This window comes from Thermobia domestica, chromosome 9 (assembly GCF_964235325.1).
Source record: "Thermobia domestica chromosome 9, izTheDome1.hap1.1, whole genome shotgun sequence".
Classification (NCBI taxonomy): domain Eukaryota; kingdom Metazoa; phylum Arthropoda; class Insecta; order Zygentoma; family Lepismatidae; genus Thermobia; species Thermobia domestica.
In genome coordinates this window covers 264,907,315-264,979,403 of record NC_137462.1, presented here as the reverse complement: position 1 = coordinate 264,979,403, position 72,089 = coordinate 264,907,315, and positions in this window count along the sequence as shown.

The following is a 72,089-nucleotide window of genomic DNA, read 5'->3' as shown; positions in this document are numbered from 1 at the left end:
TTTAAATCGAAAAGGGTCCGAGATATGTACAAACTGAAAAACACGTATCCCATTAGTTGCAAAGGACAACAGAGCGAACCCGCAGGGTCCCAGACTGGGTCCAACTGAAAATCGTCAAATGGAAATGGAAAGAGGGGTCAAGTGGTATATCGATGGAAAGTTCTTGTAAAAAGAAAGAAGCCACAACAAGTCCTGATTCTCTACGATCACCCTATGCAACATGGCGGCGGGTCGAAATATTATCAAAAGTTGCATTGAAAACAATATGGCCACCTTTATAAATCTGAAACGGGCAGCCAGACAGAAAAAACTGAATAACAAGCGTCACATGGTGTTCAAAGGACAACAGATCGAAGTACAAATTTTCACCCCAGGGTCCCAGGCGGGGTCCAGCTCAAAATTGTCAAATGGAAAGAGGGGTCAAGTGGTATATCGCTTGAAAGCTCTTGTATAAAGAAAGAAACCCAACAAGTCCCAATTCTCTACGATCACCCTATGCAACATGGCGGGGGGTTAAAATATCATCAAAAGTTGCATTGAAAACAATATGGCCACTCCTATAAATCTGAAACGTGCAGCCAGACGGAAAAAACTGAAAAACAAGTGTCTCATTATTTCAAAAGTACAATATATCACGGTAACCAATTGAGATAACCAGGTAGGATCCACCTCCAAATTAGAAGTTGTTTGATTGTGCTGGAGGGAAGGCCCTGAACATTTTGAACAGCTATGTTTCATTGGTAACATTCGTTTTCCGGGTACAATACTACAGAGATTGTTCAGTCCTCTTTCGTGACACTACTGAAAAGTGTTGTCTTGTCTCGTCTCCTAGTCAACACTGGTAACATACATAATATGGAAATTGAAGCGTTATGGTGGACAGGTAAGCATATTATATTGAAACGTCTAACGTTGTTCTAAGAATTAATTTACCATCGCATAACGTGCAAAGGATATATCATATTTACCTTGGAGACGGCTGCTGTCCGTTATGTAACAGATGTGCACGTTTTACATCATGTTTTACCGAAATTGTCGTCCATGTACAGCAAGACAATGGTCCAGACAGCGATAATAATTATAGCCCACAGCTTCAAGCTCTGCCTCTCCTATGCTTCGAAATGCGGTCATTATACGTTGCCTCATATCTTCTGGTGTAGTTGGTCTATTCGTGTAAACAAGCTCCTTGAGTCGACCCCAGAAATAATGGTCCATGCACGTAAGGTCTGGAGAGCGAGGAGGGAAAGGAGTATTGGACCCTCTTCCTAACGAACGGTGTGGAAATAAAGTATTTAATGCACCTCTGGATATACGAGCAGCATGTGCTGGACAACCATCCAATTGCATCCACATATTACGCCGCACATGAAGTGGGATGTTTTCCAGCAGTTGCGGTAGATGTTCTGTCAAGAATTGATGGAACAGAGCCGACGTTAAATTTCCATCAATAAACCAGGGTCCAATTACATGTGTTCCAATGATACCACCCTACACATTGATGCTCCAACGTCTTTGTCGGTCGATCTGTAGTGTCCAGTGCGGATTCTCCGCAGCCCAATAATGCGCATTGTGTAGGTTAACATGACCATCACTTGTGAATACAGCTTCGCCTCTCCACAGCACGTACATACTGAAAAACATTGGGTTTGTCCTCAATTTCTGACGGGCTCAATTACAAAACTGGAGGCGCTTATTACAGTCGGCATCTGTTAGCACCTGGCACAAGGAGATATGATACGGGTGGCGTTTATGCTTCCACAGTATACGCAGTACACTTGATTGACTAATTCCGCGATCCCGGGCAATATCTCTTAAGGGTGCATTAGGACGTACTTCGACAGCAGCCAAAACATCAATAACGACATCGTTTTCATCTACAATTGGAGCATGTTTGTGACTCCCATATTAAAGAGGTATGCGCCCTGTTTGTTTCAGACGATTTGCTAACCGTCGAAGTATATTATGGGAAATTGATTGTCGCTGTGGGAACCTTGCGTTATAAATTCGGGCTGCAGCTCTATAGTTTTGCCTACATTCCCCTAACACCATTAACATGTCAAATGTCTTCCCGTTCGTATATGGCATTGTTCCAATACAATGCTATCTTTAGCCGACACTGCACTAACACACGATATTAGGGTAGTACTTGCCACCTTCTACAATGAAATAGAAGCCTTCTGACACACACAAAACACACACACACACACACGCCTCAATTCGTAGCGTGTATTACTTTTGCACAGCACAAGTACTTCACTACAATTCGTACTAATGAACTTTCACCAAAGCCTGCTCAACTTACTGTGGAATAAACTATGTTCCAGCGTACCTCACGTTCGTGCCTTTCAATTCAAGGTTGTCTGCGACTGTTTCTCTCGAAAGACGTATGTTTTGTACAACAAACATAAACCAGCAAACAGCACAATCCAGTTGCAGTAATCGTTATCAAAGATGTGTATGTTTATTCATTTCGGTATTACATTTGAAGTTATACGTTTCACGACATTAATGTCTCATGAATTTCACTTTTACGCGACGCATAGGGAAGAAAAGGGCAGGTAACGACAGGGCTGGAACCTTGCGTCAATTCCATTATTCGCCTGTTGTTACTGAAGTACACTGAGCTTAAGATAGGTATACAGACGAACCAGGCTGTGACATCATTCAAACCTAGGTCTGGAATTGGGGTGGGTGGGGTGGGAATGCATTCTCGAACAGAAATAACACAATAACGCGGAGAGGGTCGCAACGTGACACTCGGGGATTGGCAAGATTTATACATCATTGGATAGCACATGGCAAGTCCAGAATACAGATCTATTTATACCGCCGTTTTGGGTTCTGGGCTGAATGCGGGCAAATGGTGCAAAACAACATATCCCAGGGGAATGTTCCGTATAATTGCTGTACCCTGGAGAGTTATGGTGTGCATCATGGAAACAAATCATCGCGTAGTGCACACAGCCTAAATATTTCGTCCGTTGCACTAGCCAGTCGGGAGGATACAGTGTTCAATTTCCTTGATCCCATAGTGTCGGAGATCTGGAAGGGGAGAGGCCACCCTAAGAAGCAACATCACAACTACCGACAAAGGGCTTTCAAACACACATCCTGTGCGGACATGAAGGTCAAGATCTGGGAAGAGCCCCAGACTTCTTACAAAACAGATGCAGGAAACATTGGTAGAGCATGCTTGCCTCGTTCCACATCTCGAGGAATTCCGTACAAGCAAAGTGAAAACAGTTGTTTTCTCCCGACCGACTAGTGTCATTGACTCAATATTTCGACTCTGTGCACCACTCGCTGATGTGTTTTTATAATGAACACCACAACTCTCCAGGGCTACCGGGCACTGTCCAGCAATTTTACCGCCAATTCCACTGGAATATGTGTTTTTTCACATTCATTTCAATGCAACTTTTGATTATATTTTGACCCCCGCCATGTTGCATAGGGTGATCGTAGAGAATCGGGGCTTGTTGTAGCTTCTTTCTTTTTACAAGAGCTTTCAAGCGATATAGCACTTGACCCCTTTTTCCATTTGACAATTTTGAGTTGGACCCCGCCTGGGACCCTGGGGCGAAACTTTTTACTTCGATCTATTGTTCTTTGAACATCATGTGACACTTGTTTTTCAGTTTTTCCGTCTGGCTGCCCGTTTCAGATTTATAGGGGTGGCCATATTGTTTTCAATGCAAATGTTGATGACATTTTGACCCGCCGCCATTTTGCATAGGATGATCGTAAAGAATCAGGACTTGTTGTAGCTTCTTTCTTTTTACAAGAGCTTTCAAGGGATATACCACTTGACCCCTCTTTCCGTTTGACAATTTTGAGTTGGACCCCGCCTGGGACCCTGGGGCGAAACATTTTACTTCGCTCTGTTGTCCTTTGAAACTAATGGGATACGTATTTTTCAGTTTGTACATATCTCGGACCGTTTTCGATTGAAATGCCTGGTACGGACTAACGGAATCACTCGATGTATATATATATCTGTGTGTGTGTGTTGACAGACAGGGTAAATGAGGAATTTTGGTTAAAAAAAAAAACTGCTTAAAAATTAAGATAGCCAACTGCTTGCCTCCAAATATTTTAAGAACAGCTGTTGTATAATAGAATTTTTAGTACAGGAAATGTAGATAGTATGAGGTGGTACAATCACACACAAAAGGGTCCTGTAATTGTCTATATGAAAAAAAAATACTCATTTGAGAATTGCACAATTATAAAGATTTCTATAGGGAGCTAGCTCCCTATTTTAATGCTCTTTTCTCGTCTTCTGTATATATATATATATATATATATATATATATATATATATATATATATATATATATATATATATATATATATATATATATATACCATAGAGCCTGAGAAACATAAACCCAGTTGGTAGAAGGAAAAGCAGTCTAGTGTTTTTATTAGAATATGGCTGTTACGGGTTTATCCTTTCTCCTTTATGACTCTATAAAGTAAAAAGCTTTCGGGATGCAAGAAAATCCCACAAGCGGGATCCTAATGGTGCTGTTGATGCGTCAAACCCTGCAAGGATATTTTCCGCTTACAGTGTAAACAATTTCTCTCGCGGAATTGTGCTCGGGGAAACACGTACACAGCTTACTTAACATTTCATGTGTGTGTGTGTGTGTGTGTTTATATATATAAAACTCTAAAGGAAATAAAAATCATTTTATGATTCATAAGCGGTCAAAAATGAAAACCAGAAGCAAATGACAGGAGACAGTGACGAGAAAAATTGTAGTAACATCATGAAAACTGTGAGTGAATCACATTTATTTGATATGAACAAAAATGAAACTATAAAGTTGGAAACAAAGTGCTATCTAATTTAAGAAGAATTTTTCTCAACAAGCCATAATGTTTATGGAAGGAGAGTAGAATTTACGGCAAATCAGCTTTTAATGAAATACCAACAATATTTTCATTTTATAGTTTCATTTTTACATATAAACTAAAAGAGTCAAGTAATAAATATACGCTAATTGTTAAGAAATCGTTGATAAAATAGTAAACGTGAGAATACCGAGAAGGAAAGAAGTCGTGATGTTGTCCACCGCAAAATTCATATATGATTCGAGAGTGGTAGGGACCAGGCCCGTAGCCAGCCCAAAAATGTAGGGGGGGCGGATGAAGTTAGGGGGGATGGATGAAGTTAGGGGGGGCGATCCAACCATATGATAGTTCATCACCATATTATAGTTCTTTTGTAAGCCTACTGTAAAACTTTTAGGGGACCAGCAAAAGTTTTGGGGGCCCGGTCCCCCTAGACTCCCCTGGATACGGCCCTGGCAGGAACATCAAGCATGCACCCAGAATTTTTGCTGGCAGAGGCCTAAGCTTTGTGAAGAGATCCAATGCTACAAGCCGTTACATCTATATAGTATTGAACGGGTCTTATTCTGCACCCGAAAAGACGATAAGTAATTGTAAAATACTTCCACCTATATTTTCAGGAAAAAAAATATATAACTAGATTGCTTTTATAAGAGAAAGAGTATCAATGGAGTGTAAGATCAAATTTTCATGCTACATCAATCATTTCCCTGTTAAACAAACATAGTTTTATTGAGAAGTTGTACAAATATATGTTGAGTTAGCAAGATTTTTTATGGGGGGGAGGGAGGATCCAAACTCGGTAGTCCACCCCGTGGGTGTGCCCCTGAGAGGCACTATGCCAAAGTTCCCGCTGCACTCCCAAGTGCCTACTAAAGCCTGTGACAAACATCTTGGCATTTCAGCTAAACGAATAAAACGCAAGCTCTGACGCGATGTTGCCGAGTGCTAAGGAGTGTGGCTATGACTAAGCAGACGAACTACAGCGCGATCAGGTGGCAGAGGATAGACGTGGATGTGTACAAAATAAACGTGGCAATAGCGCTGGACTCTCATTTGCTAGCAGCATTTAAAGCGAACTTGGAGCGCCGCCTTCAAATGCCAAGGTGTTTGTCACGCAGTTTAGTAACAGGACTTTTCTTGGTGCGTGACACTCATGGAGCTAATTGGTCGTGTGTAATGGACAGTAGTAGCCGTGAAAATGAAATTACAAATAATTCTGTGCTTTCTACGAGCGAGCAATTTTTAATTTAACTTTTATATTCCCTTACTGTTCACCAAGTATCATCCTAATAGAAATCAGTAATTGTTTACCTTCCAAGAAAATAATTTTTTGCTTCAAGAAAATCGGAATAATAATAATAAAACAAGTGAGATTCGTTTCACAGTGTGAAACGACGGTAGACTTCAAAACTATGGAAATTCAATTCTCAAAGTAGTACATCTACATTCACTGGTTGCAAAAGAATAAGATCAAAGATAGAACTTACTCATCGAACACTGAGTTCATATCAAAAAGCCATTACCCGCTATCCTTTACTGATTTTGTTCTACGGAGATAAATGTCGAAACCGGAATTCATTAATTTGAATCAATTCCGTATTGAATAGATGGTTAGGGGAAGAGATAGAATCTACTCTTAGAAAGCTGAATCAATAACAAAAAACCTCATCTCGATACCTCTTACAGGTTTTTCTCCTCGAAAATCAGTATCCAAACTTTAAGTAGTAGTAGTAAGTTTCAATTACTTCCGGTTTTGATAGAGTGTGGTATGTACTCGAGTCCATGAATCAATTTCAGAAAACTTGTCGCTATCTATTACCATTTTTATTCTATGGCCATAAATGTTGAAACCGGAAATGGATAATCTCAACTTCTTTCAGATTCAATAGAGGGATGAGGGAGGAGATAGAATCTACTCGTTGGAAAATGAATCGATCCTGAAAAACTCCATCTCGATATCTCTGGCTATATGGGAATCAGTATTAAAACCAGATATAGTAGTATTTCAACCACTTACGATTTTGGTAGAGGCATCCTTTCACTTGTGTACATTCTCTCTTCCGTACATGTGAAAATCTTTTCCAGTTTCGTACAAGTGCCAGAAGCAATGAGGTGTCATGATTTGAAAGCAAGATAAGAATTCCTATAAATATACCACATTGACTTGACTCCTAGTCTTCCCTTTCAGGCGCTTCTATCGGCTGAAGAATTCCAGTTTCTTTCGCTAAGGCTCTCTCGCTTAGCAGCTGCTGAACACTTATTGGCTCAGCGCGTGGGTGTGTCGGGGTGTGAGCTTTAGTTCGCATTTTTGCCACGGCTCAAGACATTTTGGCAGCACAATACTTCCATACAGGCTTAATAGTTGGCAAGATGGCACTATGCGAATTTTTGTTAGTTTTTTGAGGAGAGGGGGATATGGAATCTAAGGGTTTCTTTTCGAGTAGCAGCCAATAAGAGGCCAAGAAGAGTTTCATTTTACAGACTGCCTAGCAGACCAGTCCTGTGGTTGTTAGACAACTGGAAAAACAGTGGGTTGAACTTATATATATACGCCACTTAGCATTCGGCTCATATAGGAACTTTTAACCCGATCGTCTTGTCTTCGAGTCTGGAGAGATAGAAACACACAGAGGAGCTGAGTTGCAGTAGTAGCTGAGACAGAAGAAAGAAGATAGCAGCGAATGCAAATACTGTATTCTCCGAGACCTTCAAGAACACGATGAGCTCCAGTTAACACTCCAAAAATCTAACGGTGCCAACTGAATGAATTGTTGCATCAGAGACACAAAATTGCTACTCTTTCTGAAGACAGGCTACGCAGCTGGTCTTCTCAGATAGGCTGCAGAGTTATTTTTTAAATAAAAACTACTGACAACATTCTACTACACACAACACTATTTAAAAGGAATGGGCATTGTTTTTCTGCCGGCTAGACCCCCTATCGTGGACCAAGATTCGCGCTGGCCGTATAGGTTGAACAGAATTTGTCGACAGTCGGTTAACAGGAACTCAGTACTATCCATTTTAGATAGCATAGAGAGACACAAACACCTCAGTTAGAGAATCTGGCCCCTTCTAGGACAAGACCGAAACTAGAACGTTCGGCCCTTTTTAGAGCCACAAAACAAATATGCCAAGATTAAAGAACACTACTCTCAAACCACCGCCAGCCCAGAAACTAAGCAGAAGAAAGGAGAGAATTGAGATGCAGAGTTGTGAAGAAGATGAAGAAGCTGATTCTTTCCTGTGCAGCTCAAGTTATTCCACAGAAGAGCGCGAGAGTATGCAAGCTCAAGCACTAGCAGTAATGGAAGAAAACTTAGAGAAGTACTTGAGAAGAGACACTCTGGAAGAACAGATATCCGACTCGATTCAACATAATCATGCACAAGACCAGCAGGATTTCGGGCCTTATGAGGGCCACCATTCTTTAAGTCCAGAGGAACCACACGCAGATGGAGGCCCACGTCCTTAAAGACCAACCTGGAACTGTCTCTCAAAAGATGAGAAGCGAGAAACCTAACTTAGAAGAGAACAACTTCCAAGTGGTCCACCGAAGAGGGAGGAAAAACAAGACTGGAAGAAAAGCCATCAACAGAAGAAGCAGCAACAAAACACACAGAGGGGGAGCCAAACAATCGAAAGAGGATGCCATCCTCGCACAAGAGAAAACTAATCACACATAGGTGAAAAATAATCGAACTCAAGAGGAATCCAACCCGGTAAAGGCGAAAATGGAAACCCTGGCCCCCTTCCGAGGATCAAAACAAAACTACAGCTACCAGTCAGAAGTCCACAACCAACGCCAATGAAGTAAGAGCAACGAACCAGTCACCAAGGAGTAGTTAGAAGCATCAGGACAAGAACCCACACATGTTCACATATGTAATGAATTGATTCCTCGCAAACAATGGATTAAAAGCCCTTGAGGAAGACCTACTCAAAAAAAGAACAGTAAAGTACAGTAACCAGGATTCAATTAGAGAACTCCACTTGTAAGGTTATTCTCAACCAATGCAGATTACATAAACAAACTAATTACGTACGGCCTAAACAGAGGAACTAGGACATACAGAGTGGAGCAATCCAGAAGCCAGTCCCGTCCGTCACCCTGTTGGAACTGCAACGCATTCGGATATCGGAAGCACCAATGTACTAGCAAGAGAGTATGACACAGATATCGTAATACGCATACAGACGCATGTAACTTGCCAGTGAATAGAAATTTCTGTGAAACATGCAAACTAAATGGCCACAGGACAGGTACCAGTAAATGTCCTGAAAGACTGAAAACTTCAACTCAGGTGACTAGAGCCAGGCTCATCACAGAAGGGAATTTCACAACTTCAGGCCCTAACAGGGACAGAAGTTCAAAACAAATCAACAATCAAAGACAGATATAGCAGAAAAAAACAGGAAGAAACTCATAATCACATAAATGAAGCAATAGAGGAAGCCATAAACAGAGCGACACTAATAGTAACATGGGTAACATCGATACTAACTATGACGACACCACTAGCAAACAGGTCTAGACTTACAGAGGTAATAGCAAACGCAACAAAAAAGATTTTTCAATTAACCATAAACACCATGCCATCCACAACTGGTTAGCTATATGTTACCAAACCACAAATAGCTACTAGAAGCAACCAAAGCAGGGGGAGAGACGCCAAATCGAAACAGCTCGAGGGGAAGGAGTAAAGTTTAGCAGCTGCGACCACTGCACACCGATGATGATCAGGCGAGGCCAAGGACCGAATTGCATGCTTAAAAAATAACACAAAGTCTCACCAAATAAACTTGGGCACCAAATGCACACATTTAACAAATTAATTTAACTCACACCCAACATTTTAAGTGAGAAAAATTACAGACAGTAAATGTGCTTTTACATGGTTTTCCCACCCCTTCTTTATGTGCTTTACCACGTAAATAACTTAAGCATATGCATGATAAATAGAGGGGTTTCTCTGGACTCCATGCGTTTTCGGGGGTTTTTCTTCCTACTACCCAAGCCAATGGTGAAGTGAAAAATTCTTCACACGTGTTTTCCTATCTTGTTTTTTATTCTCTTTCCTTCTTTAACACACACTGTCCGGTAAACGTGTAAGGATAAAAACCGTGACGCGACAGAACATTCGACATGCTGCTTTAGATCTCTAATTACATGTAGGAGATGCAAGTAGATATAGGTTGGTGCATCATTCAAGGGGGTGAGCTTTCTTGGTAAGGAGCCCTCTTTATCGCTAATGCATTTCCGTATTTCGGTTCACACAACCGTTCGTTCAACAGTAAGTACAAATCAGCAAAAAGTTACTACAGTTTGGCTTCAAGTATGTGGTAAGCATATCAACTATTTGAACTATAGTTTAATGAATGCGTATACTTTTTGGGTCTCCTCTTCCGAAAACCCTAACAGGTGGAGAGATTGTAGAATGGTCCCCTGAACCCGAAGAGCCAAACAGCTTTACCAGATTGTGGAAGGAGAGTGATTCCATCTTTCAAATTATTATTATTATTATTATTATTATTATTATTATTATTATTATTATTATTATTATTATTATTATTATTATTATTATTATTATTATTATTATTACAATGAATCTACATTTGTCTTTATTTTCTGCGTGCTGTGGGTTGCAAAAACGATGGACAGACGTCGTTCGTTTGAAATTATAGAGACAAGCAAAAGAAAATCGTCGGCTATATATGATGAATATCAATATAGGTTACATAGGATTAATAAGGGAAATGTAAGTAGTTAGTTACGCATTAACGAAAGAGAGGAATTGTGTCTGGGTCGAATGCAGACACAGGGTGGAAAATGTTCTTGGTGTATCTAATCATGTTTGTATGGGTGATACAGTTTTAACTTATGCGAAGATGTCACTATACACTGCCAAGAAACGGTGTTTGTGAAAATGTATGTATATGTTTCGGAAACATACGGGAAAGAAACTGTTGATTTATACGGACAAGGTTTTGAGTTATTAACAAAAGTGCCTTCTTTCACGTCTGTCCGAAATTTTCTATATCGAGAAAGGCAAAGAATTAGAGGATCAGCAACCAAGGGCGCCGATCCTGGGGGGAACGAGAGGACCGGGCCCCCCAAAGCTAATAAGAGCCCCTTCATTGTATTTGTAAATTTACAATATTTGGCATAATTTGAATGCAATTTGTCTTAAAATCCTCATATATGCTTTCTGCATCTGAATGGGACCCCCAAATTTACAGAGAAATCGGCGCCCTTGTCAGCAACTAATTGTTCACACACCACAGATATAGTTTTATCAGATAGCCTTCTAAAGATGGATGATGGTTCCAATTTCTTGCTATTTGACGATAGAGAAGAAACATTTGTTACCATAAAAGGGAGGTTCTACAAACTTGGACGACCTTCTTTATTGGTGGGACGTTCAAGAGCTGCAGAAAACTTTTCTTCCAAATTTTCGTAGTTTATGCAAATATTGGAAGTTCAGTGGAGAAAACTAATGTGATTCCAGTAGTTTTTGGCCTTCTCTCGAACAAGAGAAAGCATACATATGTAAAGTTTTTTTTATCACTAATAAAAAAAGAAGTGCCGAACTGGAATCCTGAAGTTATGATAAAATTTGAAGAAGTAGTAATACATTCTTTTAGGACAATTTTCCCTTCAGCTTCAATTTTCACTTTAATCAGTGTTTTTGGCGTAAGATACAGAATTTGGTCTTGGTTACAGACTTAAAAAAAAAAAAAAAAAAAGCTGATGTAAGATTTTACATTTGAATGTGTGCATCATTAGCTTTTCTTCCGTTAGAAATGCTCGACAGTGATTGGCTGTGTATTCAAGAAGATACCCTCTTATCCCCTAAGCTTAAGCAGTTCTATAACTATTTCGTTGACCAGTGGCTAGAAAATTCCACAGTAACCATGTTGAACTGTCATGAAAACTACCATAGAACAAATAATCCCGCAGAGGGTTGAAATAATAGTTTAAATACTCTACTAAACAAGCAACATCCTCATATAATGGAATTTCCGTTTTCTCAAGCTTGAAGCTAAGACAAGTGATCATACTTAGGACAGAAAGTATTTCAGCTTGCGATGTAAAAGAAGAATGAAAGTATCATATATATGCAACTCAACCAAAAAAGAAGATTTTGGGTAGTTTTGATGTTTCAAAACATGTTAGAAGATGCTTGGTTGCAATTTCATATACTCATTAGTTGCCATAAACTGTAAATCGTATATATATATATATATATATATATATATATATATATATATATATATATATATATATATATATATATATATATATATATATATATATATATAGATAGATAGATAGATAGATAGATAGATAGATAGATAAGAATTTAACAACAGTAAACAGCCTGCTGCAGATGGACCAAGATCATAGAAGATCCAGATGCTAGTTCGACGAAGGCTCTTTATAAGAGCCGACTTGTATGTTCCTTTGATGTGAGTGGTGAATTCATATCAAACACATTTCGGGGATACATTGGTCGAATTTGAATTAAACGCAAGGGTCTACCGTTCTACGTTAGTACCAGTGCTCTTGTTATTACCTTAAAATAACTTACCACTTATGGAAAGCATGTATGTACATTATTATTATTATTATTATTATTATTATTATTATTATTATTATTATTATTATTATTATTATTATTATTATTATTATTATTATTACCTTGAGCATGCAATTCCATATCCTAATCTGCTCAAACTTTATAAAAAATGTACAGAAAAAGTGTCAGGACGGGAGCGGGAAATCTTTTATCTATGTCAAAATATGTCATGACATCGCCCATAGCACTTTTACAGATCTGGAAAGGATTTTGACATATACGTATCTGGATATATACGCATCTGGGACTCAGTCACTGTCTTCCTCAGTCCCACCGTCAGATGTTAACCGCGGGACGTTAAACGACGAAAAATACAAGAAAAATGTCGTCCAGTGAGGTCTTTTAGCATGTAGGGCTCGTCTCTACATATGAAAGAAGAATTACTGACTGAGCGACCAACGACCATGGCAAACTGCTTAAGCTAGAAACCTTCAAATGTAGACAGTACATAAAGAATCAGTGAGAAAGTGTTCTACAAATTCGAGAAGGAAGGGGGTGAAATAATTAAAGAAAAATTCGTTGAAATCTCAATTTTCAGTATTACAGAAAGTTTTAACACTCATTTGGTACTGCACAATAAAAGTAAATAAGAATGACTATTTTCAGACTTTACTTTCTTACAGTTCTAGACAAAAATTCGAGATTGGAGTTTCTCCCAGTTTTCGCATCCGTACTTATCAAGTGGCTATTAAGCACGCCAGGTGGGAAAGGTTTGAAATTTGAATGTATTTCGGTTGTTTAGATTCCATTTCAAATTGTAGGCCGACGTCTCATATCGCCTCAGTGTTATAAAAATCAAAAAGGGACCGACCACTTGCTCTCTTCAAAGTTTAAACACAACTTTTTTTTAAAAAAATAGAGTACTACTTGCGGTCTTTTGTTATTCGAAAATTTTGAATGCATGAAACCTCAGAAAATAAAATTGGAAACTCAGAAAAAAGATACTTTCCATATTACATAAAGATCTATACGTATAAAAACGAAAGTGACTACGTTTGTGACTTGAACCACGCGACCAATCTTGATCAAATTTTCAATATAGATGAGGTTCGGAGCTGGAATGGCTTTTATATTTTCAATTTGATGGTGCTACTTGGGGAAGGAGGAGACGGAAGATATATAAAAATGATAAAAAAAATACCGCTATGAGTGTTGAATCCATAGCTTTCAGGGTCTCTGAGATGAATAGTAACACTTCCGATGCCGTTTAAATCTAAATTCAGCCCCGCAACTTGGGGGAGGAGGATATATATAATGTTCGAAAATGACCGACATTAATGTCGAATTCATAGTTTTTGGGGTCTATGAGATGAACAGTGATACTTCCGACGCCATTTAAATCAAAATTCAGCCCTCATTAGTACTCCTAAGGAGGGACGATGACATAATTGAAAATAACCGATATTAGTGTCCAATTCATAGTTTTTTGTGCCCCTAAGTTGATTGGTGACAGTTTTGGTGCCCTTGATGTCCAAAATAAAACGTATTCTCCATATACGAAGAACGGACATTCTGCTAGTGATTTGTTAAAATAATGAGGGACAGACTTCCACTTGCTTCTGTTTTCCAGTTATATCCAGAGTTTTTTAAAAAATAGTACAAACTATATTAACACTCTGCAATTTCTTATTTATGCGACAACTGAGTAATGACAATTTCTTGATCCTCCTCCATTAAGAAGAATCACATTATATTACCTTTCATGGTACTACAATATCGCTATCATGAATATAAGTTTAAATATTATATTTGTGTAGACAACTGCATGCAGTACATTGATTTGAAACGCGATAAATTTAGCATTTCTAACACACAATTTTTCCCAGACCGAAAGTTCTTCCAAAACACGCAAAAGTAAGAATTTAACATATTACATAACAATTACTACATTACGCATAATGCCATCATATTAATTTTATTATCAGTATATTGATCAAGATGAGAATATCTAGCGGTGATTTCCCACGATCATCCTAGTAGCCAAGTACATTTCTTGGAAATCGCACAATGTTGTTAAAATGTTATATGATATAATATACTAAAAATATAAGAATCCGTTTCAAGTATAGTTTCTTATTATAATGGGAACATTACTAGTTTTTTCCAACAATCTTCCACGATCTGTGTAATTTGCCCCTCATTTAGCTCAAAGCGAATAACTAAGACTGCAATTTTGTTTTATGAAATATGTTTTATGCGTCCGAGTAGTCTGAAAATATAAAGTTTCGCTTATAACGTTTGTTTATTATATCAATATATTAATTCAGTTCTTACTTTTACATATTTTAACGTTTGAAGCTGTAAAGAAAAAAAAAATCAAATAATCAGAACACATATGGTTGGTCAGTATCTGTACAGTGACAATCCATATACTCATGGAAATTAAGGAATGATTTTTAAAATAATTCTATGTAATTAAAAGTGAAAGTAAATATGTGACTTAATGATTCTTTTATCACCCGACCGATCTCGATCAAATTTTCAGCATAGGCGAGGTTCGGGCCTTGGATGTTTTTTTTTTTTTTTTTTTTTTATCATTTCACTTTGACGGTACAATGTAGGGGAGGAGGAGAACGGAGATATTTAAAAGTGATCGAAAATGACCGATGTTAGTGTTGAATCCATAGTTCTTGGGGTCGCTGAGATGAACAGTGACACTTCCGTTGCCGTTCAAATCTAAATTCAGCCCCGCAAGTTAGGGGAGAGGCAAGGCGGAATTAATAAAATGATCGAAAATGGCCTATATTAGTGCCGAATGTATAGCTCCTTTGGGTCGCTGAGATGAACAGTGACACTTCAGATGTCGTTTAATCCAAATTCAGCCTAGCAACTTAGGTGAATGGGAGGGCGGAGATATATAAAACGATCGAAAACAGTGACGACGCCAGAGGGGGGGCAAGGGGGGCGAGCGCCCCCCTGGTGGCTACTCCTGCCCCCCTGACTGCCATTCAGACTGCCCCCCCAGACTCCTACAATCATAAAACATTTTACATATAGTATTTTATAACAGTATCATAACCAATCTCATTGTCAGATCGTACTATCTATGCATTTAGTATGTGGCAGATTAGTCCTCAAACTTTCTTCTTTGAGCGTCTGGGTATGCACGCATATTTCTGTTTTCTAATTTAGCGACTTTTCCGGTAAATTTTAGTTATAGTTCTTTCTTATGAATTTTAATTACTGTGCCTAGAGAACAATAGTAGATTTGGTCGACTTGTTTTCTTCTCATTGAATCAACTTCGGTTAGAAACAAAAGAAAGGTAAAACCAATTACATAACTTGTTTGTAATTATCCAGTTTTGAAGTTTTCAGTTTCATATTTTGTTTTATTTAAAGGTTCTATACTTCTATTTCCTGAAACATTATTCTCGGCTTTCAATATTCGGGGGATGGGCTTATAACAGCTTAATTTTCCGATTACCAGGGCTTAATTTTTTGAAGGAAAAAAAAAGTTGTTTTTTTCCTTCCTACAAATGATAATAATAAATGTATGGAATTAAATCGATTATTTATTTAGCTCCCAATAAAACGTATTGTCAGTGTTGATCTTTAGTTAGTAGTTGGTATGCACTAGTGCTCCCTTACTTATTTTGTTTCAAAGTACTGACATGACGTCTACCATATTGACTAGAAATGTACGTGGAGCTGATGAAAAAATTCGTAGCCCAACCTAGGAGTGCACATGGAATGGTGAAGTTTTACTTCTTCTACACTTCCCCCGAGAGTCAATATACTTTTTTGTACAGTGCTCCAGTTTTGCAGAAGTTTAAAAAATCTGGATACTTCCTCGCACCACTGTTCGTAACACTACCCTTATCAGATGTAAAGTTCAATCAGATCTAAGTTTGGGAAATAAATACAGGCAATAGTTAGACGGGGCTAAATCTGGGGAATAAGGATGATGATCTAGACATTGAAATCCTAGATTATGCAATGCTAATTGTGTTCGCAGAGGTTCGATGGACAGGTGTATTCTCTTAAGGAAACACAATTCCTTTCTTTTCATTTTCCGCGGTGTTGAACTTTGAATTTTTCTTTCAGTTTTGTGAGTAATGTAGAGATTCTGAATTAAATATCTGATCGTTGCCGAGGTAGTCTATGAGTACGATTCCGTACTTATCCCTGAAGAATGTTGCAAACAGTTTCTCAACCAACTTCTGTGTCTTGAACTTCTTGGGGCGAGGGAGAAATGAGTGCTACTACTCCATTGACTGTTGTTTCGTTTCAGGATCATAGTGGTACAACCATATTTCGTTCATGGTTACTATTCGTGAGCGAAATGATCAGCATTATATTCAAACTGGAAGAAGACTTCTCTTAATGCCGTCACTCTTATTCTCCTGACAGATTTTTTGGGAACCCATTGTGTCAAGAACTTGCGCATACCCAAGCCATTATGAATTATAGTACCGACTCGTTCCAAAGAAATGCCCACAATCTCTGACACAAGTTTTACTGAGACGGTAAAAACTGAGGGAAGGGGGTTGCAGCCAGATCTCAGACTATAATAAGTATATCGTGAGTTTACTATACACTTTAAAAAGTGTATAAATAATATCTTAAATTCTTTTTGTCAGTCAAAAACTGGGGTGGCGTAGGAACTCCGACCCCAGGTTATATCTACCACTGTCTGAAATGCTGCAATGTTCAAGAATAATGTCACAAATTGCATCAATGATTTCGGGAACAGTCATTGCTTTTAATCATCCTGGATGTAAAGCATAATTTGTTGAGAAACCGCCACGTTTGAACTAAGCCATCACTTCTTCAGCACTATATATAATGGAGAAGAGTCCCGTAGTGTTTCACTGGTTTTCTCATTAATTTACTTTGGTGACTATCCTTGGTGGAACAAAAATGTTATAATAGTTGTGATCTGGATGTTCGTGAAATTAGCGGTTTGGGCACACATAATCACTTCAGAGGCCTGAGAAAGCAATAAGAATTTCATTATTAATATGAAAATTGGTTTTCATTATTAATATGAAAATTTATTGAAAACATGTTTTTCAAAACTACAGTTTCATCTTACTACCTAGTACCTACACTCCTTCTGGGTTGGCCGGGTTCGATTCCTGGTGGGAGCTCATGTGGTTCGGATTCCACGTTAATCAGTAGGTCCACGTCTCATATAGCCTCGCTGCTGAAAAGGGACGTTAAAATCAACTCAACTCAACTCCTTCTGGGTTGGATTACGAGATTTTCAGCAGCCCCTCGTAAATTATATATACATACGCACACACATACACACACACACACACACACACATATATATATATATATATATATATATATATATATACAGTAGCGGATCCAAGGGGGGCTATAGCCCCCTTGACGCTCAGATATACACTGGATAAAATGGGCTTCAATCCTGCTTTACACTGGATAAAACGGCAAAATATGGTTTAGCACCTCCCTTGATCATATCTTGGATCCGCCCCTATATATATATATATATATATATATATATATATATATATATATATATATATATATATATATATATATATATATATATATACGTAGCATATAATACTAGACGAATTTGTTACTTGTAGCAAACGCAAAAGTAATTCAATTTAGGTTTCAAAAGTTGCATTGAAAAATATTTCATGTGCAGACGTTATTTATTTGTTAGTTACAAATTTTTACTTGAAATAAGTTTATCATATAGGCCTAATATAAAAACAACAACGAAATACACAATGTAAAGTAAGTTAAACATAATAAATGTCATTTTAGGTGTAGAAAGTAGCCGCCCCCCCGAAAATGTATCTGCCCCTCCTTTGCCACCCTAGGAACTTACAGCTGGCGTCGTCACTGATCGAAAATGACCGATATTACTGTCGAATTCATAGTTTTCGGGGTCGCTGAGATGAACAATGACTTACAATGCCGTTTAAATCGAAATTCAACCATTTATGCCCAAAATGAAATGTATTCTCTCCTTGCGAAGAGCATATATTTTGCTAGTCAATAAATAAATAAATAAATGAAAAAATTGGCTTGTATTAAATGCTTCTGTTTTATTCGTGTTCAATTTAACATATTTAGAGCATCTTACATCTCAATTTAATCGTGTTAAAAGTTGTTGCATTTATTATAATATAGGTCAGCGTTTCTCAAACTGTTGTTGTCGAGGCCTTGATAACCTCTTAGGTTAAACATTAGTCCGAAAAAGATAAAAAATACAATTAAAGTGAATTGTGTATCATGCACTACAAATGAGACCCTCTCTTATAGACATATTATGCATCTCTCCTGTGAAACACTTTGCATTTGGAACAAGCTTTGCAAGAGATCATTCAACAAATAACTTAAAAAGTAGTGTCGTAAAGAATTCATAGGCTTTACTGTATTTGAATTACGGAACGATTCATGAGCCAGTGGTCATTTGGGTTTCGACTTTTGTCCGGACCATTCGAGTCTGAGTTTCGCCATTCAGTCTGTCTCTTACCCGTTGACTCGGACAAAACCGGAGACTTGGTGACATGGTAGCGTCCGAAATATCAGCTCAACAGCTTTGCTTCACAATTTTATAGTTGATTAATTATATTAATGATGATTTATTGTTAATTCATTGGTCGACCTCGAATATTCATATGTTTGATCTCCGGTGATATTTCTTCATGTCTTGAATATTTCAAGTATGATTTCATATTTATTCGTCTTCCCATACTAGAAACTAATGCTGTAGTTTTTGAACATAAACTATACAAGAGATCTAACGAAACACTATTTGGGTTAAACGGTACCTCTAAATTTTAAACGACGAGTTTTACAGGTTCGTCCGATTAAATTTTGATTTTTTTAAAATTTTGATTTGATTTTGAGTTTATCGTCCCTTTCAGCAACGAGGCTATATGAGACATAGACCTACAATATGACGTGGAATCGGAACCACTGGAAATCGAACCAGGATCTTCCACGCCAAAGTCCCGTATGCTAACCACTTAGCCATGAGGAATCTCTCGATTAAACTTTGACAATCCCTCGTAAGAAAAATATGTAGCTTACATTTCCTATCATTCTGATGTGTTTATAATCTGATAAATCTTGTAGTTATGTTTCAGTGCAATGGTATGAGACACGCTGACGCAAACAACAAGCGGAGAAAGTAAATTATGAATTTAGTGAGGAGACAGAGAGAGAGAGAGAGAGAGAGGAAGAAAGGAGTGTAAAGTGTTAGAATTACATGACCCATCTCAATAAATACTCCCCTCGTATGTTACGATCTTTCGTCCTCTCCGGTTCCTACTGGCCTGTACAAATCATTTCGGATCTGCTTGAGTCACTGTAGACCATGATGGGTTACGGATTTGTCTGGGTCAGACTGGTCATTGTAGGTGATAGGTATGTCAGGGCCATAGGATCTGGTGGGTAATTGATCTAACCGCCTTTGGTTACGGATCACGAATTTCAAGTCACAGCCTTACTTGACGCCTTTGGCCGAATTGTTATTATTAATTCTGAAAAAAGAAAATGCACTATAGCTGTTTGTTGATGTCTAGTATATTTAATTTAGAATATGTAAGAATTAAATTTATTGATTATCTGTAATAAATATATTTTGTTTAATGTCCCAAGCTTATACCGTTTAGGCTAAATGAAATGGATGATTTACAAAATTGACTGATTACGAAAACATTGGTGGAATGATAATGTGGGAGAAATGGGAGAACCTCTAGAAAACCCACGAATATGATGTTGTTAGTGTTGTCCGCGAGACGAGACGTGGCTGAATTGTCGTACCCAGACAGGAGACGAACCGAAAGTTTTCCTTTGGAAATAGATATAATTTTCGAGACGAGGCTGCTCTTTCAGTATTGCCGGGTCTGCTATTAGAGAGAGAGAGAGTGCTCTGCAACTAAGCCACTATGCTCTTATTACACAATGATGTTTGTAGTCTTACGTCCCACAATTACGTCGTTTAGGCTAAAGGAAATGATTAACTAAAATGAATTAGTGGAACGAGAATGTAGGAGAAACTGGAGAATCTCGAGTAAAGCGACACATACGATGTTGTTCATTACAAACTCGAGTAATCGAGGATCGAAATAATGATTCCTCTCACCTGAGGCGAGCGCTCTGCCACAGAGTCACTGTGCCTCCTTGACTATTCGGCGTTTAACGTCCCTTATGAGCACCGATACTTACGTGAGACATAAACTATTAAGTCATGTGAAATCTAATCCATTACTCTGATATATATATACATATATACATATATATATATATATATATATATATATATATATATATATATATATATATATATATATATATATATATATATATATATATATATATATACAAAGTAATTTTGTTCACCGAGAATCGAACCCGTTCAGGAGCACAGAAAGCAAGCACGTTAACTACCTGACTACAAAGGATAAGAGAGATAATACTTGCGCTATTACATTAGTTAACATAAAGGTTCGGAACGGGTCAATGTGACAAACGGAGAAAACGAATGCAAAACCTCCTTTACCTAGGTTTCCTCAGTAACCCATTTAACGAAGGCGGGAGCTCATGTGGTTCGGATTCCACGTTAATCAGTAGGTTCACGTCTCATATAGCTTCGATGCTGAAAGGGACGCTAAACTAAAACTCAACTGAACCCATTTGACGGACATTAGTAATCACATAGCTGCATTTAGATTGCGATAAAACATCATTTATCGAACTTTTTAAAAGTGAATACAAATGTTATTAGTCAAAATGTTGTACGGAGCACTATCTTTGTCCCCTTTAAAAGCACATTTATCATTTTCATATGTTCTGAGAATACACTCACCAATCAAACAATATAACTACCTACCTAATATCTGAAATGTCCGCTTTTGACTCCATGGAGGTACTAAGACCCTGGTAGGCAGCTTGAGGCATATTGCACCACATCTCGCAACAAGCCACCTGATTCGTGTAAATTCTGTGGAGGTAGTCGATGAGCTGGGATCTGGCATTCAGTGATATCTCAAAAGCGTTCAATTGGATTAAGATCAGGTGAGTTTGGCAGCCATTGCAAAAAATGAAACTCATCACTGTGCTTCTCGAACTACTGATGCACAACGTGGGTCCTGTGACAAGGAGCGTCGTTCTGGTGAAAAATGTCATAGACAGCTGGATATATGGGCGACATGAATGGGTGTGAAAGATGAGAAATTGCCTACTTGATAGCCAGGAGCTGTTATAGTGTTTCCACACGCACATATGGGTTCATGATAACCATGTGAAAGTTCCCCGATTCAGAATGAAACAAAAAGCGTCCTGTAGTCGTCCGACTACGCGCGTTTTGAGCAGTTGTACATCTTAATAGTGATGGATTTTGACCCAGCCATCGAGATATGATGTACGCAGTATCGTAATTCATTGGACCATGCAACGTTGTGCAATTGCTCATCGGACCAAGCAGATGGACACGTGCATATTCCAGTCGTAATCGAAGTTGCCTTGTTGTTAACATTGATACGATTCTGTGGTATCGGCTGCGAAGTCCCATATCTAACAGTGTACGGCAAACTGCATGCTCAGACACATTCGTGCTTTGTCCACTAATAACGTCTTGCTATTAATTGTGCTACCGTTTTCTTCCTAACCTGTTTTATCAATCTAAACAGTCTACGATGTCCGATATGTTAAGTAGGGCATGGCTGCCTCAATCCCTGTCGTTTGATTCTGGTGTAATAGTTCTTTCCCCAGTTTTGGAAGACAATAACCACGACAGTCGCCAACAAGTCAAGCTGTTGAAGAGATTCTCGTACCCCCGTGAAGTTAGCGACCAAAAGTTTAATAAATCGATATTTTTTAGAGTTCTGAGTAGCACTCAAAGAGTTCTAGAGTTCTTGCTAGGTTAGACCAATAGTTCTGGGTAAATAAACATTTTATAGCGATTTTAAAGTTTCGGTGCTAATTTCACGCAACACCAAAAATCTTAAAATATATATATTTTTTAGAGTCCTGAGTAGCACTCAAAGAGTTTAAGAGTTCTTGTTAGGTTAGACCAATAGTTCTGGGTAAATAAAGATTTTATATCGATTTTAAAGTTTCGCTGCTAACTTCATTCAAAACCAAAATTCTTAAAATCACTGTATTTTTCTAGAGTTCTGAGTAGCACTTGAAGAATTCTAAAGTTTCTCATGAAAAGTTAGAACAATTCTCGCAAAATAAGGGAATAAATGGGAAATAAATGTTTCGTCATAATCTACTGATCACACATGCAATCGTTGGAAATCATTAACAAGTATATAACACGTGCGTAATAAAATTCAAACAATGTTATCCAAAAGATAGAAATCGGCAGTTGCAGGTGCGAGAAGTTGGCAGGACTACTAACAGCTCAAATTCTGAAACTCGGTGCATGGAATTTGAGCTCTCAGAAAAACCAATTCCCAAAATTTGAGCTTTCAATTTAAAGGCTGTAAGTCCATTTGAATGGTGGTCCTGCCAACTTCACGCTGTAAGACCACCGAAAGCTCAAATTTTCAAGCTCCGTTCAGATATTCAGTAGAATTCGAGCTTTCAAAAAAACCAACTCCCGGAATTTGAGCTTTCAATTTAAAGGGTCTAAGTCCACTTAAAAGCTGCAATTTTGAACACATCGTACCAGGACATTAACAGCTCAAATTCTAAAACTCGGTGGAGATATTCAGTAGAATTTGAGCTCTCACAAAAACCAACTCCCAGAATTTGATCTTTCAATTTAAAGGCTCTAAGTCCATTTGAAATGTGGTCCTGCCAACTTCACGCTGCAGGACCGCCGAAAGCTCAAGTTCTCAAACTCCGTCCAGATATTCACTAGAATTTGAGCTTTCAAAAAAACCAACTCCAGGAAATTGAGCTCTCAATTTAAAGGGTCTAAGTCCACTTAAAAGCTGCATTTTGAACACATCGTAGCAGGACATCAACAGGTCAAATTCTGAAACTCAGTGCAGATATTGAGTAGAATTTGAGCTCTAAGAAAAACCAACTCCCAAAATTTGAGCTTTCAATTTAAAGGCTCTAAGTCCATGTGAAATGTGGTCCTACCAACTTCACGCTGCAGGACCACCAAAAGCTCAAATTTTCAAACTCCGTCCAGATTTTAATAGAATTTGAGCTTTCAAAAAACCAAGTCCCGGAATTTAAGCTTTCAATTTAAAGGGTCTAAGTCCACTTAAAAACTGCAATTTTGAACACATCGTACCAGGACACCAACAGTTCAAATTTTGAAACTCCGTGCAGATATTGAATAGAATTTGAGCTCTAAGAAAAGACAACTCCCAGAATTAAAGCTTTCAGTTTAAAGGCCCTAAGTCCATGTGAAAGGTGGTCCGGCCAACTTCACGCTGCAGGACGACCGAAAGCTCAACTTCTCAAACTACGTCCAGATATTCAGTAGAATTTCAGCTTTCAAAGAAAAAAAAACTCCCGGAGTTTGAGCTTTCAATTTAAAAGGTCTAAGTCCACTTAAAACTTTAACCACTAAGAGCTCAAATTCTGAATCTCGGTGCACAATTTGAGTAGAATTTCATTTTACTCATTTTACATTTTAAACATGTAAACATTTTAAAATCGCTATAAAATGTTTATTTACCCAGAACTATTGGTCTAACCTAGCAAGAACTCTTAAACTCTTTGAGTGCTACTCAGAACTCTAAAAATATAGAGATTTTAAGATTTTTGGTGTTGCGTGAACAGCACCGAAACCTTAAAATCGCTATAAAATCTTTATTTACCCAGAACTATTAGTCTAACTTAGCAAGAACTCTAGAACTCTTTGAGTACTACTCAGAAATAAAAAAATAAAGACATTTTAAGATTTTTGGTGTTGCGTGAAGTTTGCACGGAAACTTTAAAATCGCTATAAAATCTTTGTTTACCCAGAACTATTTTTCTTACCTAGCAAAACTCTAGAGCCCTTTGAGTGCTAGTCAGAACTCTAAAAAATATAGAGATTTTAAGATTTTTGGTGTTGCGTGAAGTTAGCACTGAAACTTCAAATTCGCTATAAAATCTTTATTTACCCAGAACTATTGGTCTAACCTAGCAAGAACTCTAGAACTCTTTGACTGCTACTCAGAACTCTAAAAAAATTATTGAGATTTTAAGATTTTTGGTGTTGCGTGAAGTTAGCTCCGAAAGTTTGAAATTGGTATAAAATCTCTATTTACCCAGAAATAGTGGTCTAATCTATCAGGAACTCTAGAACTTTTTGAGTGCTATTCAGAACTCTAAAAAAATAGAGATTTTAAATTTTTGGTGTTGCGTGAAGTTTGCACCGAAACATTAAAATCGATATAAAATCTTTATTTACCCAGAGCTATTGGTCTAAGTTAATAAGAACTCTAGTACTCTTTGAGTGCTACTCAGAACTCTAAAAAATATAGACATTGTATGATTTTTGGTTTTTCTTGAAGTTAGCAGCGATACTTTAAAATCGCTATAAAATCTTTATTTTCCCAGAACTATTGGTCTAACCTAGCAAGAACTCTAGAACTCTTTGAGTGCTACTCAGAACTCTAAAAAATATAGACATTTTAAGATTTTTGGTGTTGCGTGAAGTTAGCGCCGAAACTATAAAATCGCTATAAAATGTTTATTTATCCAGAACTATTGGTCTAACCTAGCAAGAACTCTAGAACTCTTTGAGTACTACTCAGAACTCTAAAAAAATTAAACCATTTTAAGATTTTTGGTGTTGCGTGAAGTTAGCTCCAAAATTTTAAAATTGCTATAAAATCTTTATTTACACAGAACTATTGGTCTAACCTAGCAAGAACTCTAGAACTCTTTGAGTGCTACTCAGAACTCTAAAAAATAAAGACATTTTAAGATTTTTGGTGTTGCGTGAAGTTAGCACCAAAATTTTAAAATCGCTATAAAATCTTTATTTACCCAGAACTATTGGTCTAACCTAGCAAGAACTCTAGAACTCTTTGAGTACTACTCAGAACTCTAAAAAAATTAAGACATTTTAAGATTTTTGGAGTTGCGTAAAGTTAGCACCAAAATTTTAAAATCGCTATAAAATCTTTATTTACCCAGAACTATTGGTCTAACCTAGCAAGAACTCTAGAACTCTTTGAGTACTACTCAGAACTCTAAAAAAATTAAGACATTTTAAGATTTTTGGTGTTGCGTGAAGTTAGCACCAAAATTTTAAAATCACTATAAAATCTTTATTTTCCCAGAACTATTGGTCTAACCTAGCATGAACTCTAGAACTCTTTGAGTACTACTCAGAACTCTAAAAAAAATTAAGACATTTTAAGAATTGTGGTGTTGCGTTAGGTTAGTACCAAAATTTTAAAATCGCTATAAAATCTTTATTTACCCAGAACTATTGGTCTAACCTAGCAAGAACTCTAGAACTCTTTGAGTACTACTCAGAACTCTGAAAAAATTAAGACATTTTAGATTTTTGGTGTTGCGTGAAGTTAGCACCAAAATTTTAAAATCGGTATAAAATCTTTATTTACCCAGAACTATTGGTCCAACCTAGCAAGAACTCTAGAACTCTTTGAGTGCTACTCAGAACTCTAAAAAAATTAAGTCATTTTAAGAATTTTGGTGTTGCGTGAAGTTAGCTCCAAAATTTTAAAATCGGTATAAAATCTTTATTTACCCAGAACTATTGGTCTAACCTAGCATGAACTCTAGATCTCTTTGAGTACTACTCAGAACTCTAAAAAAATTAAGACATTTTAAGATTTGTGGTGTTGCGTGAGGTTAGTACCAAAATTTTAAAATCGCTATAAAATCTTTATTTACCCAGAACTATTGGTCTAACCTAGCAAGAACTCTAGAACTCTTTGAGTGCTACTCAGAACTCTAAAAAAATTAAGTCATTTTAAGAATTTTGGTGTTGCGTGAAGTTAGCACCAAAATTTTAAAATCGGTATAAAATCTTTATTTACCCAGAACTATTGGTCTAACCTAGCATGAACTCTAGAACTCTTTGAGTGCTACTCAGAACTCTAAAAAAATTAAGACATTTTAAAATTTGTGGTGTTGCGTGAGGTTAGTACCAAAATTTTAAAATCGCTATAAAATCTTTATTTACCCAGAACTATTGGTCTAATCTAGCAAGAATTCTAGAACTCTTTGAGTGCTACTCAGAACTCTAAAAAATTTATGACATTTTAAGATTTTTGGTGTTGCGTGAAGTTAGCACCAAAATTTTAAAATCGGTATAAAATCTTTATTTATCCAGAACTATTGGTCTAACCTAGCAAGAACTCTAGAACTCTTTGAGTGCTACTCAGAACTCTAAAAAAATATCTATTTATCAAACTTTTGGTCGCTAACTTCACGGCGGTGATGCACGTTCCTAGTGGTCTAGCCAATACAATTTGGCCTCTATCAAGCTCTGATGAGCTGCCGGACTCTTTCATACTACACACTGCACAACAGTCACTGATCGAGTGAGATCCCTGTAAGCGTCTGGCTGGCGGTTCTCCTGTGTGTGTGACTCTTAGACAGTCAACGACTTCGTTTAAAAATAGCAGGTGCTCATAACGATTTAGCTGGTGAATCTATACCAATATACTTGTATCTTTAAAATAGTAATAATTAAAATTACCTCAAATACGTATATCTTCATAATGTGTTACAATTTGTGTAATATTTACCTTATTAACTATAAAAGCTATTACTTTTTATAACCTATACCTGTGAGATTCTCAGCCATAGCATACAGGGTGGCCCAAAACTAGGTATAAAGTACCGTAGTGATCAGCTCATTGCATTTTATATCATTTCTTATTGTTAACCATCAGGTAGACTTAGATCCTTTATTATGTGTTCTTAATATGTTTTTACTTACATCTTAAGCTCGGAAGAGCTGAAGCAAATAAGCCCATAAACTAGAATGTTATACTTGATCAATGGAGGGGTGTATGCCTACTTTTGGGCCACCCTGTATATGTAAAGAAAATGAAAATGAAATAAAATCTTTCAGTTTAACGTCCCACGATTATGTCCTTTAAGCTAAGGGTGACAGATATTTAAGACAAATTAAATGATGATGGAAGAATTAGAGGAATTAGAATAAGAGTGGAAGATGGAGTAACATGAGAAAACCCACGGACAGGATACCCTACACCACAAACTTACCGTTACCAGAATCGAACCTGATTACCGTTATGGTACATATAACTCTTGAGAAATACGTCTCTGCGGTTCTTATAGTATAAGTATACTCCAATAATGATAACTTGATCACTGGTAGAATTAAAAACTGAAGTTAAAAAGGCCATAAGAGGTCGTTACATGAACATAGTGGCGTATTTACGATTTTTTTTCGGGGGGGCTTTGCCTGAAAATGTGAAAATTCTGCAAGATATTTCATATACTTTACTATAGTATGTAAGATAACTTTGGAGGGGGGGTTAAGACCGGAAGCCTCCCTAAATACACCACTGCATGAACAGAACAGCTGATTTGTGAGTTCTTCCACATAAGTTGCTCTAAAAGATCACTGATAAAACGGGTCACAATCTTTGCGTACCGTGACCCGGAAACCGTCAAACAAGGCGACCCACAAGACGCAGTAATCAGACAAAACCGAAGGCATACAACAATCATCATAAACATGGAAAGTACTTAGGTATATATTAGGTATGTAATGTTTTTTTTTTTAAAAAAAAAAAGGACGATTGTCACTAATAAATGGAGTCTCTTTCTCTCTTGTTGTATTTGTTTGTTTGTTTCAAAATGTTGCACTGAAGGATATCTACAAGATATATCAGAGTAAAACACTTTAGTGTCACAAGAAAGAAATGCGTTTCGTGCTTTTCTAATAACAGATTGTCAAAATTTAATCGAACGAGTCTTGTCATGTATAATTTAAGAGGTAAACAGTGTTTCGTTAAACCTTTTTCTATAGCCTGCTTTCAAAACCATTGTGTTATATTTCAGTATGGTGAGACGAATAAACATGAACTTACATTGAAAAAAAAAAAAAAAACTCACGACATAGTACCTTGACTAAGAAATCCCACATAAGAATCACACACGTGACTATTCAAGCACGAGTAAACTACATCATTAATCTATTTTAAAATTCTGCAGTAACATTGTAGAGCTATTTCTGGTGCTTTCAGGTCAGAAGGTCTGCCCGGGTCCGTCTTGCTTACCAAGTCTCTCTGGTTACTGAATCTATCCGGGTTTATCTAGATCAGTGGATCCCAATCTAATTCCTATCACGACCCCCATTTTATCACATCCTTTTGCCAGCGACCTCCTTTTAATATCTGGTTTGTAATAATTGTTTAGGGTTGTTAGTATATATATTGCGGAGGTCTCACGATATCCATCTATTTCTATAATAGTAGAATCAATTTCTTGTTTATAATGGATGCAGTAACTTCCTTAAAAGCGAATGAATTAAAACCAAATTTGGTCAGTTCATTTATTTACAAATATCCAATCCGATCCGTCATACTGTTTCAAAATGGAGACCGTTTGAAAATTTTAAAACTTCATAATTCCCTTACTTTTGGGTCATGTGATAAAAAAGTGATTTCTAATTTAGGTTTAAAAAATTTTGATAGTTGTTTAAAAATTGTTGAATATTATAAATGACTTGGTAATGTGTGTGACGAAGATCGAACCGGTCATTGCCGCACTAGTGAAATCACACTATACTCAATATTTCATTATATTTCAGTTTTAATTCTATTTCAATAGCAGTTTCTATTGCATTTGTATTTTTCTAGTGTTTCAATATGCAGTTATTATTAGTTTCATATCATAACTCTTTCATTTATATTGATTTTTAAATAACTCTGCACCTGTTGAATATGTTTAGTAGACCTTTTTTTTTTGTTCTTAACAGTATGTATAAAAATAGAAATGTACCTATCAGAACAAAATTAAAATAACATTTTAAAATATATTCTGGTATTAGGTTCTAATTATATTTACGTCTTCTACTTATCTTCGCGCCCCCTTAGAGCTATCGACCCCAGGTTGAGAAATCCTGGTCCAGATTGAAGGACCACCGTATCAGCCTGGATCTGAGAAACGAGACTCAGAAGTTTGACCTCGATAAAAATCCTTATCAAAGTGACCTGGTGACCCTTGACATTACTGTAATATGCACAAATGGAATAATAAGTCAGTTTATTAATTCCAGGAATCAACAAGGAAAGATTCCTCTTAACTAGCAAGGTTAATGTTGGACTAAGGAATAAGTTGGTCAAGTGCTATATATATAGCATTGGACTGTATGATCAGAGACATGGACATTCTAAAAGCTAGAGAAGAAATATTTAGAGAGCTTCGAAATGTGATGTTGGAGGAAACTGAAGAAGGTAAAATGGACAGAGAGGAAGGGCGCCGATTTTTCTGTAAATTTTTTTTGGGGGGGGGGGCATTCATACGCAGAAGGTATATATATGAAGATTTTTAAGACAAACTGCACTTAAATTATGCCAAATACTGTATATTGACAAATACAATAGGGGGGCCCACATGAGCTTTGGGGAAGCCCGGGCCCCCTCGGCCCCCCAGGATCGGCGCCCATGACAGAGAGAGCAACAAATGAAGATGTTTTAAAACAGATAGGAGAGAAGAGAGCGCTTCTAGCCAGCATCCTTCGTAGAAAGGCCAATTGGATTGGACACATCTTGCGAAGAATATTGTCTTCTTCATATCGCCATAGACAGAAAAATGGAAGGAAATGAAGGAAGAAATAGGAACAAGAGAAACACAACTGATCGATGATTTGAAAAATAAAAAAAAAAATATTGGTAGTTGAAAAAATGAAGCTAAAGGGCGAGAAACATGGAAGAAACATTTTCCAGGCCTAACCTTTAAAAAGAAAAGAACTTATTAGTCTCAATACCTGCCAAAATTTAGAATACTTAATAAATAATACCTGTATCAAGTCACTTTGATTGGTTGAGCTGGGGTCTAGCATTCCTTTCAGCAGCGAGACTATATGAAACGTACCGGTATCTATAGCTTAATTTGAGATACGAATCATATGAGCTCCCACCAGAAATAAAAAATCTTTCAGCTTAATGTCTGACCATTAGATACCCCTTAGGCTAAGGGAGATGGATGATTAAGGGAAGTGAATAATAATGGAACAATTAGTGGAATAAGAACGTGGAACAAAACGGGAATATCCAAGTAAATCCACGGACAAGATGTTGTCCATTTCAAACTTATTTGTCCGGGGATCTACCACTGAGCTACCGCGATCCCGTCGGGAATCAAATCTGGATCTCCTGCGCCGAAGACGCTCACGGCAACCATATAGACACAAAGGACCTCTGTGTCAGAAGTTTAAAATTGAATGAAGAACTATTTCCAGAAAATTCCTCATCTGTGTAAAGTAGCCAATTTTTGATGGAAGCAATAGTGACCAACAAAACAAGTACAAATGTTCTGTATTAAATGATTCTTAGCATAAGTACCCTTTAGTTAATAAAATTTCATAAACAGCTCAAATAATATGCGTGTCAAAGTTTGAGTATCAACAGCATTAAATTTTGTTTGACCTTGTATAAATCCATTGTGTGAAAGTTCTCATTGAGTTTCTATGCCTTAATTTGCCTTTACGTGCGGTGCAATTAATTAAAGAATGATTCGCGTGATACGCTGTAGATTCTTCTTTCGTAAAAGTTTGGCTGTTAACTGCGTCAAAGGAGATATTTTCGTACCAACAAGTTTTACTCAACACGTGATAAATGAGAGGGTCATTTAGAACGTCTCTTCTAGTTTTCGCCCACACATAAATCAACTCATACGAAACTTAGTTACTTTTCCAATATTAATCACACTAAAAAGTCTCAGGTATGTCACAATCTGCGTTCATTTTCTAGCGTAACGGTGTCCACATTGTTCATATTTACGTTGTTCTCCCAAATAAATGAAAATAAGGTTTCGAATTTGTTGTTTATAAAGCCTTCTGAAAGCACATTTAAGAATCTACATATGACCAATGGCGAATTTAGGTATCTGGCGGTCCTAGGCTTCATGGGCGAAAGCCCCTCGTAAGACATTACACCATCTCGTGATAAGCTACCCACTAACGAAATTATTATTTGTCCCAGCACATCTTTGACAACTTTGCTTCAGCCTCAGAAAGACATGCACCCAGTTTATTTTCGCGGGTGGGATGGGAGTGGGGGATGAAAGTCCAATACTATAAGCCACTACCTCTATTTAAGGCCTGTGACAAACAGCTTGGCATTTCAGCTAAACGAATAAAACGCAAGCTCTGGCGTGACGTTGCCAAGTGGTAAAGGGATGTGGCTATGGGTAAGCAGACAAACCACAGCGCGATCAGGTGACACGGGATAAACGTGGATGTGTACAAAGTAAACGTGGCAATACCGCTGGCCTTTCATTTGCTAGCAGCATTTAAAGGGAACTTGGTGCGCCGCCTTCAAATGCCAAGATATTTGTTACGCCGTTTAGTATTGAGTGGGTATTATTCTTCGCCCGAAAAGACGATAAAAATTATCGTAAAAAAACTTCCACCTATATTTTGAGGAAAACAAATGATAGAACTAGATTGTTTTAATAGAGGAAGAGTATAGATAAAGTATAAGATCACATTTTCATGCTACAGCAATCATTTTAATGTTAAACAAATTCAGTTTTATTGAGAAAATGTACAATTGTATATTAAGTTAGAAAGTTTTGGGGCGTGTCCGAACCCAATGGATTCCCGCCACGTGGGCGCGCTCCTGGCCACAGACTGCTTTACAGTGCATTTATTTTTTAGTATATGAAGGTAGCTTTCTGGATTTAGATAGTTTGATAACCATTTTTTTTAAAAAAAATATTAATTCTATATTCAAAACAGAAGCTATAATATATGAATATATACAATGAAGCAACAGACAAATCAAACAAAACGGAAAACGTTACAGTAATAATTTACCTAGGTAGGAAGAAAGAAAAATAAACAATTGTTCCAAATGTTTTTTTTTAAGCCTCTGTGAATTCGGCGACCCTAGTCAGATTGCCTTGTTTGTTTAGTCGGAAATCCGACGCTGGATATGAGCAATAAGCAACAATTTTAATAACGTAAAGAAAATTTCAAAAAATAAATCATTCATATGTATAGCTTGGAGACTGTAATACTGCATTATGGATATCTCTAAATATCAAATAATACTTTCGACAAAGTAGATACTTTCAAATATCTAGAATCAATGTTAACAGACCAAAATCATATCCACGAAAAAATTAAATGTCTACTGAAAGCAGGAAATTCATATTATTATTCAGTTCAAAATCTTTTGTCGTCGCGAATTCTATCGTGAATTTGAAGGTTAACACATATCAAACGATAGTCATGCCTGTTGTGCTGTGTTTGCGAAACATGGTCGCTTATTCTGAGGGAAGAACGCAGACTGAAAGTATTTGAGAATAAAATCCTGACACGAATATTCGGATCAACAAGGAACGGGAATGGGAAATGGCAAAAACTTGATAACGAGGAACTACATAATTTATGCCGATTACCAAATATTGTCATGATCATCAATTCTTGGAGGCTCAGATGGGCAGGTCATGTAGCCAGAATGGTAGGAAGTAGGGACACTTTCAAACTTTTAACTGAAAATCTAATCGAAAAACAACAACTAGACACAGTTTCTAGGTCCCCCACTAGAAACTTCCACTAGAAACTTGATCCAGTTGCCAAAGGACAGAAGTCAGTGGAGAGGATTTGTGAAGACGGCATTGAACCTTCGGGTGCCATAGACCATAGAGTTAGTTAATTTCAAGATTGAGAAGGCACGTAGCCAGGATTTTGTAATAGGGAGAGGGGTAGCCGTGACATGAAATACTGCGGTTATCGCACCAGGGATTCCATCATTTCTAAACTATTTTACTGACAACAGATATTGGTTCGTTTAGACAGGATTTCGTAATAGGGTGGGTGACAAATAGTACTACTGTTATTACACCAGGAGCTCGATCAATCTAAACTATTTTACTGGCAACATATATATTTTTAGGACAATAAAATGAGGATATGTTAGTAAGTATTTTGATAACAAGCTATGAAGAAATCTCGAGTAAAAGAACATTAAAAAAACATTTAAAAAGATTTTACAATATTTACGTTCCTTCCTCTATTCATTCAAATATAACAATATCCCTTTCATTATGACCTCAACAATTATAAAAAGCACATATCCACTATTATTAAAAAATATATATCGAATAATATCTTAAAAATATTTTACAATATCTTTAATTTCTTTCTCTGTTGATTCAAATGTTAAGAGAGCGTTTTCTACAGATAACTTTTTGTCATTATTATGTTTTCATATAATATCAATTTTTAATTTGACCTCTCCCCCTCGTTTCCTCCAGACAAAACTTCTCATAAGAAAGAGCAATCAAACGCTTGCTGTGGGTTTTTATTTTGAACGCTGATTCTTCTTTTTATTGTTTCTTTTTGTTTCATTCTTCCTTATTTTTTTTCCATTTCTGGTTTCGAAGGGGGGTCGGATTCCCGGATCCCCTCCTTGGCTATGTGTCTGGATTGAGTCATAACATTTGAAATTGCAGCATGATAGATTCCTACATAGTTGCATGTTTTAGTCTTACAGGACCCATACACGGTCCACGGTTTGTGCAAACATGGCTGTTTGTGCAAACAATTTGACCGTGTATGGTGCTGTATGAACTGTTTGCGCAAACGTTTGTACAAACTTTTTCCACTTTGAACTCGTTCAAAAATTGTTTACACGAACATGATGTTTGCGCAAACACGTGGACCGTGTATCGGCATGTTTGTGCAAACACGAGCTTTATTTCCGAGTAAGAGGCCTAGTGTACAGACGCTTATTTCTTGCCCTATGGCGTCAATGAATAGGAATCAAGAATTCTGGAGAGAATTTATTGAACTTTATCGAAATTTATCTGAACTGTGGAAGTTAAAGAGTGAAGATTATAAAAACAGGAATCTGAAGAATGCAGCGTATGAGAAATTGGTGGCTAAAATGAAGAAAATAGATTAGAAGGCGGATAGAGACTCAGTGAGGAATAAAATAATTTTCCAGCATTTCACTACATGTAGTTGAATCCATTCGTAAATAAATTTTATAGTCCAGAGTCGAACTTATCTCAAGTTCGGATATTACCTAGGTAAATTTTGATAACTAAACTTAGACCGTTTCTTGAACCACTCTTTCATCCACACCCTCTTCTTCCGTTTTGGTTTCGCAGGTCTTTCCGCTTCCAAAGCACAAGCAATTACTATCGCTAAACGAGCTGCTTCAGTGGACATGTTTACACGATCAAACTCAAAATTGAACTGAAGTTTGTGCAAACAGTTGAACCGTGTATGGCCGAATGTTTGCGCAAACACAGTGTTTGCACAAACATGATGTTTGCACAAACCGTGGTTCGTCTACGGGCCCCTTTACACCTATATATTTACAATAACCTAACGATTACTCAAGTCCGCCTCTGTCCCGCAGTAAAGTTAAGACACAAATATCTATTTATTGGAAAATTTTGACGGAAGCCACAACGGTGAAAGCAATATATTTCTCGTTAGAAGCTAAGGGGAAAAACTTATCTAATTATCTAATCGTTGTATGTATTAAGTAAACTTTCCTCCCTTTAGTTTGTAGCTAATTTTCACCAATGTGACTTCTCTCAAAAGCCGCCACTGTATCCTGTATTGATTATTCCTGTAAGTAAACCCATCTTATGACTAGAAATAGAGCAATCGGGGTTCTTTCATTCGTCCACCAGCTACGACTAAAATCCACAGTTTGACCAATTGCTAGAAGCTAGACGTAGTATGGGATTACCGGATTTTCAGGGTTTTGGAGTGTATTATGTAATAAGCTACGTATCTTTAAACGTCGATAAATGCTCTTCATTGTGATATTGCAGTCACTTTAAGAATTTATAGATATTTTATACTATGAATCATGCAACACTGAAAGAATGACTGACATCTAAGACTTGATTGAACTAGAAGAGTTGTTCACGAAATACAGGGTCTGTCCTGAAAGCAATGTCACTGAATTTATTGTGACGCGACTGTACGTCGGTGCGCGGTCTAACCGGTTGAAACTGGTAATGGGAAAACCCAGTTAAGCAGCGCTTCGTCGCTCAGGATGCTTCGAGCATCCGGAGAGTGAGGACGGGCATATCCGTGAGGGTTGTTTTTTGATCTTGTGCAAGTGAAAATGCAGCGGTCGTTAGAAACAAAGATTTGAGACAAATTTTGCTTGAAACATGACAAGACCGCTACGGGAACTGTTACTATGATCAAGACTGCTTACAAAGAACATGCCCTGTCAGATAGACAAGTGTTTCGGTGCCATAAGTCCTTTTTAAAAGTCCGGGAAGAGGTCGACGACGAGGATCGCGCCGGACGAACATCCACGACCACCGCGGCCGACAAAGTGAAGCGAGTGACGGAACTGTTGAACTCAAACCGACGATTAAGTGTTCGTTTAATGGCCGACATGTTAAACATTATGAAAACTCAAGTTCATGAAATCGTTATAAACCATATCGGCATGCGGAAGGTGTGCGCAAAAATGGTTCCAAAAGTGCTCACAGATGACCAAGCACGCCGCGTTAAAAGTCACACCGCAGTCTTGATCATAGTAACAGTTTCCATAGCGGTCTTGCCAAGTTTCATGCAAAACTTGATGGCAAATCTTTGTTATAACGAGCTCTGCATTTTCTCTTGCACAAGATCATAAACAACCCTCACGGACAGGCCCATTTTCACTCTCCGGATACTCGGAGCACATTGAGCGACAGAGCACTGCTTAACTGGATTCCCCTACTACCAGTTTCAACCGGTTAGACCGCGCTCCGACGCACAGTCGCATCACAATAAATTCACTGACATTACTTTCAGAACAGACCTTGTATGTGAAATTTATATTCTCGTCTCTGAAACGAAACAAGAATTCTCATGTTTGTCGCGTCGTCTTGCACTCGAAAAAGTACTTACTGAATTTCCAACTTTTCTCCAAACGTACACTGTAAAAAATGAGGTGTTGAAACAACACAAAATGACTACTACTTTAGTGTGTTATTTGTGCGTTAATTCAACACAAAGACATCGCCTTCCGAGTATAACAAAAATAACTAATTACTACCTGAAAGAATTTGCATTTGTATTTATCATTTAATATGAGCAAAGCTTTGCGAAATATCTTTGGCACTTACGCCAAGCAAAGAATAATATTCTATATTTTCTGTAATCGGTCACAATAATATTGTTGTAAACCTATGAATCGTCTGACAACAGTTACATAGGCAACAGTCTGCCATCTTATGTTCATATATGCTAAGACACAGAAATAACAGATAAAGAAAACAGATGGAAGCACAGCTATCTGTGTAACTGTTGTCAGATGATTCACAGGTTTACAACAATATTATTGTGACCGATTACAGAAAACATACAACATTATTCGTTACTTGGCATAAGTGCCAAATATAATTCTCAAAGCTTTGCTCATACCAAACAATAAAAAACAATGCAAATACTTACAGCCAGTAACCAGGTATTTCTGACACGCTCTGAAGGCGATGTGCTTGGTGTTCAATACCTTACCAAGAAACCTAACCTCTCTTGTGTCAGTTACTGTGCCAGCGAGGACCAAGTATAGCATACGTACTTGCGAGCATAGCACAATTACAGCACTTAGGGGTCTGACGAAAGTTTTCACTTTCGGAGGGTGTCTTGTTTTTTGAACTTCATCTAACATTCTTTTCATTTTTTTCATCTTCATCTGGGCTTCGGCCCTCGGCTACTCTATCACGATGACAGACACTGGCAAAGCTAACGGACCTACGAATATCGGTCAGGATTTAGGATTACAACCTCCACCACTTAACATCGGGCCTAACGGTCGCCAAAAGACGCAGCCAAGGATTGTTACGGGAACACCTCGTTCAGACCGTAACTCTATTCCTTCGACTACCTACGCTGACTGCATCACTAAAGGACATAGAATTCGTTCTCGATCTTTCTCTGATGGCGAACAAGCGCTAGATTCAAAGAAGCAACGAATTACTCCCAATGTTCATCAGACTACAACTGACAGCCATTGTATGGATTGGGCATCCACTTCTGCCGATAATCATCATCAGCAATACCAGTCAGATCCCGTGTACAACTTCTTGTTAACCGACTACGATCAGAAATATGACACTGTTCGTGCTGTCTTCCAGCAGTTAGTCAAGTACGTCCCTCGACCTGAGATCCGTGAAATTGTTAAGACACGCCGTGGCATCATTTTGAAATCCACTAACCCAAATTTCGCCACGCATGTTCGCAACAAGGCAACTTATGAAATTTTTGGGACGAAAGCAAAGATTTCTACTTTACAGCCGAGTACACGCAAAACTCCTCCCCCACCACGGCGACCTCCTATGCTGTCTGTAGTTATTCGTGGTGTAGAGCCTGATCTTACTGATGACGAAATTCTTGCTGAACTCCATCAGGAAGGGCTACCTATAAAGCGTTGTATTAGGATAAAGAACAACCAGAGACCAACTTATCTCGTTCGAGTGCTGACTGATCAACAACAGCTGATTGATCAACTTCTATCCAAGGGCGCATATATCTATAGACGCAAATATAAGGTTGAGCCATCTCGCACGCCAGCACCACTACCTGTTCGCTGCGAGAAATGTCAACAATATAACTCACACCCAACAGCTGAATGCACAAACAGCACCAAATGTGGCTATTGTTCCCGCGAACATCCTACAAAAAGCTGTCCAAACCTTCAAGAACCACCACGTTCTGATCGCTGTTCTGAACGTCACCCAACGTACAGCTATAAATGTAAAGCTAAGCCTCAGCCTGATCCAGCAAAGCCTGAACTAGTTGTTCCAATACGTTCGGTCGATGCACCAACTCCACTAGCAAATTCATTGCGCCATCCAGTTACCGTCGAAGATCTACTCCGTTTTCTCACTATTTCACTACAGAACATCCACCCATTTCTTCGCAACCATATTCTAACTCAAATCATGCACGCAGCCAAACTGTTATTTAATCTACAACTACATGCAACGTATTCCGGACCAACAGTGCATTTCCAAATCCAACCACTTGAAGTTTATGTTTGATATGGACAACTCTACCTACGGACTTATATTCACTTTCATTATGAGTTACAATTTACTTTTCCTTAACATACGATCACTGTTGACGCACCAACTGCTCTTTACACAGCTCCTCAAGGAGGAACAAATTGCCGCATTCGCTCTTAATGAAACTTACCTTGCACCATATTTAACATGCTATATACCGAAGTATAATTTACTTCGACACGACGCTCCAACTGGACCACGCCTCTGCGGAGGCACAGCTATTGGCATTCGGCAAAGTCTTCCTTATCGTGCAGTTACTGTTCCACCTGCTCTTCACCTTCCTGAACATAACATCACGACAATTTATTTTAGAGGCAAAACAGTTACCTTTGTTACTATTTACTATCGTCCAGGCAGAGTTATCAGCTATGATTTCTTCCGCTATATTGATACCAACTTCCGGCATTACATTATCATGGCCGACCTCAATTTTCATAGCCGTTCCCAACGTGACAAAGACAACTTTCTCGATTTTGTTCGGAATGAAACACGAGCTGAATTTCATACTTTACCGAAACCTACACGTCCTATCAGTCGCACTACTCCTGACGTAGTCATAACTTCATCTTCACTATCTCAGTATATTCACATATCTGTACTTGACTCCATAGGTAGCGACCATGTCCCCATCAAAGTCGAACTTCATTGTTCTCCCAACACTCAGCCGAAGCCTCCTCCTCAGAAGGTCTACTGCTATCAAAAGGCAAATTGGGAACAATATCGCACCGATTTAGACACTGCCGTAACTACGCTCACAATGCCTAGTACGCAATACGAACTCGATCGAACAATCACTGGACTTACTACAGCCCTTCAAGACGCAGCACAACGTTCCATTCCAACAATCGAAGTTCAACTACACAAACCTAAGTTACCTCCGCAATATTTACCATTTATTTCAGCATCCCGGAGAGCTTTCCGTGAATATCTCGCTACGGGTAACCTTGAAGCGCTTCGGCTTCATCGCCAGTACCTAAGGATCACGCATAATTATATCGTTGCGTTCAAGAGACGCCACTGGATTCAAACTTGCAACACACTAGCTAATGAAACACATCCTACCAAATATTGGCGCAAATTCCATCAATTAACAGGTAGAGTTTCTCGTACGCCTTACCCCATTGTTCATAATCATCAAGCAGTCCTCACGGATGCAGAAAAGGCTAATATTTTTGCTTCCTATTTTCAAGATATCTTTACACCTCTACCCGGTTGGCATACACCAGATCGCTTGCAATCAACTATAAACCGCCATACCGATGCAACTTCTCCTTTCTTTCGTCCGTCTGCTGATCATGATTTAGAACCAAACAATCCTCTAACCAGGCCGATTCAACCCGAAACTATTAGTAATACACTTAAAGGTAAACGGAATACTGCACCAGGATTTGACTCTGTTACATATGTACTCATCAGACAAGCGCCTCATTCTTTTCTACTCTTTCTTAGCACCATATATACATTTATTCTGCGCACTGGATATATTCCACTCGACTGGAAATACTCAAAAGTGCTTCTCTTTCCTAAACCAAAGAAACCTCCATCAGAAGTCACATCCTATCGTCCTATTCACCTCACTAGTTGTCTATGCAAAATCTTGGAAAGAATAATTGTCCGTCGCATGCACGACCATCTTCACTCACATAATCTTCTTCCAATACACCAAGCTGGATTTCGACCAAATTTTAGTACTCAAGATCAATTATTCCGTCTCACCACAGCTATTTACAATCAATACAATACAGGTTTTCCTTCTTGCCTTGTAACATTTGATTTGGAAAAGGCTTTTGACAAAGTTTGGCACCCTGGCTTACTATATAAACTTCGTAACTATCTCCTGCCAACTTCATACATCCGCTTCATACACTTCTTCTTAATAGGACGACTAGCTTACATCTCAATCAATGGAACGCTATCTCATCCTATCTTGCTGCAATCAGGTGTACCACAAGGCTCATCATTGTCTCCTTTATTATACTTACTGTACGTCGCTGATCTTGTTATTCCTAATAACACCACAATATTTCAGTTTGCTGACGACACTGCTTTTTTCACATCTGGCCGCACCGTACAATCACTTAATAAAACCATGCAAGTAGCCATTGATTCATTTGTGCGATGGTGTCATATTTGGAGGTTAAATATTAACTCTTCCAAAACACAAACCATATTTTTCTTACCACGTCGACGCCGTTCACGAGTGCATCGAAACCCGAATCTACTTCGCCTTCAGGTTGATCTTACGCCTATTCCAGTTTCAAGTACTATTACGTATCTCGGTGTCATTTTTGACACTCATCTTACCTGGACTCCACACCTCACCTAACTCATAGGTCAAGCGCAAAATCGACTTAATCTTCTCAAAAGATTAGTGGGCACAACCTGGGGATTAAGGGCACGTACCGTTCTCAATACCTATAAAACCTTCATGCGGAGTACATTAACCTACGGACATACAGCCTGGGCATCTGCGCCATTAAAATTCTATCAAAAACTTGCTATACTAGAACGCCATGCTGTACGCCTAGCATACCGCATAAGCCTACCGCATCCAACACGTTTACTTTATGAGATGATCGATTTTCCGCCATTATTAACGCATCTTGAACAACTTCGTATACGTTACATCAGCAAACGTATGGCACAGCCCCATCCTATGATACTTGATATACTCCGCTACGACCGTGACAACGATGCACCACCAACTTTCATTGACACACCTCTCCAACACTTCATGACATTATATCATTTACAGTTAGATGATGACATCTTGGACCCCGAAATCTTTACAATCTACCGACCGCACGAACTTTCATCTCACATCTATCCATCATATGCACAGTAATACCTATTAACAAGGGCCTCCTTCGTCTTCATCAGTTCCTGAATCGCCCCAGGAACAGAAGATAACCTCATTCGTCTGAACTAACATAACCTTGTGATGTGACGTCCAAAGCACTGCATTTCATCCATTCATTACAGTTGTTCATTATATTACTGCAGCCCTCAACTTTCTTTCCTCTTAATTAGTGTTTATGTAATAAATGCCAATATTGTCTTCTTGCCATTAACCTATTAATGTTTGTGTTATATATATGTTTTTTCTCTCCTGGAATCATTTCAATCCATGTATGTTTAATATTAATGTGATGAATAAAGAAATAATAAACCTGGCAACCCTTAGACCACCTACATTTACATAGAGACAATTGATCTACATTACAGCACTTACCCGAAGAAAGGGCACAACCCTTTAAACTGGACGACGAAAAAAAAAAAAATGCTTGGTGTTGAATTGACACACAAGTAACACGCTAAAGTGGTAGTCATTTCGTGTTATTTCAACACCTCATTTTTTGCTGTGTAGTCAAATTTTAGAGGATGTTTTATAGATTTCAGTATAATGTACCCTGATATTGAATTTAGACCCTTCTAAACCTTAGGGTCCCTCCCGAAATAAATTTCTGGATATGTGCCTGCTCAGGACAAAACAATATGAGTGTTTCTTTTTAAGAAAAAGAGGCAGTGTTCACTCATTTTTTGTGCTTCTTAATTTTCTTAGTTACTAACGTCTTCAAATATGGTTCCAGCGTTAAGTTGGGTTGGGTTTGAAAAAAAAAGTCAAATAAATACGGTGGTAGCAACCCCATGTTTGTTTAATATTAAGGCATATGATAAAGAATATATTAAAATAGATGTAAATATTCAGTATAACTATGACTGAAATTATTGACACAAAGGAACGAACTTTGGTGCAGTAATTCACACGTAATCTCCCTTGCATTCCGTTCAGTAAACTTAAAGAATCAACTTACTGCGTGAGAACCGCAATAATGGATTTTCACGCGTTGTCGTTACCTATACTTACAACTAGATGGCAATCATATCTCGATTTGAGTTGTTTGGAACAGTTTAATTAGCAGCAATTGCATTTATATTAAATGTCAGTGTCATACGTACACCACGTGAATAAGTTTGATTTGTGTGCTGCAATATTTTCTCGATTAGTATTGAAACCAGAAGTAGCAGATGTTTCACTGCCAGTTTTAGTAATATATTAAAGGTAGAATATACGCTTAATTGAATCTCTATTTAATATGTGTCTATTATGATGTTTATGTTTCTTATCCCATATTGCTCTAACATTCCTCACTAGTTCTGCAAAAATAATAGTGCAGCAAAACCTCTCGAGCATAGAGCCCCCGCCAAGTGAACTTAGTGGTGGACAAACACCGTGTGCGAGGGTTTTCTCGGGGTTCTCCCGTTTCCTCCCACTCTTCATTCCAACATTTCATTCATCACTCATCATCACCGTCTCCTTTAGCCTAACCGGCATAACCGTGGGACGTAAAACTGAAATATTTCATTTCATTTTCATTTCTCTCGAGCATAGACACACACAATCCTCTGCAAACGAAATTCTAAACAAATGAAGACTTTATTCCTTGTAACGTTTCAGGGAGAGCCAATGACAACACGAGTCACAGCGATGCTTCCGCTGAACATCGATGTAAAAACAAATTTAGTTGTTCATCATCGCGACCACTAATTCACCCTCGCGGTCGACCTTTAGGTCGCGATGTAAGATACATCTTCTACATGCGCTTACTCATTTGAATACATGGGTTTGTTCCAATATCGAGGGTGCGACCGCGACTTAAACCTCGACCACGATCGCGAGGTATCTTCGGAATATCCCTATCCCAAGAGGTGGTGAATTTCTGCTGCTTCCTGTTATACAAAGAGAGAGAAATCATACTCGTATTAATTTCGACTGAAATTTAATATCGACTGAAAGCAAGAAATTCGTGTTATTATTCTGTTCTCTTGTTGTCGCGAATTCAGGAATTTGAAGCTTAAACTATATAAAACGATAATCATGCCTGTTGTTCTGTATGATCGCGAAACATGGTTGCTTACTCTGAGGGATCAAAATACAGGGACTGGAAATACAGGGTGTCCAATATACAATTCAACCCGGAGTTTGGGAGAGTAGAACTTTTGAACCTGAATTGATACACAAATAATGGTTATACCAAAATGAAGCTTTATTCATGTACATATTTTTAAACTAAGAAGCAACGATTGAAATACACTAGGAACCACACTGTGTTGCCAGATATAACCAAAGGTGTTTTTTTTTTTTTTTTTTTTTTTTTTTTTGCAAAACATGTAATTTAACTTATAACTCATACGTATGGGTGTTCTGTCGTTAATTTTCAGTTTGTTTAGTTGGAGAAGCTTGAAAACTATGAAGCAGAAAAAAGAATTTTTCATTTCCGCCGATAACTAATCGGATGAGGCCTCTGTAAGGACGAAATAGGAAAATAGTCGTTTTCATAAATTAACACTCTGAATTTGTAACAGTGCTGATGTTTCAGTGTATCAAAAGGTGTGTTATGGATCTGTCAACATTATGCAATTCCTGAAAACAACGAAAAAGAAATTTTGAAATTATCATGATAAAATTATTTTTAGGTACATCCGGAAACACTGATATTCATTTCTATGGGGCTACTTAAGGGTTCTCACTACAGGGAAATTAAACTACCACTAATTTTAGAGTTTTTTTCTATAATATCTTCAAAACAAATAAGAATATTCGAAAAGCAGAAACGTAGTGAACTAGACAATACGATTTTGTATGTGTACTTTTAGTACAATTTACCTATCTGTTTTTGGTATGCCGCTATTTACAGAACCCGCAAAAAATGCTAAATCTATCTACATTTGCAAATCGAAAGCAGATAGATGAGTTGTGATAACGGTAACACATGCAAAATCATATTGTTGAGTTCACTACGTTTCTGCTTTTCGAATATTTTTATTTGTTTTGAAGATATTACAGAAAAACTCTAAAATTAGCGGTAATTTAATTTCGCTGTAGTGAAGACCCTTAAAACAACGGGTATACAAGAACAATTCTCGAACCTATACAGGACGTGGAAACGAACATTCGCAGTGAAATTGAGAACATTAACACTTCTACTCTTCGTAAACTTGCTGCTAACATGATGAAATGTGTGAACCACTGTTTAAGCCAAAACAGCCACTTCCAGCATCTGCTGTAGAACGGATAACTCATTTCGTGATAATAGTAGTGTTGCCAAGGACACGTAAGTAAAAGTTTTATTATGATAATTTCAAAGTTTCTTTTTCGTTGTTTTGAGGAATTGCATAATGTAGACAGATCCTTAATACATCTTTCGATGCACTGAAACATCAGCACAGTTGCCAATTCAGAGTGTTAATTTATGAAAACGACGATTTTCCTATTTCCCCCTTACAGATGCCTCATCCGATTAGTTATCGGTGGAAATGAAAAATTCTTTTTTCTGCTCCTTAGTTTCCAAGCAACTCCAACTAAACAAACTGAAAATTAATGACAGAGCATCCATACGTATGAGTTATGAGTCAATTTACATATTTTGCACAAAAAAAAAGAAAAAAAGAAAAAAAAGATTTACACCTTCGGTTACTTCTGGCAACATTGTGTGGTTCCTCGTGTACTTCAATCGTTGCTTCCTAGTTTAAAAATATATGCATGAACAAAGCTTCATTTTGGTATAACCATTATTTGTGTATCAATTCAGGTTCAAAAGTTCTACTATCCCAAACTCCGGGTTGAATTGTATATTGGACACCCTGTATTGCATAAGATCCTGAGACGAATGTTTGAGCATAAGAGGAACGGGAATGGAGAATGGCGGAAACTTCTTAACGAGAAACTACATAATTTATATATTTTACCAAACATTGTTAGGGTCACCAAGTCTAGAAGGCTCAGGTAGACAGGTCATGTAGCCAGGATGTAAGCAAGTAGGAATGCTTTCAAAGTCGTAACTGGAAATTGAATCGAAAAACGACCTTTAGTAAGACCTAGACGCCTCGCAGAACTAGGAGTACAAAGTAAAAACTGGATCCTGTTGGCTAAGGATAGAAACCAGTGGAGAGCTCTTTTGAACGTGGCATTGAACCTTCGGGTTCCATAGACCATAGAGTTAGTTAGTTAGTTCGGACCAAATAGAAAGAACTATCCCGACCAAATCGGGGAGTCTGGATCCAATATTCAAATCGAAAAATCTATCACTTTTGCTTAAAACAGAGGCATAAGGCTCAATGAAGAACCTATTAATAGGATGGCTAGCTGTACCTGCGCTCTCTACAGAGCGCATCATTCACATATGAGCAGGAATCTCTTTGTCATTCCTCACAACTTCTATACATGTCCCTTTACAGATACAAATAAAAAATGTCTTGATAAAAATCCGCAAGGGGTACAATAAAGGGGATATTAATTCGATTATTTTTTCAATATTTTGCACCGTTTGTAAGATTTGAGCCTACTTCCTGTTGAAGTTTCTAATTCCTGTATGATGTCTGTTCTGTACAATTAATTATAATGTCAGTAACACGGTGTTCAATGGCCAAAAATACTCCAAACAATAAAGATTCATCTTAGATTGGAGAAATAGTTAGCCTTCTTTTTCCTTTATCATTTGGCCATGAAACAAACGCCGGAGAGATATGTTAACCCCGTATACAAATGTGTGACGATGGGATGCATAACTCGTAGGATATGATGCTTTACTATTTAACATTTCAATACATCCAATGCACCCTTAAAAATATAATAAGGAAATAATGACCATTTTTAAATATTCAATTAGAACTGAACAATGTACACAGAATTTGAAATCGATCAGTGAAAACGGCATCATTTTAGAACCTTGTTTTCAGATATATCATTGTAAAACAAAAATTGGCCACAAACATATAAACCTAGCATTTTAATACATACATTGATATCTTTATTCATATTAGTAACGGCGACAATTAGAGGGTGAGGACATATTAATGTGTTTATATTTACATGCTAAGCTGTAAAGTCTACGTTTCGAAGAAAATTGAAAATGGTTAAAGAAAGTACAAAAACAAGCAAATATAATAACAAATGGTTTACTTGGGTTTTTGGGGAGACTTAATATCTGTGAAAACTTTTCAAACTGTAAGAAACAAGTAAAATGATAAGCATTTCAGCTTTAAATTTTAAAAAGCACTGGAGTCATTACAGTAAGTAAAAAGAAAATTAACTATATTAATAGATAAAATATTCAAAAGTTATACAGTATCTGAAAAGTGGAAAACTTAAAAAAGTAATTGTTAAACATTTTTTCTCATGGTTAAGCACTGGATATTTACATTCAGAAAGTTATTTCATTTGAGCCTCTCTTGAGAAACCTTCTTCATAGGAATACACCATAAATCTAAGTGTCCTTAATCCTGTATTTGAAGTTTGATCTAACATGATTTGAAATTTTCTTCTTGCTTCTAGGATTCAATGGAACATAAAATTGTTAACATTTGAGGTATGAAGTAATGTACATACATTTGTTTATTTATTTACTTACATGTGTTGAAATGTATTTGCCCTTTTTATTTTAACCCCTTAGATTTATCATTCAGCGTGTATATTCTTGTTGGAACAAGTGATATTATGTTGATGTTTTATCACAGTCACAGATTTAAATTATTTTCTTGTAAAATGCACGGTAATTAGAACTCGTTCTTTGTTTCTTGATTATAATATAAAATTGAGGTCGACTGTTGCAGTATTGAGAGCTGTTTCACTTTTGAAAAATTAACATAGTAACTGTGATGTTACAAATATTGAATATTTGGGTATTGTTACAAACAATGATGTCATATATATTATCAGAGTTAAGCATTGTAAAAAAATATTGAATTTTAATGTTATTGGCTAAGTGGGACTACTTCGAGGTAAAACATATAAAGTTCCACATGAAAATACTACTGGGTTATTTGTAAGTTAAAGTTCTTTTTTTTTTTTTTTCTTAGCGAATACCGCCGATTTGCTGTAGTTTCATACAAAATGACTGTAGTAGCAAATGTATTGCTCAGTATACAAGGACAATAAATTTCGTTTAGGAATATCTATACGAGAACTTCATACTTTGCTAAGATTCTGACGCAGCTGAAGCCTCCAGGTTTTACGTTTTGCTTTCATATCGGATACGCTATTGATTGTGAGACGGTAGTAAGTAGTATTGACTCTGTTGGCCCGACTGAATTATCAAAAATATTTGGAGTGTCTTGATCTGAGTACAATGACTTAAGGACACATAGGAAAAGATGCATACGTTTGCCCCACCTCCATAAGTTTCGGGATGGGATATAGGACCACTTCCTAAGTTTTGAAGATTGTCAAAACTAAAGATTTTGTATTGTAGTATAAAACCTTTGGAAGTTTGGATAGTCACCTCACTCTCTTCTATGGGTAAAAAAAATGCCAAAAATTCAAAATTGGAAAGTTTTGACCTATTTCATTATCTTTGCTGAATCTTTATTGGATTATATATTTATATAGGTCTGACTCCATTCTCTTTCATAAGACATAGGTACATTGATTCCCAATCTTAAATTTAAGGATGGGGTACGTATAATTCATACTTAAATTTGTAAATAGTCAAAAATATAAAAAATGATATTATTCTATGAGTATCAGGTATATACTTCTTTTTGTAAATTTGGATGTGGAATTTGTGTCCTTCCATGGATAAAAAAAAATTGCCAAAAATCAAAGTTGGAAAATTTTGACTTACTTATCATCTTAATGCTTTGAATGTTAGGTACAGTTCATAGTGTAAGATCATTGGTGCAATCTGATGTGTTGCTCCCTGCCTTTGATTAAGAATGTCACACTTTGAAATTTAGGGATTGTAGTTTGATGTCATTGGTGCAAAGTTATATTTCGTGCAATCTGATTGGTTGATCACTGACTTTGATTAACTCCAAATGTTGCAGTTAAAAGCTAAATTTATGGCATGAAGCCTGATAAGTAATTTAAAACCGGTTAATATACAATAACGTTTTCTCTCACTTTGAGCCTTGGGGTTGTTAGCTATGATTCATACACAGTATAAGGTTATAGATCAAAACTATCTTTGGTGAAATTTGATTGGTCGATTCCTGCCACTAACTCCAAATTTTGGACTTAAACCTTGAAATCTATTGATATACGTCAACAATAACACACTTTGGACCTTAAGGTTGTAGTTAAGATTCATAATTTAAGACCATTGATGTAAAAGAAAAAAAAATGACTTCAACGTTTAGTTTGAAAATATTTGAACCTTCAAATTGTATATACGACACATAGTCTAACTACATTGGTAAAAAAAAAAAAAAATAGGACTTGAAATCTGATAGGTAATTTTAAAGATGGCTGAAAAGCAACAAAACAATCCTACAATTTCCTACACTCTCAAACGAGTTGAAGAGGTGAGAAAGTTTATCGCAACACATCAAGCTCACAAAGAATTGGGCTGGCTGCCCAAAACAAATCTCCTAGTAATAATATCGGTTAACGAAAACAGCGTTTTCGTCTACATCACTTCTAAAATCAAAAGTAATTCTTTGGACAAAGCAGTAAACTTTGTTAGACGTCCTTCCACTAACCTGACAGTTTCAACAGATACATTTGTGATAATGCATATCTCCAGAAGAATCTTGACCGAACAAGCAAATAAAGTCCTTCTGGAGTAGGATATTAGATTCCATAACGTAACAAGAATATTCAACTCAAGAGAATAAACTTAAGTACTTGCTCTGTTTTCTCACTATCTCGGATCATTAGGATAAAGGAGTCACCTCAGGGGAGAGCTACACAAAGTCATCGAATAAAACAGGAGTTGGCTGGTTGGAGTTTTTCAGCATCGAGGCTTTATGAGCCGAGCAGCTACTGATGAGGGATTCACTGATTGCCACAAGTGAAATTAAATTCATCAGTTAAATTTGTATTGTGGGTAGGATAAAACCTTTCATGAGGCCACATCTGAACCGCAGGTACTGCACTAAAATTTAAGACAAACTTTATCAAAACGACTTCATAGTTCACACCCAACACTGATCAGAAAGTGTTGCGTAACATCATCCACTAAACTACTGACCCAATATTCACTAGAATTGACGGTGAATGAACACGCTCAGTGAGGCGAATAATGGCAGACGAAGGGGTCTCCGGCCATAAATTGCCTAGGTCTGCAAGATGCCTAAATTTGCCACTGGAAGTAGGCTATTCCAAATCATTCCCTTTCAAGCAGCGGATAGTTGGGAAAGAAACTTTATGGAGAAAATGCATTCATAAAGACTATGTTGAACAAGTACAATATGCATCCAGGGCTACTTGTTATTTTTTATTTTATTTAAGATTCATATCCTGGGTTTAAAATATGTAGAGGAAAGTACCTAAATATGGAATAGGGTTGAGAATATGGAATACCACCGTATCTACCCTGGTGGGTAGTGTACTCTCGTAAAGGTGCCCGGAGACGCTTGAATATGTACCCTGTCATGCGTTTCTGGTCAGTTTGTGGTGAAGTAAGCAGTTTGTTGCACGTAATGCTTCAAGGAGTGGATGTTCCCAATTGTTGATTATCGAAGGTGAGTGTTTCAGAAGTAATTTTCTTAGTCATATTGTAATTTGAAATTATTGACAGTCAATCACCCGGAAAGTTGGTGTTTTCTAGCTATAGACTATGCAAGTTAGATTATTTTGTACCTAGGCTAAGTATCCTTTTTGTGGTTATGAAAACAAAAATGGCGAGGCTCCTAATATGGAATACCATAAGGTTTTAAATATGGAATAGTATTCCATATTTAGAGTCTTAAGCAATCTTTTTGTTTCGTTTCCCAGATGAATAAACAGCGGAAGATTTGGGACCGCAACGCAATGAGGAGTGCAATTCATGATGTGAGGAAGAAGAAAATGGGATTTTTGAAGGCGGCGAAAATATATAATGTACTTCGGACAACACTTTTTCCCTTGGCGCCATCTAAATTGAGTTCTGAAGAAGCTGTTGTGAAGAAGCTAGGAATAAAACCAATTCTAACACCGGAAATGGAGGAGGAACTGGTCCAATACCTGTTAGTTATGGAAGACAGATTTTTGGGTCTTACTCGGAGGGATGTGCGAATAATGGCATATCAATTAGCCAAACAAAATGGACTTGCACACTCGTTTTCAAAGTGCCACGAGTTTGCAGGAAAGACTTGGGCTGAAATTGTTTATGAAGAGACACAAGGGAAAACTTTCTTTCAGAAAGCCGACACAAACGTCATACAATCGAACCGTTGGCTTTCGTAAAGAAAAAGTGACTCACTTCTTTGACCTTTTGCAATCGGAGATTGATAATAAGAACATTTCTGCTGATCGCATATTTAACGTTGATGAGACAGGCCTGACTGTCGTTCAATCAAAAGTTCCTTAAGTTCTTGCACACAAAGGAAAAGGTAGAATAGGCGCAATTAGCTCTGCAGAACGAGGCTCTTTAGTGACCGTAATAACGTGTATGAGTGCCACGGGTATTTATGTTCCTCCCATGCTAATATTTCCAAGGAAAAAGTGGTCAAATCACCTCATGCGCGGTGTTCCTGAAAGATCTATTGGAGCATGTTATCCTTCTGGGTGGGTACAGAGTAATCTCTTCACTGAATGCTTCAGACATTTTATTAAATACACAAGGTCATCTGAAGAATCTCCATTGTTGCTCATTCTTGATGGCCATTATGCCTAGTCAAGGAATTTAGAAGTTTTATATTTGGCGAGAAGCAATAATGTCTCCATACTTTGTATTCCTCCACAACCGTCGCACAAACTGCAGCCTCTTGAAAGAACCTTCATGAATTCCTTAAAAACGTACTACAGTGAAGAGATCATGATTTGGATGAGAACTGTTAGGACAGAAGACGGTTGTGTGTGGCCTCTCTCTGCATTTGAGGTAGCAGAACTCTTTGGAAAAGCGTACGTGAAACCACAAACTGCTTCAAATGCCATTAATGTGATGACAGTCGTCCCCAAAGTGAAACTTCAGATTTCGGAACATCTATGTCCATCAGAGCATATGATGATCAATCATCAACCTTTAGTAACATTCCCGATAATGATCAACCAGAGACAGGAGAAGACGCTGAGTGCCTCTTCTGCTCAAAATTTTCTGAAGATAAACGCGATAAAAAGTGGGCGATGTGTATGATTTGCAAATCCTGGGTTCACAATGAATGTGCTGGATATGACAAAGGTGTTTATATCTGTGAGTGCTGTGAATAGACATAGATTTCTCATTGAATATTTTGCAGCATATCTAACATTAGGCAACATATCTAATAATTTTTCTTTTACCTAACTTTACAACTCTAAGATATAAATGTCTCCTTGCATATTTTGCTTCTTTGCTTCTATGTTTCTTTTTGTAACTTTACAGCTCATTTACTACATTTTTGCAATTTTCAAACAATCTTTGGAATATTTACATCTTTATATCATGTAATTAAAATATTTGTATTGGCAACTTCCTTTGTTTTACTTAGCATACCTATATTAGAAGTATGTAAATCATTCTGGTATATTTCATGAGAGTTGTTTATGGTATTCCATATTTAGAGCACTTTTTTTCGAGTACCAATTTTGTATTGTTTTGATTTTCATTTATTTTTGGGGTCTCTTTTTTGTTATTGACTGACTTCAAATGCAAGAAATTATTACCATATGTGTATAGAATGCACACACATTTTTTCATATGTAGAATTCTGTAAGGTGAGCTACAGTTGCCCAAAAATGGAATGGTATTCCATATTTAGGTACTTTCCCCTATAGTTTTCAGAAATCAAAAAGTCGAAGTTCATAATATTTTGGTCATCATGTACCCGCTAACCAAAAGTTTAAGATGTGTATCCATTGACTAAAGTATTCCTACAAAATTTCTCCTTTTACCTCGCTTGCCGGTAGAACTCCAATTAGTACTAACAAGTAACCTAATGCAAAGAATGAAGCTTACGTTAGAACTCTCCAATATATTGGAAATATTCCGATCAGAAACAACCCAATTCCTCCAAGGACAGTTGGAAAGTGTTTATGCAATTGTTAAAAGTTTAAAATTTGTAAGTAAATCAAGTGATTGAAAAAAGAATTTACCGATCTCTCAGCAAGCGACATTTCATCATTAAAATGTTGTCTTCCAATCACTTGTGAGGCAAAAAGAGCATTTTATATGTATAAAAGTGAGTTACTTAACTGGAGAAAAATTACCAGAAAATACTCAAAAATGTAAAGTCGTTTATTGCAAAGCAAACAATCAGCAAATATGAGCGGGAATTTGAAGTATTATCATTATTTTAACATAAATTTCAATCGTAGTTTTTCTGTACTGGTTTCTTCTTTACATACGTAATTTCTTGTATTGTAACCAGAGTTGGCATGGGTCAGTGGAAATTTGACCCATGATCCGCTAACCACTATGATTCACGACCCACCGTGACCCACTCTGACTCACCACCTACCAAAACCCATAGTCATCAACTCTGACCTCTGATCCACGCCCTTCTCTTAACTGACTGAAAAGTTCACACTTGTAATAATCTAAGGCTGTGAAATTATCACTAATAGGAGTTTGAATTTCTACGGTCAATCGCTCACTCACCGCTATGTTACAACACTGGCGGATCTGACCTTCAGGATATGATGGTAGAGTGTTTGTCATGTTACGATGAATTCCAATTTAATTATCATATATAATCATTTCCTTGTTGAATTAGATGTATTTTTGAGTAGAAAATAGGATGAAATTTGAAAATCTCAAATCAAGGTAAAGTAGCCCAACGTAAATGGAAAAAAGTGCAAAATTCAACTGTTTCTCGTAAACCAAGTACCGTAGTAAGTCCTATTGCTTTTGTTATAAATACAAATATCGATATACAAAAGTGTCTGACGTTACTTCTTCCTTTTTAAAGTTAGATATCCTCATCTCAGGTACGGAAATAGGAACAAATGGAAAAGGAAGCAAATGGAGATCTTAAAGTAGAAAGTAGACAAATTCACCAGTGTTCAGAAGATGCTGTTTACAATGCACTGAGCAGAGTGGGTCGACGGGTCAGAGTAGGCCATAGTGGGTTGGTGAGTCAGAGTGGATGATGATGGGTTGCAGTGGGTCCCATTCTGTTGACCCACGACCCATGACCCACTCCATCTGTGACTAGTTCACACACATTGGACACGACTACTTACATTAGCAGATAGAATTCCGTTGTTTTATGATTAGCATACGTTTTATCGGTACAGGATACCCAAAGGTCCGATTTTTGTAAAGTCTCATGTCATTCAGATTAACATTAGTCTGCAGGTCCACGTTTCCAATAGTTTTGGTGCTGAATGGGGCTCTTAATTCCAAATCAAATTTCTAATCAACAGTAACAGATGCTCAATAAATATGTATCTTGCTCAATAAAGGGAAAAATAGTATTATTAGATATTAGTCACTGTACTGCATATTTTGGTGCATATTTTCCTATTTACAGCATATTTGAAAATGAAATGAAATCTTTAAGTTTTACGTCCCACGGTTATGCCGGTTAGGCTAAAGGAGACGGTGATAATGAGAGATGAGTGAAATGGTGGAATGAAGAAAGTGGGAGGAAACGGGAGAACCCCGAGAAAACCCACGAGCACGGTGTTTGTCCACCACAAAGTTCACTTGGCGGGGGCTGGGATCGAACCCGGGACCCCAAGCACCAGAGGTGAACGCTCTACCACTGAGCCACCGCGCCCCCCTACAGCATATTTGAGTGCACATGTTCCCAGTTTTTGATGTTTAATTGCATTCATAGTTTGATTATTTTTTTTTTTTTTACTACAAGGAGTGATCAGAAAGTAAACTTACAAAGCCTGAAGTAAAACGTGTATATATATTTTTCATACAACCAACACAGACAACAGATAATACACAGCCCTGTACAATGGCGTATTTACGATTTTGTTTCGGGGGCTTTGCTAACTTTCGGGGAGGAGGGCTTTGCCTGAAAATGTGAAAATTCTGCAAGATATTTCATATACTTTACTATAGTAAGTAAGATTTCGGGGGGTGCTTAAGCCCGGACGCCCCCCCTAAATACGCCACTGGCCCTATATTAGATTATTTTTCGACATAGCCTTCATATCGTTTGAGGCACTTATTGCATCGTGGGATGAGTGTAGATTCCCTTTCAGTATCCTGTCCTTACGTGTTCAGCCACGTTGTCACGAAATACTTCACCTCCTCTTTTGAAGCGAAGCGACGGTCTCCGAGGTGCTCCTTCAAGTGCGTGAACAGGTGAAAGTCGCTTAAGAGACTTCATCCCGGCGAAATTAAAATACCGCTAATTTTACAGTACTTATGTGATATCTTCAAATAGATAAAAGATAATTGAAATATGGAACAAGAGCGCCCTAGACAATATTATCTTGCATGAGGTACCGTTATCACAAGCCACCTAGTGGCTTTCCGTTTTCAGCCGTTTAGAAACGCGAAAATAAATGCCGAAATTTTAAATGGCTCGAAATCGAAAGCAGATAAGTGAGTCGCGATAACGGTTTCTCATGTAAAATAATATTGTCTAGGGCGCTCTTGTTCCATATTTTGATTATCTTTTATCTATTTGAAGATATCGCATAATTAGTGTAAAATTAGCGGTATTTTAATTTCGTCGGGATGAAGACTCTTAATGCGAGGTCCGGGCTGTAGAGAGGTGTTCAATCGGCTCCTCCGTGAGAGCTGGGTTCAAGTCTGTTGATGCCGTGCTTGGTCGGGCATTACGCTCCTCGTCGGTGACGTTTTCTCTACCAGTCAAACATTCGACACCATTCTGAGATATGTTGGCGAGACATTACAGTCTCCCCGTAAACCTCTACCAGCTGCCGGTGAATTTCAGCCGCGGTTACATTTCGCCCACAGAAATCGAACAACTGAGCGGACTCTTTCCCGAGACCTGCTTTCCAAGGATGTTATAAATAGAGGATCTACTCATATGTATCTTCATCCTATTAAATCGATGAAGCCAAAAAAACAACCGAGCACGTCTGATTGGCTACTCTCGTTTGTGCCATTGTCTGATTGGATATTTTCGTTTCCGCCATGATTGTTGGCTCAAAACACTGCGATCCCATTGGGCGGAGTGGGCAGAGTAGGGGTGGCGAAACTGTGACGTATGGCTTCAAGATTTTGTTGTAAGGGCAGATCCTCTAGTTTATAAGATCCTTGAGTTTTTCAAATGAGTCATAATTTGTGGATATCTACAACTAGCGCAGTAGGTGGCGGGTGGCTGAAACTCTGCATAGATGCCAACTCCATGTATTAAAATTACCGCACACTTCTCATTTCTCTATAACAGACTAAAGTTCATAAATATCAGCTTTGTAACATTAGTTTCTGATCCTTCCTCGTACATATCGAAACAGTCTATTGATAAATTCATTCTAAAATTAAAATTTATTTAATTGATATATACGGAAAAATACTGGAGAAAGTTGTTAAAAATTTAGATTGAGAATATTTGCATTGATGCACGCTTTTAGTGTAGCTAGAAGGAGAAGAAAATATATATACACATCATTTTACTTGAAGTCAAAATGAAAAATATTCTTCTCTTAATCTAGGCAGAAAAATAGCTTGTTAGACGTGGAAAATCTGCTTTCGCACTAGTGTTCATAATTGGGATAAGTCTTAATTATCTCTTGAGTGACAGCTGTCTTCATTTTAGATAACGATTATGGGTACAAAAGTGTTGGTAAGAGTTTTTCTTTTTTTTTAAGTTTTAACAAGAGATTACAAGAGTCTATAATTAAGAATAAGTCAGACTCTAAAGAAAGAATGGGAAGGAAATAGAGAGAGAGAGAGAGAGAGATTGGCAGCCATTTTCTCACTCCCAGACCACCCAGCATGGAAGATTTACAGTCAGATGTGTGCAGTCGTCTTTACTTTACTTAGTCTTCATTGTAACAAAATCCAATTAGTACTTTGAGCTTGTTTTCTGCATTGTAGAATTCAAAATGTTATCGCTCTTCCCTGAGGTACATTCACAATTGGAGGAATAGCGAAAAAATCTCAACCAAGCTGACAATTAACTTCAATCCATTCGTATGTCAGCTTTTCATAGAAATAGATTGGTAGTGGCTTTGTACTGTAAATTCTAAAGGGGCTACTATTAACATTAGCATACTTTGGTGTGCCAGCAAAGAAGTACAATCTACAGAAAATTATCTAGTTTTATTCATTTATTTATTAATTATTAGCTTCCAACTGTGAGCATACTGGTTCTTGGTTTTGTTCTACGTGTAAAATACATGTCCGTGCTCTACGTGTATGTACACTCATGTCCAATATGATTCTCGCACATCTATAACTGTTTTCTTGTAAGAATATAATTTGATAATGATTTTGCAGGATACTTTTAATACTGATACGATGTGTATAATCGGGAAATGTATGTTTGTGGTAAATTTCACACGGAAAAAATATAAATACGAAAATTAGAGTGAGTAAAACAAAATATTGCTAAATGGACAAGGAAAGTTTTATTTTCGTTTTATTGTTCTTATTTACAGCTCTTTTGACACGAAATTTGCCACATACATGTCTTTGGCGTTTATACACATAGTAACATTATAAAAATACTGGGCGAATTCGTTATCAAATTATATTCCTACAACAACATATTTATAGACATGAGAGAATAAATTTGGACATGAGCGTACGTGACCAACAGCTGAATGGTATTTACCAGGTTATGGCGTATGCTGATGATGTAAATTTAATAAGGGAGGATAGAAGAACAATAGAAAGAAATGCAGAGGTCTTATTAAACGCTTGCAATAACATGGGCTTAGAGGTAAATGCAGAGAAACTAAGTACATCCAGGGGTGGATCCAGAACGGATTTGTAAGGGGGGATGCGTTGTAATACTGCTACTTACAGCTATTTTTAAAAGCTCCAAACTCTGGGATGGGTTTTATTTATATATAAAATAAGAAAGTTTCCTCTTCTCGGGGAAGGGGGGGGGCAATCGCCCCGATCGCCCCCGGGATCCGCCACTGAGTACATGGGAGTTCGTCGAGATCGTAATACTCAAAATTATGGATGCGTTATAATATCACATAATACTTTCAATAAAGCGGATACTTTCAAATATCTAGCAGCAATGTTAACAGACCAAAACCATATTCACGATGAAATTAAATGTCAATTAAAAGCAGGGAATTTGTGTTAATATTCAGTACAAAATCTTTTGTCGTCGCGAATTCTGTTGAGGAATTTGAAGCTTAAAATATATAAAATAATAATCATGTCTGTTGTTCTGTATGGTTGCGAAACATGGTCTCTTACTCTGACGGAAGAACACAGACTGAAAGTATTAGGAAACAAGATACTAAGACGAATATTCGGATCCAAGAAGAACGAGAATGGTGAATGGTGGAAACTTCATAACGAGGAACTACTATAATTTATATGGTTTACCAAATATTAGTAGTGTCATCAAATCTAGGAGGCTCAGGTAGGCAGGTCATATAGCAAGAATGGAAGAAAGTAGGAACGCTTTCAAAGCTTTAACTAGACATCCAGTCGGAAAACGACCATTAGGAAGACCTAGGTGCAGATGGGAGGACGATATTAAGATGAATCGTTGAGAAATATGATACAAAGTAGAAAGTGGATCCAGTTGGCTAAGAACAAAAGTATATGAAGAGCTTCTCTGAACGTGGCATTGAATCTCCGGGTTCCATAGGCCATAGAGTTATTAAGTTAGTACCTGGTACTGAACCAAATCCAGTTGGCAAGTAGCACGTGTCTAAAGACTAAAGATCGCTATATTTGGTAGACGCGCTCGGTCAGGTACAGCCCTGGCTTGTCTTGTATGTGGTACTTTGTTTCTCGTTAATTACTGGTCGGATCTAAACGAAAGTTTGTGCGCAAGAAGCTCATTGTCCAAGTAATGAAGATAGCTTTATTTAGTGCCCGAGCTCGGGTAGGGATACGTTCGGTCAGCGACAGAGACAGTGCACTACAGCTTTGCACGTTGGGAAGTTTAGAGTTCGTTTTGCCTCGGCTTGTTTATTTATTTACTTGAGTCTTTTATGGTTAATATATTCTCAGCTCTTTCTGTTTGAACAGTTTTCTTTGTTATATTATTATTATTATTATTATTATTATTATTATTATTATTATTATTATTATTATTATTATTATTATTATTATTATTATTATTATTTTGAACTGTACTTTGCATAAGTAAAGGCACTCTTATAGAATGATAATATTCGACCTTTCGTCTGTTGTGACAGGTAAATACAGAGCAAAAACGCTAATATATAGGGAGACGTTTTTAGATGTGGACACTTTCTTACCAGCTTGACGTACCATACGTCACAAGCTGTATTTTGTACCAAGCCTAGCCTAGCTGAGAATCGTTAACGTGCTTTCGAGAACATTGCGTTGTATACGCACAATAGAGACCAGCACGCATACGTTCTCACTGGGACTGACAGTACTTCTCAGTGCTGGAGGGTGAAACCTATCATCATCGTTGTACACCGTTTCATCATATCATCTCAACTCATCTCATATCTTCGACATCAACCAGACTGATCATTGTTGTTCTCTTCTCATATTGTACTGGCTTCGGCCACTCCGCAGTCTTAGCGATCTGTGGGTGTGTCCCCTCTGAACTCGATGCAGTGCAAGGGGGCCAAACCCAGAACGGGTCCCAATTCTCAAAAACGAGCAGGTGAAACACTACAATCACAAAATCAGAAAAAAGCAACCTCGTCCTGGATCAAGATCTCCTGTCAGTCAGGCCTCCGAAAGTGACCTCTATGATCTAGCTATGGACATCGCTTCAAACCAACCTTCAGCAACCTTCAATTACCTTCTCACTAATGCTGACAACAAATACTCTAATCCTAAACACATTCAAATTCAACTTATGAAATACTATCCGGGAGCTAATGTATCAGAAATCATCTTCACTAGGAACGGAATAATTATCAAATCTCCAGACCAAAACTTCGTTACTACAATCAGAAACAAAGCAGGCTTTCACATTTTTGGGGACAAAGCGAACATCCAAGCTCTCTCTCAAACCAGAAAAATGCGACCACCGCCACCTCGACGCCAACCCATGTTTTCAGTGGTGATAAAATGCGATCCACCAGCATATTCCGATGAAGAAATCCTTGACGAAATAAGACTCGAATGTTATGAAGTACACAAATGCATTCGCATCAAGTGTCAGTCAGGTCCTACCTATCTCGTTCGAGTTCTTACAGCATCCAAGGAAACAGTAGACGATCTGCTTCAAAATGGTGCCTATATCTATCGCAGACGCCATAGAGTAGAATCATCCCGCACTTCACCACCACTTCCAATCCGCTGCGAAAGATGTCAAACATATGCCTCACATTTGACTAAAAACTGTAGAAACTCACCCCGCTGTGGACACTGCAATGAGGACCATTCCACTAACAACTGTCCTAACCTGAAAAAAACCACCTCTATGCAATACCTGCCATCAACAACACCCAAACTATAGTTATAAATGCCATTAAAAACCTGCTCCACCAACTGATAAACCTGAACTATCCGTTCCCATCCGCACCACCGATTCCGCTGCACCACTTGCTAACTGCTTACGAGAACCCATCACAGCTGAAGACTTGCTCCGCTTCACCACTCTTATTCTTCAAAATATCCACCCCTCCTTACGCCTACACATTCTTATGCAGGTCGATCACATGCCCAACAATTATTTGGCCTACAACTTTCTGCCACTTACACCGGTCCACATGCCCACTTTTCCATCACATCTACTAAAACAGATCCAGAATGACCATCTTTATAATCTACAACCATCGCCCAACAACTTCTAAAACACTATCAATCTTCATGGCAGTTACTTTCCTCTTCCTTAATATCCGATCTCTTCTCACTCACAAAGCAGTTTTTGAACAACTCCTAAGGGAGAAACAACTACAGACTTTTGCGCTGAACGAAACCTATCTCAAACCTACACATCATGTCCGTTTTACCTATCTCAAACCTACACATCATGTCCGTTTTCCACAGTTTCAACTACACCGTCATGATTGCTCTAGACCATACCAACGAGCAAATGGAGGCACTGCAATTGGAACATATCACAATATCCCTGTACGCACTCACTATTTTCCAAAGCCACATAACCTTCCCGAGTATTCCATAGTCACACTATATTTTCGCACCAAAATCATCACTCTCTGCACTATCTACATTCGACCAGGCCACCCCATACCATATGAATTTTTTCAATACATTGACAATACTTTTAGGCATTACATCATCATGGCAGACATATATATTCATTGCCGCCGGCAGGCTGAGAAACAACAGTTTCACAACTACATCTCTAATATCCTTGCCGCCGATTTTCATCATCTCCCATCGCCATCTCGCCCCATCAGCAACATCTCCCCAGACATAGTTATCAGCTCTGCGTCTCTGAATATTCAAAATCTTAGGGTTCTCCCACATTTCGGCAGCGAGCATGCTCCGATACTACTCGATATTATTCTCACCCACTCAGCTCAATCACAACCAACGCCCATTCACTACTTTGATTATAATCATGCAAATTGGGCTAATTTCCAAGCGGATCTTACAAATTCGATACATCTTCAAGAGCCTACTTCAGAGCATGAACTCTATGACCTTGTTGACCAACTCACAGCATCTCTTGACACAGCCACCCACAATAACATACCCCTACGTATACGTCATCCACACAAACCTCCGATCCCTTCACAATATCACTCCATCCTTGCTGCTTCTCGTCGTTCTTTCCGCGACTTTCAGCGTACTCATATTCCTATATCCTTAGCACAGCATCGTCCTTGGACTCGCATGCTTCATAATTACCTTACTGCCTACAAAAGAAAACGTTGAATCTCCATCTGCAACTCCCTCTCAACTTCATCACATCCTACCAAATTCTGGCAAAAATTCCATCAGTTAACTGGTCAATCGCGACATACATCATATCCTATCATTTTACGTCATCATCCTCTCCAAACCGATACTGATGAAGCAAATGCTTTTGCCTTCTTCTTCCAAGAAATATTTACCCCTACCGTACAACTACCACAGCCAACTATCACCGGACGTGTCGAACGCCTTGCAAATCCGCACTCCCCCCTCCTATAACCCAACATTCACCTTCAACTCACCGATTCACCTTTTAATGATCCCATTACTCCTGCATATATCTCTTCCTCCATCAAATCGAAACGTACCACGGCGCCTGGCTTTGACCATATCACTTATAAACTCATAAAAGCCTCTACTCCCGTCTTATATACACTTCTTGCAGCCTCTCCTCCCGTCTTATATACACTCCGCACCGGCTTTTATCCACCACAATGGAAAAATCTTCAAAACTCTGCTTTTCACCAAACCAAATAAATCTCCTACAGAACTCTCATCATACCGTCCTATACAATTGACATCAGTACTCAGCAAAATCTTTGAACGCATTCTTGTCAGACGCCTTCATACCTATCTTTCTGAACGAAACCTCATTCTTCTTCATCCAGCTGGTTTTCGCCCAAACATCAGTATTTCCGATCAACTCTTACGGCCGCCATAACTAATCACGACCGCCATAACTAATCATTACAATGCCTCCAAACCTTCCTGCCTGTTATTGTTTGATCTTGAAAAGGCTTTTGACAAAGTTTGGCATGCCGGCCTCATCGCAAAACTTCACTCTTTTCATCTTCCTTTCTCCTACATCAGATGTATCCATTCTTTCCTTTCAAATCGTATGACTTACATTACCATCAACCAATCACTTTCACATCCAATCTTTCTTCACTGTGGTGTTCCTCAAGGCTCTGTTCTTTCACCCCTTCTTTATATATTATACGTAGCAGACATGCCCCCTCTACCACAAAATGTCTCATTATATCAATGTGCCGACGATACAGCTTTTTTCCCCACAGCCAACACTGTTCAACACATAAATCGAATACTCCAATAAGCCATTGGTGCCTTCACTTCCTGGTGTGACAAGTGGCGCCTAACCATAAATCCCCTCAAAACACAGGCTATCATTTTTCTTCCACCTCGCTGCCAATCACGAATTTATCGCAATCCTGCTCTTCTTCATATTCACGTCAATGGCACTTTCATACGCCCATCATCGCAAGTAACATACCTCGGAATCATCTTCGATTCAAAACTCAGCTGGTAACCTAACTTACAGAAAATCCGATCACAGGCTACAAATCGATTAAACCTTCTCCGGCGGCTAGTGGGCACCACTTGGGGCTTACATACTGACACTGTTATTAAGACTTATAAGGTTTTCCTTCGACCTGCTCTCACACATGGCCATATATGCTGGATCTCTGCCCCTGACGCACTATATACTGGACTTGCAATATCCGAACGTCATGCTCTCCGCCTTGCTTATCGCATAAGACTACCAGCACCAACTGCCGATCTCTATCGCCGTATCAACTTTCCCACCATCTTACAACACTTGGAAACACTCCGCACAAAATACATAACAAAAGTCATTGCCGAAGGTAATTCGCTCTTCCTCGACACCTTTCACCAGGACATCATTCATGATACCCTTCCTCAACATCAAGCCACATCTCTTCAACATCTTCTCTTTCTTTACCATAACACTTTAGACGATAATGACCCCCACAAGGCCGATTTTGCTATATACCGACCACCTCACCTTAGTCCACGCATTTATCCATCTCTGCACTAGTGTTTCATCAATGTTTTTATCAGCGGGCTTCATCTGTCATCATCAGCGGTGTGACGACCCAGGGCAGAATATAACCATTCATTTGTCTACACTAACCATATCCCTGTGTTTGTTGTGTCTATCAGCACTTCACCTCACCTCTCATTTCACAACCATAGCCCGGCCTCCTTAATGCAATAGTGAATAATAAATGGACCCTACGTATACTGATGCCTTCCTTATGTCAACTGATGCCTCCAAAGCTATATTGAAGAAAAAAATGATGACTACAAAAGAATAAAATAAATTAATGCTCCTCAAACTCTCAATGCCCAACTATTAATAAAAGTAAAACCCTATACCTATATTTCCTCCTACCGAAGAAAGGGCGTAACCCTTTGATCGGGTTAACCTTAAAAAAAACAGATGTGGGCTCAGCGTCCTAGGAATACACTTTATCACCATTGTTATCTCCCTACTAAGCCCGGAAGTGATAAAATCTCCTACTACTTCCGGTTTCCATAGCAAAAACGTCTTTTTGATATAAATTCTGGGTTCCAAGTGTAAGTATCATAACGGACGCCATTCTGTCATTTAAATCGAAAGTGATAGAAGTCAAACATTAACAGTTTTAACGTTTACCACCGTAGGGTAAAACTGTATTAAGTACTAAAAAGCAATTTTTTAAAACTGGATTCAGTGTTCCAAAAAGGTTGCACCGTAATCTTTATCTCTGCTAAAACCGAAAGTGGTAGAAACTAGACGCTGAATCCTTATCAGAAATCCGTTTTCCGTTATATTTAAAAGTTTCTTCTCAAAGGAAACGAAGATTCAAACTGCAAATGGTATATATCTACCAATTCCGATTAGAATATATGAATAAAAACAAAGATATTTGTTCCTGGTACTCTGATTCCATACCAAGCAACCGTTTCTTGCTACCGGTTTTGCCCTAATATCTGTTGATAAGCAGACAGACAGACGGACGGAAAGAAAAAGAGGCGGATACACTATTTTTATAAGACCAAATAGTTATGAATAAAATAGTTTAGAACTTTAATAGTTAAAAAATAAACCTGCCCATTTTTCTAATAAATACAGGGCGTTCAGAAACAACACCAAAAATTTTGGGAAATGAAAAATTATAGATCAACGTGGATGTACAAATGCGTCATTTCGGAGGTTTAGTTCGTCAAACCTTGGTAGATACGATAGAATAAATTGTAATAATTCGAGAAATAAATGTCGGATAAAGGTCAGGTAAAAGAAAGAAATGTTTATTTCGCGCTATAATGTACCAGTGAATGTGGACACAGCTGCAGCGACACAGATAGCCATAAAGCATAGGAAGAAAATTCATGAGGTCTTCTACGACCGGAAAATGATAAATCATAAACTAAAAAGTGACATACACTCCTTATCTATTAGTACATTAAGATATAAAATAATCACTATGTTCTTTTACCTGCACTGAGAAAAAAATGTACATGGCGTACTTAAAAAGGTAGGTTACCTGCGTAATTCATGTAGTTTTTGGACTTAAAGTACAGCAGACTTATAACTGAAAACGCATGTTTTATAATACAGTTCCGTATAAGTGTTCCATCTATACGTACTTTCCGTAGGAAACAATATAGGCGGTCAGGATCTCACATACAAATAGACGTATATAACATATAGCTGAGGAATGTAACATAAGTATATGTATGTGATATACGGAAAACTGTCAGATATCAGACATCCTGCAACGGCATGATGTAAGATCTAAGGGCAGTGAGTATGTAGCATACGGATAACGTATGCTCCATTCTGATTTCTGTAGTAAGCAAGAGGATTCCGTATATTTGTAGAATATACGCTGTCCCGAGAACGGATTTTTCTCAGTGTGACATTCATTTGATGTTTCGTTTTCGAGTTATTATCAAGGGCGCCGATTTCTCTGTAAATTTCGGGGGGCCAATTCAGATGCAGAAGACACATATGAGGATATTATGACAAATTGCATTCAAATTATGCCAAATATTGTATATTCACAAATAAATGAGGGGGCTCACATGAGCTTTAGAGGGGTCCGGGCCCCCCTGTCCCCCCATAATTGGCGCCCTTGGTTATGATCCATTTTATATTATTCTGACAAATATTCCACGAGCTACAGTTTATAATATTCTTAATCGTATACATTGTTTTTTCAAACGAAATATTTAATTTCTCCATTAAACTGCAATATTGACGCATGTCAAATTAGACCAACCACCAACACTAAAATAACCGGAACATATCTCAGAACAATGGGCTATTTATGGGCTAATTAGTCGCTGTAATCCCAATTTTTGGGCTGCTAACGTTTAACGGCAAATCGGAATAAATGGGAGAGTCTAGCTTGACATCAAGCTAGAACCCTCCCTACGGTTACAATGGTCCAATCAAAAAGATTTAAACGCCAGAATTATGGGCTATTCATGGGCTAATTAGTTGCTGTAATCCCAATTTTTGGGCTCCTACTGTTTAGCAGGAAATCGGAATCAAAATGGGCGAGTCTAGCTTGACACCAAACAAGAACCCCCGATAGGGTTACGGTTGGAATGGTCCGATTGGAAAATTGCAAACTCCAGAATTATGGGCTAGTTATTTGCTCTAATTTCGATTTTCGGGCTTGTACTGTTTAGTGGGAAATCGGAAACAAAATGGGAGAGTCTAGCTTGACATCAAGCTAGAACCCCCCATCCGTTAAGAATGCTCCAATCGAAAAACTCAAACGTCTGAATTATGGGCAATTTATGGGCTAATTGGTGTTCTAATTCCGAGGTTGTGTCTGCTACCGTTTATCACGAATTCTTCATCAAATTGTGGGATTTGCTTAACTTCTAGCTATAAGCCTAAGGCTATAATACTCCGACGAAATAATTAATATGTTGGAATTATGGGTTATTTGTGTGCTAATTAGTTGCTCTAATGTCGATTTTGGTTCTTCTATCGCTAGCAAGAAATCTCATGCAAGATTGGAATTGATTTCTAGATAACGTGGGATGATAGTTTGAAAGTTGCAATGAGATAACGTCCATATCTATTAACTGAAAATTGATTTATTTGCATTTTCCGCGAATACAAATTTATATCTCTACTAGTAAATCCATGAATTCTTTTTTCACGTGTTTATGTTCATTATGTTTGGAAGTAAGTAGTGTATATATAGAATTTATATAGTGAAATATCATATTACTTTTTAAATAGTTTTCGTTTAAATTAAATGCCTTTTCGCCGTTGCCGGGGGCCGCAGTGACACAGCGGTAGAATGTTTACCTCTTGCGCGTGTGATCCCTGGTTCAATGCCAGATCGCGCCAAGCGGTCTTTGTGGTCGACAAACACCGTGTGCTTGGGTTTTATCGGGGTTTTCCCGTTTCCTCCCACTTTATTCATTCCACCATTTCATTCAATTCTTATTATCACCGTCTTCCTTAACCTCGATTAGTAAACGTGGGGCGTTAAACTAGAAATTTCATTTCCTCTCCGTACCTCCATTTTTTTAAACATTTGTGGAGGGTTTACTTTTCGAAGAAATATACAGGTAATCTCATCTATGATAAAGATATTGCATAAACCGTAACTCTATTTGGAGTAGTTCTCAAAGAGTAGGGTAAAGATTGTTCGTAATTTTTATTAAGCTAATTAAAAATGGAAATGTAATGTGAGTTGCCATTTTCTGTAGGCATGGTGCATAAAAACACAAGACCATTTCAAAGATATTATTTCTGATTATTATTTGTCCATTGTTATGCATAGTTTAAGATATAATACGAAGCTCATTCGGAATGTAATGCCTCCTAGTTTTTGTGTTGAGTGATCTATAAGTTAAGGCAGACGGTGATAATAAGAAATGAATGAAATGGTGGAATGAATAAAGTGGGAGGAAATGGGAGAACCCCGATAAAACCCAAGCACACGGTGTTTGTCAACCACAAAGACCGCTTGGCGCGATCTGGGATCGAACCAGGGATCACACGCACAAGAGGTAAACGCTCTACCACTGTGCCACTGCGGCCCCCAGCAACGGCGAAGAGGTTTTTCCATTGCACAAAAAAATTATTTAAAAAATAATATGATATTTCACTATATAAATTCCATATATACACTACTTACTTCCAGACATAATGAACATAAACACGTGAAAAAAGAATTCATGGATTTACTAGTAGAGAGATATATTTACATTTGCGCAGAATGCAAATAAATTTTCAGTTAATAGATATAGACATTATCTCAAATTATCATCATCCCACTTTATCAAAAAATAAATACCAATGTTGCATGAGATTTTTTGCTAACGATAGAAGAAGAAAACTCGACATTAGAGCAACTAATTTGCACACAAATAACCGATAATTTCGACGTTTCAATTGTTTAGATCAGAGTATTATAGCCCTAGGTTTATAGCTAGAAGTTACGCCAAATTCCACAATTTGAAAAATAATTCATGCTAAATGGTAGCAGACCCAAACTCGGAATTAGAGTAGAGTAAAGGTACCGAATATGGAATACTTTTTGTTTCTTCTTTATTTCTCAGAAACGTGTATTCCAGAATAAAAATATTATACATCATAATACTTGAGGTATCTTTGCAAAACAAAATACAGGTATGAAAGTTTGTTCCACATTTTTGATTTTTTACAATATTACGAAATTGAAAGAAACTCAATTTCCCATATTAGGCACATCCCGCTCCTAATATGGAATACTATCTGTTCTTAAAATGGAATACTAGAACAAAATATGCGCGTCTGCCTACAATGCGACATTTGGATAATTCGAGCATGGACAATGCATTCGAGCAATTTATTTGCTTATTTAAGAAATAAATTTATTTATTAGGTCAAGGAAAGGAGCAAAGGTAGTGTTCGAGCCTCTAACACCGAGATCACATCGGCCCTTAAGATAAGTCTACGAATTGGAAAGGTATCGGGAAAAGAACCATCCCGGCATACATCTGAAAGGACTGAGGAAGACCAGAAAAACTTCACTCAGGATGGGTGGTCTGAGCAGGAATCGTGCCCATGCTCGAATTATCCAAATGTTGCGTTGCAGGTATTATAGCCTATATATCATATTTGGAAGGTCTATAAGACAAGTACACAAAAAGTTACATAACATTCTTAAGATAATTAAAATATAAAACAGCAGAAATACCACAATTTTACGTAGTACAAAGATAATTATCGAACTTGACTTGACTTCTTCATTATTAGGTCTATGTTTGTAAATTGCTGTAATAGGCTATAATATCTACTTATTTTAACTTTTGGAGTAGCTATAATATCTTTTAACTTGGAATAAGCATGTTTACTAGCTACAACCAATAATAAAAATAATAAAACGAAACATTCGGGGAATCAAACTACGCGCAACAAATAAAGTTAAAAAAAACTATATAAAAGAAAAAGTTCAAACACTGGATTAGCGTGTCTTAAGGTGTCTAAATTTTGATTCCAGTTTTACTTTGCAGAACAATGGCCACAAACATATTTCCCCCCACCTTTCATGGGAGACATATCGTGAGATTATCTTTTACAAACTGGGCATTTTAACCAATCTTCCTCCCCTACACTGAGCGACTACAATTTACCACAATGTCCGCTTTCCTCATCATCGTCAGCATCATCAGTAGGATCACTTAAACTGTCATTTCTTTCGTTCAAGTTTCTTACTGACTCTTCGGATTAACTATCTAATTTGTAGTAGTGTGAAATCCTTTTCTTTGGCTGTTTCGATTGGATTTTTTTGGGTGGGGCTTAGAAAGCTAAATATTTTTTTAATTACTTGCAATGATGAGCTAAAGGCCCGTTGTGATGAAGTAGAGGCAGCTTTTAAATCGTTTTTGTGCGGAGTACTCGTAAGTACTTTTGCCCACCTGGCTTTCGACTACGTGTGCTGCGATGTTGTGGCTGTAGTTGTGGTGGCGGACTCACTACTTCAATCGGTACTGTCGTGCTATTCTCTTCACTTAGCACTGTAGCCGACATGGCAGGTGGGACATTTAAACCAATAATTAACCTGTGAAAGTTTTATTCGAATTGGTTCATGCGTTCAGGAGTTATCGCGAGACACACAGACGCACACAAACATATACCCACATACAGGATGTCCATAAAGTCTGGGCAAATAGGGAATTCTAGTAAATTGTTTTTATTTTTCCAGATTGAATGATGACTGACTAAAGAAGAACGAGTCGAGTTGGTACTCTTAAGTGGACGAAAAGGATGATCGTATCGCAAAATTGCGCAAGAATTTAACCTTCGACACCCTCATTGTCAACCTATTTGTTTTACTGCCGTCGGGAAATTAATCACCAAGATTAAAGAAACAGGCAGTATGTTGGACAAACCCCGTTCCGTGCTAGGACCTTTCTTTTTTGATGAACATATAACTAGTGAGACTTATCTAAACATGATGAGAGACAAACTGATGCCTCAAATTGAGCGTTTGAGTGAGGGACTTCCAGACTGGTTTTAGCAGGATGGGGCCCCTGCCGATTTTGCTGCAACTGTTAGAGATTGGTTGAATGACAATTTTCCTCACTGGATTGGGAGAAGAGGTCATGTGAAGTGGTCCCCTCGTTCGCCAGGCCTTTCTCCACTTGTTTTCTTTTTCTGAGATATGCTGAAAGAGAAAGTTTATTCGATGAAGATTAGAAATTTAAATCACCTGACAGAACGCATTACCAGTCGGTGTGCTGAAATCGACGGCAATTCAGACCTATTCCATCAAGTTCACCTTAATCCTGTAAAGCACATCAAATTATGAATTGAACAGCACGGAAATAATGTAGAAAATATTATTCATTAACATTAAATTAACTAAATTTTGCTTTTCCCCATGTATCCAGACTTTATGGACACCCTGTAGACAGACAACACAAATGCCAAACGTTTCAACTAGGAGACTTCCCTGATGCTCGGTCTAAAACAATGTCAGGTCTATTGTAACTTACAATTCAGTTATTCTTCATCACTTCTAGTTCACATACGTATGAACCTATTTGGGAATATTCCATATTAGGATCCTGCTGGTATTCCATATTAGGAAAATCGTCATTTTGGATAGTTATCTTCCTACACACGTTTACGTGATTCTCTGTGTACTGAATCTTTATGCCCTTATGTTACACTATATATGTAATCTAAATATCACAAACTCAACAATAATATATGCCTCTTTGCGTATATTCAGCAGCCTGGAAATGTTCGTCCGAAAAACTCAAGTTCTTCAAAAAACTATTCTGCAACGAAAGGAAATGTTATGTTATTGTTCGGCAGCAAACCACTCATGCGCAGACTGAAGGTGTCACTGTGTACAAGTTTACGTAAAGTCTATTCGGTGGCAGCACATAGCAGACAAAATAGACTGGTATTTCATACTAGGAACGTATTCCATATATGGCGCATCCACCCTATCAATTAACCCATAAATAGCCCATATTTCTGGTGTTTGATTTTCATCGATTCGAGATTTCTAACCTTAAAGGAGGCTCTAGCTTGATGTATAGCTAGACTCGCCCACTTTGATTCCGATTTCCCGCTAAAAGGTAGGAGCCCAAAAATTGGGATTACAGCAACTAATTAGCCCACAAATAGCCCATAATTCTGGCGTTTGATTTTTTCGATCGGACCATTGTAACTGTATGGAATGTTTTAGCTTGATGACAAGCTAGACTCGCCGATTTTAATTCCAATTTCCCGCTAAAAGGTAGGAGCCCAAAAATTAGGATTACAGCAAATAATTAGCCCATGATTAGCCCATAATTCTTGCGTTTTAACTTTTTCGATCTGACCATTGTAACCATATAGGGGGTTCTAGCTTGATGTCAAGCTAGACTCGCTCATTTTAATTCCGATTTGCCGCTAAACAGTAGGAGCCCAAAAATTGGGATTACATCAACTAATTAGCCCATAAATACCCATAATTCTGGCGTTTGAATTTTTTCGATCGGACTATTGTAACCGTATGAGGAGTTCTAGCTTGATGTCAAGCTAGACCCGTCCATTTTGATTCCGATTTCCCACTAAACGTTAGGAGCCCGAAAATTGGGATTAGAGCAACTAATTACCCCAAATAGCCCATTTTTCTGAGATATATATTCCGGTCGTGTTAGTGTTGGTGGTTGACACGCGTGCAATATTATGATATTTGATCGAAACATTAGTTCTTTGCAAACTGAAAGACGTAGAAAAATTAATTCGTAACAATTAAATGTTAATTAAGAAAAGCAAACAATGAGACAATGGTTTCGTGCAACTTTTCTATTCGTACATGGGCAACTATACCATAAAGAAATAATCAGAAAAACATAAACTTAGTAAGTATAATATTTTGTAGCATATTCCTTTGCCTCAATTACAGCTAGACACCGTCTCTTCATGGAGCTTACAAGATCTTTGTACATTTCAGCGCTTATTTTGTTCCAAGTTTATAATTACCTCCTTTAGATCGGAACTCAGCTCTTTCTGCTTGCCCATTTTGGTTCGTGATGTTCAAAGGGAAGCACGCGCTGTACTTACCACTAACAAGACTTATCTACACCATCCACACTGCTTTAATATGGAACGAAGAACACTCGCGAATCCTATTATTTACGACTAACAGGACACGTCATTTTAATGTACGAATACGCAATGTTGCATGAAAACGTGGTGTTTTTCTTTAATTATTGCTATTGGATAGTTTTCAAAACTACTTTGGATTGGTTTTTAAATTGGGTTCCAGTGCAAGACCAAGACCAAGACCGGGTGTGCAAGACCAAGACCAAGACCAAGACCAAGACCAAGACCACCCAAGACCACCCAAGTCTTGGTCTTGGTCATGCATTT